The sequence below is a fragment of the Paramisgurnus dabryanus genome, chromosome 5, assembly GCF_030506205.2.
Source record: "Paramisgurnus dabryanus chromosome 5, PD_genome_1.1, whole genome shotgun sequence".
NCBI classification, from domain to species: domain Eukaryota; kingdom Metazoa; phylum Chordata; class Actinopteri; order Cypriniformes; family Cobitidae; genus Paramisgurnus; species Paramisgurnus dabryanus.
The window spans coordinates 5,828,229-5,900,317 of NC_133341.1; the positions used below are offsets into that span (position 1 = coordinate 5,828,229).

At 40.1% G+C, this 72,089-nt stretch overlaps 2 protein-coding genes and 3 long non-coding RNA genes across 6 annotated transcripts; 1 reads left to right on the forward strand and 4 right to left on the reverse strand.

Moving 5' to 3' along the window:
* Positions 1-7,501: 7,501 nt before the first annotated feature.
* LOC135748748 (uncharacterized) lies at positions 7,502-13,869 on the reverse strand. 2 transcript variants are annotated; one of them, XR_012336671.1, is made up of 5 exons: positions 13,567-13,869; positions 13,024-13,238; positions 11,988-12,063; positions 9,891-10,047; positions 7,502-7,891 (listed from the first exon to the last, which is right to left on the reverse strand). It is a non-coding gene; the product is annotated as an uncharacterized lncRNA (long non-coding RNA). The 2 variants fall into 2 exon arrangements; XR_012336672.1 differs by lacking the exon at positions 13,567-13,869 and adding an exon at positions 13,397-13,538.
* Positions 13,870-14,626: 757 nt separating this feature from the next.
* On the reverse strand, positions 14,627-16,195 carry LOC135744696 (uncharacterized). Its single transcript, XR_010530806.2, has 2 exons — positions 15,936-16,195; positions 14,627-15,482 (listed from the first exon to the last, which is right to left on the reverse strand). It is a non-coding gene; the product is annotated as an uncharacterized lncRNA (long non-coding RNA).
* A 17,802-nt stretch (positions 16,196-33,997) lies between these two features.
* Positions 33,998-36,329, reverse strand: LOC135744734 (E3 SUMO-protein ligase ZBED1-like). Its single transcript, XM_065263048.1, has 2 exons — positions 35,501-36,329; positions 33,998-35,010 (listed from the first exon to the last, which is right to left on the reverse strand). Exons 1-2 carry the CDS (start codon positions 36,327-36,329, stop codon positions 33,998-34,000), a joined length of 1,842 nt encoding a protein of 613 aa, XP_065119120.1.
* Positions 36,330-53,140: 16,811 nt separating this feature from the next.
* Positions 53,141-57,964, reverse strand: LOC141282205 (uncharacterized). The gene is made up of 5 exons (XM_073814783.1): positions 57,625-57,964; positions 57,216-57,307; positions 54,980-56,066; positions 53,581-54,852; positions 53,141-53,172 (listed from the first exon to the last, which is right to left on the reverse strand). Exons 1-5 carry the CDS (start codon positions 57,962-57,964, stop codon positions 53,141-53,143), a joined length of 2,823 nt encoding a protein of 940 aa, XP_073670884.1.
* An 864-nt stretch (positions 57,965-58,828) lies between these two features.
* On the forward strand, positions 58,829-59,502 carry LOC135744694 (uncharacterized). The gene is made up of 3 exons (XR_010530805.1): positions 58,829-58,958; positions 59,061-59,179; positions 59,263-59,502. It is a non-coding gene; the product is annotated as an uncharacterized lncRNA (long non-coding RNA).
* Positions 59,503-72,089: the final 12,587 nt, after the last annotated feature.

A 72,089-nucleotide genomic window follows, 5' to 3' on the forward strand; every position in this document is an offset into this window, starting at 1 on the left:
AAGACTATTTATATGTGCAGATTAATTCAGGACTTTGTGTAGACAGATTTTATAATGAGTATTATGAGGTGGTCCGCGAAAATTCTTGATTACAAATAGTGGTCTACACACACAAAAAGTTTGAAAACCCCTGGTGTAGATTGTGGATTTTTTTTTCTTCGCTCACAAGCTCGTAATAGAGTTACCAATTCTGCAGCTTGTGCTGAGTTGTAATTTAGAGCAAAGGCTTCAATAACCTTACCAGTATCCGATACCACAGCATAACCACACAGGTAGACACTGTTTGATGGCTTTGCACATGAGCCATCCATATAGATCTGACCCCCCCATCTAGGGGCGAGTCCATTAAATTGGCCCTAGAGGAACAGGAAGTGGTCAATTCAAAATGCAGTTAAGTTTTAGATCGTGCTCAGTCATGTCTACCAGTCCCAAAACTCCCAGCAAAAGTGGAATTAACGGTAGAAGTGGGCTGGATAGTTACATTTTTGATTGCCAACAGTGTAGCCTCATACTCAGATCGCCTCTGTGCCATCCTGTGTTGTGTAAAAATGCACCTACTTGATATGATGTGTAGAGTCATTGACTGTGACAGCACCGTTCTCTCAGCCACCTGTACAAACAAAACAGCAGCAGCCACTGCATAAAGACATTTCAGGCATACCTGTGACTACATTATCTAGTTTTCTAAACAAATATGCCACTGGCCTATAAGTGCAACCTTGTTGTTGCCAAAGGATACCCAGAGCCACACCCTTCGCCTCTCGCGCATGCAGGTGAAAAGTCTTTGCATAGTGCGGATGGCCCAGAGCTGGCCGTAGTAATGGCGTGTTTCAGTGCCATGAAATGACTCTCTGCTTTATCAGTCCAGCATATCAGTGATGCAGGCGATGCCTTGTGATCAATCATACTCCGCAAATGTCTGTCATGGGCAGCACACTCAGGTTTCCATGAGCGACAAAAGTTTATGAACCCCAGAAAACTTTGGAGCTGTTACACAGTTTGTGGGAATTTCATCTTCCAGATCAGTTCAATCTGATCTGTGGAGTTTTTTTTTCGAAGACCTGGCAATATGACGTGACCCAGGTACAAGAACTTTTGCTTGACCCACTGGAGCTTTTCTTTTGATGCTTTTAAACCAGCGTTCCCCAGAATATTGCAGACGATAATAGAGGCTTTCTCACAGTTCTTTTCAGTCAGAGCAGAGACCATGATGTCATCAGCATACTACAGAATGCAAACCGAAGACAGAAAGTCTATCTTTTTTTTTCAATGTCTTTTTCACCGCAGCGGAGAGGACGGATGGTGATTCAGCATACCCTTCTTAGTATTTGCGACCCCTATCCTATAAGGCTAGCAGTGGCTGTGCGTCTGGATGCACTGGAACAGAGAAACAAAAGCAGCACACAAATCAATGACAGAAATACTTATGTGTGCATGGTATAAAATTTATGACAGTCGGCACATCTGGAACAATTGGAGACAGAGGAATTATCAGTTTAGTGATTGCTCTTAATTCTTGTGTAAGACATCATGTCTTTCCATCAGCATTCACCACCGGGTTAATCGGTGTGTTGTATGGCGAGTAGGTATGAGGAAACCTGTTAAACAAAATTGTAAATAATAGGTTTAATGCCATCTTCCCTTTCTTTTGACAAAGGATATTGTGTAATGTACACAGGTTTTAAGTTTAACCTTGTATGGTTTCATATCAATGAAACCTGTATCATTGTTTGACTGAGACTATAGGCATGGGTTAATCAAAGTGTCTACATCCTGTGGTATGCGGGCGGTTACTGGGTCTTGGTCTGCCTTCTCACTTCCTCCGCCTATAGGCAGAGGATCAATGTATGTCTGTAAACATGACATAAAAGAGAAAACAACATGAGAATCATGAAATTTGATGTTCTATATTTAAGTTATGCATTATGTCTCGCCCGAGCAAATTAAGACAACCATCTGGTATGATGTGAAATTTGTGAAAAAATGGCTTGACACCTGGAGCTCTTACCTCCAGAGGTGGTGTTATGGTAATCAATTTTATAACATGTGGCTGTAGAGACAAACATGCCGCGTCGCCTTCCAGATATCTTACACGTTCGCATTTAAAGGCACACAAGGCAAGTCTGAGTATTATTTCTCTACTAGCTCCCCCTAGTGTCTGGGAGTAAATGTGTTCTATATCTAAGACTATACGAGACTGAAGGACACCGGGTCGGATACAGCGAACTTGCAAGTGGGGTATTCTTCCTACAGACGGTAGGGGCGGGCGAGAGAGTCTTCATTCGTCATGTAATGAGTCATTTAACCATATACCGACTTACGAAGATGATTTATTAACATAAAAATGCTGCCTTGTGTCCCTTTAACACTTTTCAAAACGTATTTATATTAAATCTAATTAATAATTATAAATTATGACATGAGAAAATAAGAAGTGTGCAAAAGAGCACAGTTCAGATATTGTTAATTAAAGCGCTTTTATACACCTTTCTGCCTTGTTTAAATTGACAAGCATTTTATTTGCCACTGTCAACACATTTTGTGATTGATTTAATGATTTATTACAGAAACTTTTATGAAGCAAAGCTAATGTACTAAGCATCTTTAAATATATATGACAGAAATTTTCAGTTTCTGGACTACCCAAAGAGAAAATGTATAAGTAGTTGGTCCCTCATATTCAGGTGAAGACATTAATGATACTTCATCCCCAGTATCTTTACCATTAAATTTAAGTAAAGATAACTTTCATTATCAATATCAAAGGAGAGGGTTAGTATAGATAAATGTGGACTTCTTCATTGTGTTCTGTTATGCCAGTTTGTCTGGTAATTACTGTCAGATAGTTTCTGATGCACTTGCTGTGGCTGTTGCATTGACTGTCTATGTGATGGCGCCCTTGTAACGACAGTCACATTCAGCCCCGCCGCTCCCATAACGCGCATCACGCGCTGTGCGTAGGGCATCACATGCTGAGGGGGCACCAAAAATAATAGCCTAATGAAAAAAAATTATAATGCTGAAATTATTTCATTAGTCTATAGAAATATTATTAGGCCCTTTATATCCATGTATATGTTACAAAAAAGGGGGAACGAGATAATTTAATGGCTCTAGTCTAGAAAGTATGCCCCCAGCCTTTGATGTCCGTGCCGGTTGATCGCGCGGGCGCCTGACGAAGTTTGACAGAGGCCGTTTCTCAATCCGAAGGCTGCAGCCTCCAGAGGTAGCATTTAGAGGCTGCATACGTCACTAAAACTTTCTTATTTCGTAATATTAATGATTATAAAGTGAACTATTATTCTTAGTTAATCGTAAATTGTTGTAATATGCTTATGACTTGCTAATGTAATGTTTAGTTAACTGAAATAAACCAGGCTTGATGACGTATGCAGCCTGCATATGCGACCTCGCGCAGGCTGCAGCTTTCGGATTGAGAAACGGCCAGTCAGAAGGCAACTTTTGGAAATGGTCCCGAAAAGACAGCAGGAGTCAGGATCGGAAAAAAGAAAAAGGAAGAAACTGCGGGATGATGCCCGTGCATCACTTGCAGGTAAATCCATCATGTTTTATCATTCACTCCTATTAAGGGAAATGCGCATGGGCTGCAGCTGCTGCTAATCGTAATGCGCCTCGAACTTGCTGTGCTGATATTAATGTTTAGCAAACTATGTTGTTATAATTTATAACTTCAGTGCAAGCTAACTTGAGATTTTACTGTAAAACATTACCTATGCATATTCACTTTACAAATAACTGACGCAGCTGTTACTTTCTTTTCTACGTTTCTTTAGATATTGAGCAGCAGTTTATTTTGTGGTTTATTTTGACGTGACGGTGGTTAATACTTTCTCAGTAAAAGTTAACGTTAGCAGTCAGTGCACATGTTACAATTCATCACTTTAAATATATAATATAAATATAAAACGTCATGATATGAAGCAAACATTACTGTGACACTTAGTTCTCTGAATCTTTGTTTTATTTAAGAATATTGAGTATTCTTGTTTACTTATTGATGTTTATTTAATGTAATTTATTTAAAGCGACATTGTACTTGGGAAAACCATGTCTGGATTATTTTGATAATTTAAGTTTGGTAATTTTTTCTGTTTTGCTATTCTATAAAAGTTTGCACTTAAATGTGTAGTGTGTGTTGGCTAAAGCTGCGAAGATTTTACTTTCTGCTATTAAGTTATATGTTTGTCAATAAAAAATTAAACTGGCAAAAACAAACATTGTTTTTCTCAGGGTCGGGGCATTATAAAGGAATTATGCTTAGGGCACCAAAATGGCTAGCAGCGGCACTGGTCACATTGCATGTGGCCCCTTTGTCCACATACTAACACAGTATATCAAATCTCAGTTTCCTTTCCGGTGCTTGAGCAAGCTGTTTCCCGTTTGATGAGACTTGCCCTGAAAACATAGCATGTTCAGTTTAAACAGAAAAAAGTTTCCGGATGCATCAGACTCACAAATCCGTCTACTCACATTTATATCCAACAGATTAGTGGTTGTAACCTTATGATTTACTCTTGCCTAGGATTCATATTATTCAACATATTTGTGACAGCGCACTCAGACTTTGGTAGTCTAGAATAAACTCATACTGCTTTAAAACGTGTGCAAAATTTAGAGGCAGTTTCATTTGGTTTTATCTTTCTGTTTAATGCAAACGATAAATACTGGCAAATGCCAAACCGTTTATTTAGAAAAAACGCGCATTTAATCAAAAGCATATCATGATATTCATGATCTTCCTGTGTTAGTGGATGACGAGAGGCTGCAGTCCCCTCGCTTCCAGTCACATGGTTTTCTCGAATCAGACAGCAGCATGTATCAATTATGTATTTTTTTGTTACATCGCTCTCCAATGTTTTCAACAAAATAGCACAAATCTGCTCCTGTGAAGTGTGCATACCTCTTGTGATATTGCAAAACATTCACGTATTTTACAGTGATTTGTGGCAACGGTAAACTTAGGCTGGTAGCCTACTATTCGACATAAAATATGCGGCGCATCTTGTGTTGGGGTTTTTTGATTTAAAGTTATTAAATTACTAACCGCTAACTTACTGACGTACAGTTCAACATAAAAACCTCTATTATTTGTATACATAAAATCATCAGGCTTTTGCCTGGCCGTGGCAGAATCCCCCATCTTCAACACAATGTAAACAAATAATAGCAGCAACAATAATAAACAAACAGCAATAAGCACAAAGCAATAGACAGACACCCGGGTTTTCTGTGCTCCTCCGCTCAGCCTCAATTAGTGTCCGTACCGTATTAGCAATAGAATTTGGACATTACTTTTGTAAACTATGTCAAATATGCAAAAATCCGATTTCAATATATTCAGTAAAATATTAATTCAGTTTTTATTCAATATTTTTATTCAAATAGACGATAGTTTGATGTTTAATTATTCAGCGTTTCTATCAATAATCATTCATTTATCAAATTGTTTTGTTCAAAGTTGGTTTGTTCACAATTTTTTTTTTCAATCAGATAGCTTATACAGATGATAGCTTTTTCAATGTTAGTTTTATTTCAAATCAGCTTATTCAAAAAAATGGGCCACGCTCGATCAATATTTCATTAAATAATCATTTATCGACACCACGATCTCAAATATACAATGAGCTCAACCATGTATATTTGATTCGTTTCGTGGGCTGGTAGCCTCAACTTCCAGCACCATGAGGATTTTCAATCAAATTCCCTCTTTTCACGAAAACGACTTCACTACCTGCCCCAACTGGGCCGAGTAGATTAACCAGTCTTGACTCGAGTCAACAAGATACAGGTCCTCCTAGGACTCTACAGGGGTAAGCGCTGTATTTCAAATTTATTAGAAATATCGCAACACTTTTTGTAGGTTCTCCCCGATCTGCGGTGTTCGAAATTCGGTCTTTTGTGCATTCTAACTCATTCTCAACTTAGTAACTAAGACAAATGAACCGTTTCATTGCTTCATTAATCATCCAAGTATAACAATAAAGAAATATACAAGGTTCTATGAAAATATATCAAATATATAAATGTGGGGTGTGGGGGAACAACATTTAAATTCTGACAGGCACCAATATCGAAATATGTTACATTTTGACTACAAATATGATCCACTTTCAATAAAGATTAATGTTTCCACGGGTGTAATGCTCCTTTAAACCTTGGCATTTAACTAATGCATTAACACACTGACGTTGTGTTATGTATATTGTCATAAAACAAGACACTTCCCTCTCAATCTGATAACATCTAAGTACAGAAAATGCCATGGCCAGATGAATACAGATGTATATCCACTGACCACTCGTAATCCAATCACCAATGCCAGGATCAGTGACTGGATAGGTGCAAAGTTAGTATTTGTTATTTTTTAAAGTCACATTGCTAAATTTGTACTACCATAAAATAACCTGCAAAGCACAAAAACACACTCACACTTCCAGCTTCATCTTCAGCTCTTCTTTTTCTTGTAGCGCTATCATCACTCAGAAGAACAGTGTCATCAGATTCATATTATGGAAGGCCAACAGAGAAAAAACATGTTAAAAATACGTGTTAACACGCACTACGTGTTAACGCGTAAATCACGTGTTAACACGCACTACGTGTTAACGCGTAAATGCGTGTTAACACGTGATTTACGCATTAACACGTACCTACACTGTTTTCTTTACCACCACCTACTGGTGTGGAGCTTTGAAAACACAGAAACAAACAAGGCTTGGATATCACAGGATGTTATCTAAAATATATTTTGAGCATTTTATAAAAGCATTAGTAGGCTACAACTACATATTTTTAAACAGTTAACTATAATCGTTCAACCCTTGAAATTCATGACCACTTTCACACATTTTTCCAAACTATATTTTTAAATACACTTTAACTTTATCATGCTTCTAAAGCCTAACTGGTAACTGACAAATGAAAACAGGACATTATGTTTTCATAGGTCAACCCATATGCATTATATTTGTTTGTTAGTCCCTTTGATTACCACCTTAAGTCTTATGAAGCTGCTATTGGTTTAGATAGCTTTATAGTAAATATAGTAGTTTTGCTTTATCCTTCAAAGTATAATTGATCAATTATAATTTTTTTATTATCATTAGACACACACAGGAAAAAAACAATAAATTACACTGGTGAGGATCATATACGTCCTCCAGATGCTGTGTTGTCTGTGTAAAATGTGTTGCGGTTGTAAAAAGAGGAATACTATGTGAATGACTCCTTTTTCTAGGGATGTTTTTATCTTTGCTGGAGATGGAGCAAGCAGTACTGTAGACTCCAAATACTCATCCTTTTCAATATTGTAATGAAAACAGAGATGTATACCATAGTTTAATGTTGCATGTGCAAATAAACAGTTGTTTTGATATGATGCTCTCTATTTTCCTTGGCTTTTTTCATAAGGGTTAAAGTGCCTGACACACTACTAGTAGAATACATTAGGAATGAAGAAAGATACATGATGCTTTTAAAATAACATAATATTTAACTTTTATTTATGCCATTAAACAGTAATTACTAAATTTAAGACTCAAACTCCACAGGAAGAAATATCTTTGCTTTTCCATAGCATTTCATCATTTAATAATTGATTAGTTCGTAACTTGTTGAGGAGACAGGAGCTTTGCAGTATCCAGATGTGATAAGGAACATGGCCCTTCCATTGTATGGCACATCGCATGGAGTATGAACTACCCTATCTTATGTGATTTTGTTAAATGGTTTATGAAGCCTTTAATGGACAGTGGTCCCCTGCTTCAAAAACAGCAGACCTCCAACATCAAGCTTAGCAGAGCTGGGGTGGTTGGTGAGAATCATTTTGGTTGGCTGAAGAAAGATGGTGATGACCTCAGAAGTGCAATGCCTGCAACACATAAATGGTAAAGTTTATTGTGCTGCCCTGGGAAATGGGTGACCTATAGGGATGCTCATATCAGTTAATTTTCCCGACCGACAACCGTAGCTTCTAAACCGAACATTAACCGTTAACTGATAAGATTTTAATATGAAATTGTCATTGAGTAAAAATACAGTTGACGGTTGTCTGTGAACTACTAAAAACAAAACATTTAATTTGAACGTGCAAACAGCAGCCACAGATCAACAACAGAATCAGGATTCATACATTATTAGATATTCACGCAACATTACCTTATTAAAAAGCACGCGATCGGTCCAGTAGATTAATATCCAAAGGACAGATTGTCTCCGTTTCATCTACCACAGTGGTCATTTCTAAAGCAGGACGCTTTTCAGAAAGTTTTGGTTTTGCGTCGTCTTTGGTTTTACGTCGTGCAAACAGCAGCCACAGATCAAGAACAGAACCAGGATTCATACATTATCAGATATTCACGCAACATACCTTGTTAAAAAGCACGCGATCGGTCCAGTGGATTAATATCCAAATGGCAGATTGTCTCCGTTTCATCTACCACAGTGGTCATTTCTAAAGCAGGACGCTTTTCAGAAAGTTTTGGTTTTGCGTCGTCTTTCTCCGTTTGTCCAAAAAGAGCTAGATGTTTATGGTTAGGGTCAGAGGCCATCAGCGAACGTCTGTCCGGATGTGCGCAGACGGACCGCGTCATCTTGCGCGGACACGCGCGCGTCTCCGTTCAGCTTCCAAACACGCATACAAATGATTTCTCATACAAATTATTACTTTATCAGACCGTCAGGGCAGCAATCATTTGTGTCATTTACAGGACATTCACAAAATAAAGATAGAAAAGTGGCGAAATGTCTGTCGGCTCATGACGACACACACCATGTATTAACAAATATTTTTTATTTTAACTGATAATGTTAATCGGTCATAATTTCTTACCTTCGGTTAACGGTTAAACGGTCAATGTGAACATCCCTAGTGACCTAAGAATGTTAGTATATGTAGGCCTAATGCACATCACAGCCTGTAAACTGTTCAATACAATCAGAATGTACTGTAGTAAAAACATAAATGAAAAAGAAAACAGAACTTTATTACATGTACTCTAGTAAGAATTAGGCAAATTATATGGAATATAAACTCCAAAAGGATTTTTTTTTGCTCAGTTGTAAATGAATCTTATTTAATATTTGATTATTAATAAAACCCATAAACCACAAACATTGGCAACAAAGGGATATAATTGTAACCAAAAACATTGTAATAGGTAGTATTGACATAGGAAACAGAAATACAGACTCTCTAAAAAATGCTAGGCCCATCATAAAGACAACTGTGTAACTAGAAATCAATATTAACTCTTTCCCCGCCATTGACGAGATATCTCGTCAATTAAGAGAAAACGCTTCCCCGCCAATGACAAGATTTTCCGTCTTCCCGCAATACCGCTATTATCCACCAGGTGGCGCCCTTCCGCAACTTTTTAAAACCGGAAGTATTGCCCTATGGCAAGCTGCTGCATGTCCGTGTCTGTTTTAAAGATCGCTCTGAATGGGATCTCTATGAAAAGTCCGTCACAAATATGGAATTATTTTTGCTTTTTGCTCAAAATATGGTGTTTTTGCAAAAACCTACCCATATTCAAAAGCTGATTGCAAAAGAATCACTAAAGGTAGGATGAAACGGTTTTTTTTGTTTGAAAGCAGAGGGTCTGTTCTTTCATTTGGTATATTGTATGTTTAAATATTTAAAGAAGAAAATTTTCTGGAAGGCATTAAACTTTGGTGAAAATCATGAAAAACGCTGGCGCTGGCTGGCAACTTTTTTTAAAAACGCTGGCGGTGAAAGAGTTAAAAGGTATAAAGTTGAGACCTTACTTACATCACTTGGTCAAAAAAAGTCACAGACTCAACTGTAGGCACAAAACAGTTTATTGAATGGGCAATGAAAATCTTAATTCCAGAATGCAGAGACTCACCAAGCAGCAGGGTGGCACTAAATTGAGTCACTGCTGAGAATGGCACCTTGCAGAAAGAGTCAGAGTGCAAGGCATCAGTCAGGAAATGTTATCAGGGAGAGCAGCGAGGCAGGCAGACGGGATGAAGAGAGCCAAAGAAGAGCCAACCAATGTGAAGCTAGGCATAGAGAGCAGGGTTTATACAGAAATCCTTAAGTTAAATTTACTACTTTTTACTACCTTCAGAATATTTTTTAAAACCATCACGACACTGAATTGCAAGTGTTAATCAGCGACCTTTCTATTATTTACACAGATTTTGACATATATAACATACAAAAAAGAATTAAAGTGAAAAAAATTATTCTGACTGAAATGTTTTTAAGGCCATGTCATATTCATTTAACTAACACTATGTAGGCGAGACCAATAGCATTTTAAGGGGAGATCTTTTTGCCATAAATTCCATATTGAAGTCTCATGTGGCATATAGGTAGCTGTAGTTTGCAGGGCATTTCAGATTAAGGCGAAACAGCTAAATAACTCACAATACTGTAAAAAAGAAAACATGAATATCACCACCTTTAATGAATCTTTTATTAATTATTTATTAATTGTAAATGTATTTATTTTAGCATTTACTAATAATTTTTTATCAAAGTTGAAACTGTTAACATTAGTGAATGCACCATGAACCACCGTCAATTACTATAATGACATAAACAAGAATTAATTAATGATTATATACTCTATATTTTTCATTGTTTGTTTATGTTATATAATGCATTTACTAATGTGAACAAATACAACTTTTTCATATCATATTATTCAGTAAACACAAACAAATAATCCAGGGTCTGTTCTGTTCACAAAACAGCTTACAGTCACAGCTCTAATACAGTAACGTTATGTATGAATATAAACCCTGAACGTGTAACTCGAGTTAAACTCGTGTACAATTCGCACAGGATGTCTGTAACCATAGTGACAGTTGTTAATTGAATGACTGTACCTTTATCAACAAATTATTATGTTACAATAGAGGCAGCGCTGATGTGCTAGTTTATGCGCAATGTTAATAGTTTAGTAGTTTCTGCTATTTACTTTCTCCTAAGACCTAAATGGTCGTGTTTATATGAGGATATTTGCAAAGACGGGATTTTTGAGGCATATGTGTTATTTAAGGCCAATAAAGCGGTAAAAATACGTACAACACAATGAGAAACGAATGCGCGGCTAGCGTGCTCCTCTGACACAGAAACAGCGGACGCACTGTTGTTTGAGTTTGAATGGCTTAAAATCACTTGTTTTTAAACTGCTGTGCTTAAATATATGTACAAATGTTACGTTTTTGTGACCACATGCAAATGCAACTGCAAGAACCGACAGGTGGATGACATCAAAGTCCCGCGAGAGCATTTCGGAAGCAGTCTCCTCTTATGATTCCTCGTCAATCGTCAAGGGATTTGGATTTTGGATGTCATCTGCCTTTTGGTTGTTGTGGCGCCACATGAAGTTTACCCACGAGTTAAACAAACCCGTTGTACCAGCCACTGGCTATATCAGCATAGCATTAAAAAGCGTGCCGCGGATGATCAGTAACGTGAGAAATCATTTACCCCCAAAATACAGGACCCCTTACGTTAGTCATACTGTGCAAAGACACGCAATTACCTGGTTGGTTTTCTTAGCCCACGAACTGAAAGGCTTGCCAATCTTCATCATTTCGCTAAGCCAAGTCAATCGTCTTTTACACCTTTATCAATCTTCAAAACATCGGAGCCTTCCTGCATTATAAGTTTGACCATGCTAGCTGAAAAAGTTTTACCTCAGCTTAAAGTGATACAGTCAGAAAACCCGGAGTGGATCCGGTCCGTAGTGATTACAGAATGCTTACAGCGGAGAGAGGAACGTGATTTGGCTCCACTCCAGGCTTTGATCACATCCCAGAGACGAAAGATGTTTGATTATTTGCCCAGATATGCAGGTGATTTGAACTAATTTCCAGGCATCATAACATTACAAAAGGCAATCGAAAATGTACTACCTCGTCAGATGACGCTTACTACTTTTTACTACTTTTTACTGGCTTTAATTTGGCATAATTTAATTTACTACCTTTTACAACCCCGCGGAAACCCTGGAGAGGGAAGATGAGGCTGGGAGAACGGGGCAGATGGCATCAGGGCACAATCTGGAGAGAACAGAGAAGAGTCAGAAAGAAAAAGCACTGACAGCGCATCTTATAATTAATGAGATGATGACTAGACGGAGGGGAGGATATAGCCTGGGATACACTGCATGATTTTTGGCGGTCCCAAACGAAAGATTACCATCGTGAAACATTTGTGGCAATTTCTGTGATCGTGGCTCTTCGGTGGTCCTATGTCGACCAGCTTACCAGTATTTGTTTAATACTAGCACATGCTGGTGACATTGCACTTAACTGGAGTCACAGTCATCACAACCTATGAGTCAATAGGTGTCATCATTATACAGTCTACATGCTTGTCGTACCCAAGTTTAAATGATCCATGTCGCACTGTGTGATAAGGTAATGATATTATAGGAGAGCAAAAATCTTGCAGTGTATCCTGGGCTTAAGACAATGACTGGTGCGTGCATGGCCACCTGTCAAAACAAACCAATGACAAAACACACAGCGTACAAAACACATAAACAGAAACAACCGATCAGAACAAAGCTGTGACACACTTTTAGCTATAGTATTCAATCAGATACTGGTTGCCCAAATTCATTGATTGTTTCATTAGACAGAAACAGGTTTTGGAATGTTTGGTGTGATGGTTGCTGTATCGGTCAGGTTAACAAGTGAAAACTGAATATTTCATTTAGTATGAAAAGTAAAAGTTACACTCTGATTTTGACCTTAAATGCTTAAAAATGTCTAAATTAAGTGCAGGTGCAAAGTCATAAATATATTAATTTGTGACAGTTCTACTGTTTGCACTTGAAATAAACACAGACATGACATGTAGATAATAAAAATCTTTAACAAAAATATCATCTGAAAAAGGATAAAGATGTTTTTACAATTTAAAACAAAACTGTTTACTAATAATAACAGACAATAGCAGAAAGAATAAGCAGGCATGTTTAAGTTAAGAAGAATAATGAGCTTTTTAAAAAGTACCTGTATGTCCAGTTGTGCGGTCTGGAATACATTGCTTTGCATGTAGTCCTATAAGGATCGCTTGGTCTTCTTGAATATATTAAGTCCTATAACTGCTTCAAGTACGCATTCTCTCATCAGGCACACGCTTACAGCCTCAGGGTGGGTCATTGTTCATAATTTGGTCATCTAAATAAGCTTCGGTCAATCTTGTGAATAAACACTGGGTGAATAATCTGTGAAAGACAAGCATATAGAAAACCATAAAAAGTTGCTTGTATTAGTAATAACTAGAATCAGATTTGGTTTTATGATTTTTGAAACAATGGTTATTCAAATGTAAAATCATAGTATTAATGTAAAATCAACAAGGAAATGATATAGACCAACTTACTCTAATAATGCTACACAGTAGGCCTACAAAGGAATATAGTTTCCCTCATATTTGGACAGATCTGTGTTATTTACTCTCTTGCCAGTTTGTCATGAGTCATAACTTTATGTTCATATTTTTAAATGAATAACAAACACAACGCATTCATTTAAACAGCACTAAAATTTTACCTCACTATATTGTCTCCATCTGGGAAAGCCTGACACTGTTTCCACTAACTTATGTTATTGCAGTTATAAAGACTTTTGCCCAAGGCCATTTATCTAACAAAACTGTTTTCTGTTGTTGTTGTTACTGCTGCTGCTTTTGCGTTTGTATTCCTCCATAGTACTTTTTGGCTCTTCCGTGTGGTTACGTTACCCTTCCGTCAGCGTACCTGGCTTATGATGGCTATGAGGTAAGCTTACGGCAAACTCGACGTAATGCTTGGATCACTATATCATTAATAATTCACACAATGACAGTGCCTGTCGTAACGCATTCGCTGGAATACAATTATTCATAAGCTTGTGAGCGAGCACTTACCTATTCACCTTATTCCGCCACGCCCCTTTTCAATTCTTCGCTCTTCCGCATTTTGTCAACCGACTTCCGCTGCTAATATGGCACAGTGCATTCGGGAGCTAGTTTGGTGGTTAAAAGATTGTTTGTAGTTCACTATAACTTTAGCTAAATGACAAATATCGCAACTGCTGTAAATGTTTTGAATTAGGAGCACGGAGAAAACTTGATACGACGCTCGGATAGTCTTATAATGTCCCATCAATCGTCTCGTGGTTAGAAGATATGAAGCAGCCGCGGCAAGTAACCTATGGGACATATTTTATTACCTCGTCGTGTGAGAAGGAGTTGATGGAGCAACATTATTAAAGTAATTATGCTTACCAATATTTACACAGTGATTTTGTCTTTTTTAAAGCAAATGTGCACCTTAGCCAGTCCAATATCTATTTCGTTTTTATGTGGTAATGTACCATGCTAGAATTCATTTGCAAACTTGCCAAAACTTATTCCTTCAAATCAAGAGACTTAAATCCTTTTAAGTGGAATCTAACAAAGCTCACATATGGTTTAAGAAATTCCTTACAGATAATATCTGATCACACTGTAAAGGTTTATATAACTGCATGACAGGTAACATCTGATCACATTGTAAAGATTTAATATAACTGCACAATATCTGATCACATTGTAAAGGTTTTATATAAATGCATGACTGGTAACATCTGATCACATTGTAAATGTTTAATATAACTGCACAACATCTGATCACATTGTAAAGGTTTAATATAACTGCATGGCAGGTAATATCTGATCACATTATAAAGGTTTAATATAAATGCACAACAGATCACATTGTAAATGTTTAATATCACTGCATGACATCTGATAACAAACTGTATGAAGGTTTAATGTAACTTTACAACAGGTAAAATCAGGTCAAATTGTAAAGGTTTATAAAAATAACTATGGACTAAGAAACAACTAACTTTTCAGCAAGACCACCCTGCAATGAATTAAGACACAGCTTTATCAGAGTCATCAGGAGCTGATCCCAAGTGTTTATCTGGAAGCTGTTGGTGTATGTACTGGTGATGTGCTTAGCGACTGAATGTAATGCATGCAATATCAACCCTGTGTAAAGCTGACAAAGATGGTTGTTTCTCAGCAGAGATATGTACTCTTGTGCCAGCTCAACACATGAAGCAGAAGCAGTTTCTCAGACAGGGTTTACAGGACTAGGCCTTAATTATATTAGGACATTTTAGTTTTTACAAACAAACCACATCTTGTGACAAAACAATGGCACTCATATATGTTGAGGTATGTCAGTACAAGGTGTTTTTAAATTATCATAGCTCAAATAAGCATTATAGCGTGGGACCAGCATAAGCCCTGTCCGGGAAACCGCAAGGTTGTTTTCCCATATCAGATATATGTTGCTTCAGGTTGAGTTGTGATTTTAAAGTGTAGTTGTGTTCAGAGACGGATTGATCCTCCCATTGTGTTTCTGCATCACAGTTTAGGAACACGTTGATTGTATCATCCTCACAGTTGTCCATTGCATCACTAAACATCAATGCATCTGTGAAAATAATTTAACCATAAACATTTTTATGTTAGTATTTAAAAGAAACTTGCATCATGAGAATTAATATATAAATGACATCCATACTTAAACAGAACAGTGTGTGTGAGAGAGATGCATAAAGAGACAGAAACATTATACACACAACCTCTAACTTCAATGTTAAATAATATGTCGTTTAATAGGTCATTATCATCAATATCTGAATGAGAAACCTCCTAGCATCTTAAATCTCTGTAACTTGTATGAATCACGAGAGCTACTGTAAGAATGTAATGTACTATAATATATTGCTGTCTTATCTTAAATATAAAATAAAGGTGGGCAATGAAAATCATTCAAAATAATTGCATTTTATAAACTAACGTTACTGATCTTAAGTTTATTCGTAGAACGGACATCACAAATCTAACGTTAGGCGAAAGAGCACATAAAGCTAAGATGGCTTACCTGAAACTGACCACCTTTTCAACACCCGGCGTGGTTTAAAGTTACCGGAACATCGTAGTCGAACCATTACTTGGGATTAGGGTGTTCCTCAGTCGGCTCCCCGTCCATTAAAATTGGTAAGAAACAAACATAAAGGCGCTTGAGTGAGCTTTTTAAGTTTAACGCGTCGCCTTCAGCCACTGCCTCAGCTGCTCATCATATGCAGCCGGAAGTACGTTGACAAAATGAGCGCAATGGCGCCGCCCTTGTTGTCGTGGAAAATAAGGTGAATTGCTTACGATGAGCTGACGTTACGATCTTCATCTTCTTCTTTTGGTTTAATGGCGGGTTACGAACCTACTTTAAAGGTGCATACCGCCACCTGCTGTGATGGAGCGTGAAAATAATGATCTGCCTCTTCTATATCCTGTTATATAACACACTATTCTTAATAAATCTCAAACTGCATTTGACTTCCTGATTTTGGATCTTCATTTAATAAGTTGGCTATAGTGAAATCATTGCTTGCTATTGCTTGTAAATCTTCCTTTAAAATACAACTCAAAATGATAGTGGCGAAAAAGTCATCTGCCATCTTGTGCTCATTAGTGGTAACGACATGCAATGCACAAATGACTAAAACGAGTTATTGTTGTTAAAGCCAGTTTCATTGAAAGCATGGTTTACCGACAATGCATTAATGATCTTATCATTTTAATAATATATTAATAAATCTATGTCCAAAGTTAAGAATATGAACGCAAAACACTAAATGACAAACATAAGTGGTGTTTTCCCGGACAGGGGTTTTCTTAAACCAGGATTAAGCCTAATTAGGAAAAAATAAACAAACATACCTTACTAAAAACATTACCTGTGTGCATTTTAAGGCAAAACAAAGAGCACTGATGTATTTTAAGATATGTCAATGCATTTTTTTTAGTTTGTACAGCTCTTACATTTATTTTAGTCTAGGACTAGTCTAATCCCTGTCCGGGAAACCGCCCCTAAATTGCTCCCAATACAATTTTGCTGTGTTCTCCACTGTACATTGATTGTACTGATTATAATCCAAAAGTCAGACGGGCCAAGTAATTCCCACGTCATCCATTATAAAGGGAGTTTTATTGTGCAGTGTAGCCAATTTCTATACAATTTAGTCCAAGTTTGAAAAACCTTTTGTTTCCATGTCACTCAGAAAGTCAGTGTGATGTCTTGAATTAGTAAGCAAGCAAAAACCATTCAAACGTTTTAGCCTGAATTACCTATAAAATGCAATTAAGCATTTTAATGTAGTTTATTAATCAACATTAATTATCATGATTATCGAGGGCATAATCAAAAATAAATATTTTTGTTTTCCCTGTAGTGAGTAGCCTATCTGTCTCATATCTGCTTGGAGTTTGAAAGACTCTTCTGATGCTTTTCTATTAAGTTTATTTACATATTTGACATTGAAGTAGTCTAAAGGTAAGTCTTGATTACTTTCGTTTTGTGATACTTGAATTAGTTACTGCATCTCTTTAAGGTTATTTGTAACTGTATTGGAAATTATGTTGAAGTAGTTCTCCCAACCCTGTTCATACTTACACACAAATAATAACAAAATTACAGAAATCAAAGTATAATCAGTTCAATGTAAGAAGTTATTATGATTACTAATAGAAGTGTACTCTTTGTCCTGTTATTTTCCTTACCTTGCCACTCAGTCCTTTAGGTTAGGGTAGTTGAAACTATTTCTAATTTCAGCAAAAGCTCCAGAGTTAAATCAACACTGCTTAGATTCACACCCAAGGTGTTAAAAATTACCACAGAATTTTTTGTATTCTTCCTACGAACTATCACAATGCTTCAACACAAACAATAAAATTTTTGGGGTCAAGTGCTCAGCTAAGTAAAGATAAAACTAATCACTGTTAGGATGACTTCTTGTTTTTATCTTTCTTGTTAACAGCAAATGTTCATCATAAATATTCATTTCATTATTTAACTTATCCTAGGGGCTTATCCTAAAATTATTAGAATAAAATATATGTTTGAGCTCGCTTAATTTAAAAACAACTTGCACTTACGCTTTTACTTTGTATCAATATGTGAAACAATGAATTGTTGATAAAAGGCTGTTAACAGTTACCAAAAAAGCTTAACTTCTTAAATATAACATAATATTTACATCATAAGATAATAGGCAGTCATGGTCTAATAGTTAGAGTCGGCCTTATAACCTGAGAGTTTTGCTGGTTCGAGTCTCACGGCTGACAGGTTGCGACTGAGGTGCCTTGAGCCAGCCACCTGTCTCCCAGTGTTTCCCGGGCACTGCAGTACTGCTCTGGGTGTGTATGTTCATGACGTGCAGTGCGTGTTCACCACTCACTTGATAGGTTAAATACAGACGTCACATTTCAAGTATGGGTTACCATACATTGGTCATTATGTCACTTTTACTTTTCCTTAAAAAGGATCAGATGGAAAAAAAACTAAAGGTGAAAACAAGAAAGCACTTTTTTTTTTAATTCCAATCAAAGCTATAGACATGTGTCTTATTGCCATTCTTCTTTTTTTCCAGTCATCACATATGCATTTATTCATTTAGCATATACATTCATCCAAAGTGTCTTATAGATCAGAAAATATACAGAAAAAAAAGCATCAAAAGTTTATTACATTTGCATAATTGTTCTAGTATCTGCTGCAGAGTAGTTCTAGTTACTATGACAAAGAAACGGTCTGAGCGTGACTAATCCATTGGAAGCCTCAGATTGATCTATGACACATACTTTCTGATATGGAAACTTTGTCTGAGGCAACGCGTGCCAAAAAGTAAAAAAAAAGGTCTGTCCCACCAGCCCAGTGTTTTTAATATACGGGAGAATGTATATAAAGAATGTGTGTGTTTTTATGCTGTCTGTTTAAGTCAGAATGAGAGAGATGAGAGATTTTCTCAATGAGTTTTTTGTTTCTGCAATGGGACTAGTTATAGCTATTTAAAAAAATTATGTACGTAATTAAACTAAACGTAATCACATTATGCACTCTATGCGTACACGCCTGTGTGGGAACAGTTTAAGTCAGAAACTGAGATGGCAGGCCAGAGCTCGACATTTCTGTGATGAAATATGCAATTTCTTAATGCAAAACTTTTCAGTTATAAAAACACCTGCAAGTTCTGAAAGAGATCAGGCCTCAACCAAGAAAAAGTAACGCAAAAGTAACTAAAAAGTAACGTAAGCATTACTTTCCATGAAAAGTAACTTAGTAACGCAATTAGTTACTTTTTTGGGGAGTAACTTAATATTGTAATGCATTACTTTTAAAAGTAACTTTTCCCAACACTGGTCATCTGCACAGCAGTGGTAGGAGAAGCCATGTGCATGTATGATAGGTCCTAAGGATGTTGTGTAGATGGAAAAAAAGGAGTGGACCAAGCACTGATCCCTGAGAAACCCCGCTCGAACTGATTTTGCCAAGTGGTTTATGTCCTCAGGGCAACATATTGTGTTGACCCAAGGACAACATTTTTCTAAATGTAACCTAAACCCACCCCAAACCCCAACTCTAACCACAACCAAACCCCTTAAATCAGAGGGACATGATAAGTGAAAAACAATGGTCTAGAAACAGCTAATCCTGGTTGTAAGCTTAAACTTAAAACAAACTTTAAACTTATTTCTGAAATCTGACATAATGTTGCCCTGAGGACATCAACCACTTGGCAAAATCAGGAGAGCCGAGAAACCCCAGTGACCATCTGGTGAGCTGTGGACCATGCACCCTTCCATGACACCATGAAGGATTTCTCGGAGAGAAAAATTTGAACCATTGGAGGGGAGTACCCGTGATTCCTAGCGATGATAGGGTGGCTAGGAGGATCAGATGATTGAGCGTGTCAAAGGCTGCCGATAGGTCTATTAAAATCAGAACCGAGAATTTAGATTCTGCCTTAGCTATCCGTCGTGCTTCCGTGACCGCTAGGAGAGCTGTTTTGGTGGAGTGGTTGGATTTGAAGTCTGTCTGGTGGTCATCGAGCAGGTCATTCTGAGATAGGAAGGAGGATATCTGGTTAAAGTCAGTGACGGGGACAGAAAGCTCTCGGACTTAAACTGTGTTCCGAAGATGAACAAAGTTCTTCCGAGTTTAGAATGACATAAGGGTAAGTCATTAATTACATTATTTTCATTTTTGGGCGAACTATCCTTATTTAGTAGTCACGCTGTTCCCTTTGGGGGAGGGGGCGAAAACACAAGCCGCATACACAGTATGTAAATACACACAGAAAATGATGCCCCCCCTGCACGCTAGAATCTCTGGAAAAACTAGCCGATATAAACCGCAAAATGTACGCTTTTATCTCTGAAAAAACAAGCCAATTTAAACCGCAAAATGTGCGCTTTTAAATAAACAAAAACTGCCATCTCAAACATGGAGCGGCTTCTTCGTGATCTCAACTAACAGATTCTGCAATAAAACTAAAAATCACAAATTTTGAAAAAAAAACTTTGTTTCTCATTATCTCGAAACTTGTGCTGCCGACTTGTGTCACTGGTTTCCATGACAGGTCACAAATGAGTAGGATAACATTAATGTAAAAAAGTCCAGTATATTTAAAAAAATCCAGTTTAACCAGAAATAATTAAATTAAGGTCTAATAATTTATTAAAGGTTTAGGAATGAGTTTGTACCATCTCACGCAAGAGAGAAAATCACTGTGTTAATTGTGGTAACTCTTTCAGTTTAAATGTTATACTACCACATTTTCTTCAATGGTAAAATAGTGATTGGGTTTTTTGTCCAACATATCCTCCAACCGATACGATTGCTTTGGTCATTTGTCCATTTCAACAAATAGTTTCATTCAATATATTCAAACATTAATTCCATATATTCCAAGTTTCATTTCATATATTCAAGTTTCATTCAATATATTCAGAGGTGGTTCCTTTTCGAGAGCGGTAACTCGACATTGCATCCGCTGACGCTATGGGAACTCCTCCCTCTTCCAGACCTGCAAACTTGTCGCTTTTCGGCGACAATCGCCGTTTTCTTGGTCAATTGGGTCATTCACGTGAATCGCATAGAACCGGAGGGTTTTTTTTTAGGTGTGTGTGTGTGTGTGGGGGGGGGGGTTCGGAAGGCTGCCCTTTATCTGAATGCCATGCGGGCTAGAATTGCCAAACATTATTGGATAATTCTTATACTTGACATTTCTCTGGGCCAATCGGAATCTTAGCATGCTTTCCTCTGGGCCAATCGGAATCTTAGCACTTGCTTCAGAATCTTGAAGACAGCGCGGTCCTTTGGATGAGACACACCTGGCTACCGCGCGAGTCTGATGGACACTTTTAACGTGAAGGAACCATCTTATTTGAGGTAAGTCAACTTTTTTGGACCAAAAACGACAACTATTTGTTTGTTTGATTTAATTAGCGTTAGCTACCGCTTATATTGTATTTTTAGGAACGAGTCAACGCCGAGTAATGCACTGCATGAAAAGTGGAATTTTCGTCAGAATGTGGCAATGTAGATTGGCGTGAAACTCCAAGTATACGACTGCGCATGACAATTTGCAGGCAACATCGAAAACTGTCAGAAATGGTCAGAAATTGACTTGGGCCTTGCTTGGAAGTTGTCCCCCCTTCCCCTAATTCTAGGGGAGGCTTTAACATGTAAATGAACATGCTGTGAGCTATACAAATGCAAATCAGGGTAGCAGCTGGGGGAGTTTTACTCAGGTGACATTCTGAGAGGTTTTAAACTTTGATTTTAAGAAAATCTCTTGTATCCCCAGGTGAAAAAAAGTGCACTAAAATACACTTTATTTAAGTACACTTAGTACACTTTTCCACAATATACTAAAAGTGCTCTATTTTCGCACACTAATTTTGAACTTAGTATACTAAAAAGTAGTATTTAATACTTCTTAAGATGAACTTAATACCATCTTAGTGTACTCAACTGTGCTATTTTGAGACACCATGAAGTTGAACTAAAATGTATTTTTAACATACTATGTCTGTATTTAAAAAAATATATTTCATTATAACTTGAAGTACACTTGAACCCACTTTTAAGCATTTTTAAATATACTTTAAAGTATACTACTGGTAAGTTAAAATAATATTCCAAATGTATTCCCAGGTGAAAAAAGTTCACTAAAATACACTATTTAAGTACACTTTCCACATTAAACTAAAAGTGCTCTATTTTCACACACTAATTTTGAACTTAGTATACTAAAAAGTAGTATTAAGTACTTTTTAAGATGAACTTAAAACCATCTTAGTGTACTCAACTGTGCTTTTTTGAGACACCATGAAGTTGAACTAAAATGTAATTTTAACATACTAGGTCTGTATTTAAAAAATATCTTTAATTACAACTTGAACCCACCTTTAAACATTTACGAATCTACTTTAAAATATACTAGTAGTATGTTAAAATAATATACCAAATGTATTCCCAGGTGAAAAGGTTCACTAAAATACACTTTAAGTTCACAACCTTAAGGTACCAAAAGCTCTTTATTTTCGTGCAGTAAATTGTGCTTAATATACTAAAAAGTAGTATTTAGTACTTGTTAAGACAAACTTAAGACAATCTAAGTGTACTCAACTGTGCTATTTTCTAAAATTGTATTCAGTTACAACTTGAAGCACATTTGAACCCACCTTTTAAACATTTATAAATGTAATTTAATAATTTCAGATATAATAATATTACATAAATAATATAGCATACAAAATGAAATAATAATATATTGCCCACACATTTGTATACATAAAATAAATCATTTCTAATGTACTGTATGTGATATTTGAATTACAGTCAAGTTTACTATTAGAATGTTATACATGTGCTATTTTACCTGCATGTTTGCCACCAAAACATGTTTTAACTCATTCTAAAATGATACATATTCTGTATTCATACATACGAACCGGTTTCTTCCATCATTAACCCTCTGGGGTCTAAGGGGTTTTTAGGGCCCTTGGGAAGTTTTGACATGCACTGACATTTGTGCTTTTTTCAGTTGCTTAAAAACATATTAATGGCAAAAGTCTCATAACACTGTGTTCATCACAAACTGGGCTACAATATCATATAATCAACATGTATGTACATGTTTGTATTTTTGAGAGAAAAATGTTTATGCGTGGTTTTTGAAAAAGCAAAATTTTTAAGTCACTGATATAACTCCACAAAACTCATTCTAAACATGTTTTCCCAAGACTTTCCAAACTGGATCTAGTAGTCTAGAGTTTTTTCTTCAAAATGATGTGAAAATCATATGGCCTACTCAATCACATAAAGCAAGATATTGATTTACAATTTCTAAGACACTTTTGCTTGGGAAAGGTTGTATGCATGGAGGCGGGAAAGCTCCTGAATAATCAGTGATTGACAGCTGAGAGACAAAAGAGTTGAATAATGAGCCACTAATGAGCCTTGTGTGGATGTTCAACAGGAATAACTTTCTCTGTAGTAAAACCATGATAAGGTTTACTTTTCAATATAATGTAAATACACACACACACACACACATTATATATATTATATATATATTTCTATTGAAATATTTTCTATTAATTTCACAAGTATAAGTTACCTTTTAAAAACCATAGTAGCTTAATCATGGTAAAGATACTGTTTGGCCATCTTAACATGAACACACTTCAACCCAGGGTTAGTGTTTGGTTGGCCAGCGAGAGGTTTTCTTTTGTGCAGTAAAAAGCTCAAAAGAACAACTGCCTATCGTTGTCTGGACTCTTATTTGTGTATTTGTAATCATTATAGTAGAAACACAACAAGGGACACGCGTGATAAACCTATCAATGTTTGTTTACAGCCGCCGCCATTACCTCACGTGTTGATCATGAAAGCAGTGAATGTGTGCACACGCAAGTGATCCTGTGTTTAATAAACTTGCTGTGCGGAGATATGCGCTTAGACGCAACTAAATAAGGATTGTACTGTTTGGAATCGCGCATTATATAAGAATACCAAAAAGCGCGTCGAGTTTCCTGACTCGCGTGTTTGTGTATGTGTGTTCCAATCGCGTGAACTGTTTGATGGAAGAACAAAGAAAACACTCGCGTCTGGAGATACTGACACACATACGCAAGGAAATAAGGATTTATGTCATGTTTGGTGCAATCGGATGGAACAACAAGGAATGGAGAGACTGGATTGTGGATTGCATATCCATTGACTGCAGGAGGCACGAGTCATGCATATGGATGTTTCTGCTCATTCACTTCAATGGCGCGGGGTGTGGCGATCCGATCTCATTACAGATAATGAGGTAACTGGCGAAATACGGTACTTCTCCTCCTTCTCATACAGTTTACACCGAATGACAATATCTGTTTTCAATTTCACTTATATCATTTAAAAGGAGACATTCCAAGCATTATGTAGACATTTATCTTTTGTTTCTACACCAAGTATTCGTTAAGTTACAGTTTATTTTTCTGACGCGTTTCTGAAAGGACTTCACTGAGGGAGAGAGAACAGAACGTGCATCATGTTTATTTTCTTAATTTTGCGAAAAGCACAACATTCTGTTTTTATTGGGAGTGGACAGAAAAAAACTAGACACTTTAACGTTTGAAATGATGTATAAATCATATCTGTATGTCAAAAATCAGCAGAGTAATTTAAGTCTCTTTGTGGAGTGATTGAAAAATAAAGAGTTTGCGGCGCCCGCGCCACCGTCGACCCCAGAGTGTTAACAACTAATTAAATGTTAAAGAAACAACTAAGTATGTATTTACTGCTATTGAAATGATTTTACAATATAAAACAAAGATCAGTGAAATGCAATGAGCTACTTTTATCAAATTGTGGAACATTAATACATCAATATGAAAAGTACACTATGAATATGCAACCATTGAATAATTATATAATCATAATGATGTAATTCTCTAAACAAAAAGTTACTGGACAAATGCAGAAGTGCATTTGAACTTACTCGAGATAAACCTACAAATGGCTGAACCAAAACACAGAGCAGTTTAAAGGGTGTGGGATTTTTATGTTGTTTTATTAATCAGTATGTTATGTTATAATCCATATGTGCCATTATGCTTTCTGTGCTGAGATATGTGAGTAAATGTCTGTGTGTAAAGTTGAAAGGCTGTTCCAGTTGGGGGTAGGAACAAAGCCCTGAAGAGAAAACACGCAGAACAGATGGTTTCAATAAACAAGTTGTTTGCTTTATAACTATGTTATATTTAGAGAAAGTGAAAATTAGTATGTTTAACTAATGAATGCATTTAACCAATTCATGAACAATGGAGTACTGTTGTGTTGTTGAATAATTATGTTTTACATATTTACTGCCTACATTTCATGCTGATTGCTAAAAGTGTTAAAGTTACAAAGATGTCCAAATAAGGACTGTGGAAATTGATTTTGTTCCATTTTTATATTTCTTTAATTGATCATTTTATTCTATAAACATTGTGTGTTTCATATATGCACTGAGCTATTATGTAGAAATGAGGTGTTTGAGAGAGGAAAATTACCAGTTTTTGTGTGTGTGCTGTAAGGAGGATTAGCGAGGAATTTACGCCTGGCATCGATCAAGATAAGAGAGAGGCCTGAGGGGAAAGCAAACAGGCAACTATGTCATTAATTAATGCTTTAATATTCACAGGATAAAATATGCCATGTATTTCTTACTTAATCAGTATTAATCATTGAATAATTGATGTTATAAATATAAGATGTTGTCTTTGATAAATTTGTATTAACCAATGAAATGAAGGTTGCATACAGAATAACTTAATGGGGGCAGGGCAGCTCAACCTTGAAGAACAGAATCTCCTGTGTGTGTGTGTGTGTGTGTGTGTGTGTTTTCTTTCCTAACAGATGGTTTTTAATAATGATTAAAGTGTTTGCTTAGAAGTAGTATTGCAGTAAAAGATTTAATATGTGTTTATCTATCTAAAGAAGTTAATGTGTGCCTTATTCATATAACCAATTTTACAAATAATGAAATGATGTCATGATATTGAAATATGTGTTACATAATAATCACTTTCATCTTACAGCTTATGTTTTTTTTATAAATGAATGTTTTATTAATGATTTGTTTTTAAGAAAGCATTATAACATGCTATGTCAAGTGGAGGAGTACTAGAGAAGAACTGCAGGGCTCCCAGGGATGAGAGGAGAACAGATTGTTTTTTCTTTGTCTATGTGTGTCCATCTTTGCCTACAGGCTGAAATTGGGTGTGGTAAAGGAGTCAGATTCACGAGGGAGAGCAGCCTTTGTGGGTGGAGATTTTCTGAAGAAAGATCGACGTCACATATTTTATAAATAAGCATGTTACTTCCTGAGCTGGTTGTTCGCTACTTGAGAGGACCCAGCGCTGTTAAACTTTTTCATATCTGATCAATAAATATTTGAACTTAGATATTCGTATCTTTTGCCTTTCCTCTAAATTATGAACACGCAATGGACGCCTTAAAGTCCAACAATTGGTGACCGCCGACGTTTTGTGGAGGGAAAGGAGAGAGTGAGAGGAAGGAGGGTTTCACATTGAAGAAACCAGAGTAAGGGAGGGCTCCATTTCAACACAAAAGACCGGTCTTCTAAAATAAAGGAGAGCAGAAACCTGTTGTATCGAATTCTGCTATTTGGATATACCAAATTAATCGTGTTGATAAGGAGCTCCGAACTGAAATTAATTATTTAAACAATAAGAATTGATCAGAGTGAAAAACTTTTTGAAATCTTTGAATTTTGTTGTTGAATAAAAGGTTGAGGATTCCTTTAACGCATTAGGCGTTATAAAATACCAACTCGGGTTGAAGCCCGTAGGGGGTTGGGAAACCAATGGGTGGAGGGCCCAGGAACCATCTAATTGAGTACAGTATTAAATTTAAGGGTTGAGAAACCTTTAGGTGAAAGTCCTAGGAATAATCTAATTGAGTACAGTATTAAATTTAAGGGTTGAGAGACCTTTAGGTGAAAGGCCTAGGAATTATCTAATTGAGTACAGTATTAAATTTAAGGGTTGAGAAACCTTTAGGTGGAAGTCCTAGAAATCATCTAATTGAGTACAGTATTAAATTAAGGGTGCGGGAACCTTTGGGTAAAGGCCCAGGAAATTCCATTGTGTACTTGATTCTGCAGTTGTATATGGGTATATTTCATTTTTACATTGTATAAATAGAGGAATTGTATTTACAATTGTATAAAGCATGGCTGAATTTCAGAAAGAGTGTGATGAATATGTGTGTTCACCGGTGTATTTGCAGTGGCAAAAAATAATCAAATTAATGTTGGCCCAAACTGATCCTAAAGATGTTAAGAAAAGACAAAAAGAGGTTGCATTAGCGTGGAACACGTTGAGAGAAGAAAACTGTTGGGAGGCAGAGGAGAAAAAGAGAGTTCCTCTCACGCCTATTCTTTTTGCCATGGAACATAGACTGGTAAACAAAATTAAGATTGTAGAAGCAGAAGGAAAAAAGTGGTTTGGTAAAGGGCCAAATGTAACAAACTTAGAGAAAGAGTTGAGAATTTGGACAAGATTGGCTCTGGTTGCTGCTGCCATGCAGGCTATTAAATCAAATAGAAAAGGGGAAGTTTACAGTGGTGCAGCTGCAAAGCAACAGGAAGTTGAACAAGGAAACAGTCAGCTAGACTCAAGTGTGACACCTACGGCTCCTCCTCCAGCTCCACCCCCAGTGAAATCGATCTACCCCTCTTTGCCCACACCTCCTCCTTATGAGAAAGCCAAAGCCCCAATGCAACAGCCTGTTTTTCAAATTAATAGCGGTCATTTAGATGTAGAGGATAGTGAAGAACTAAAAGAAATAAAACATGAATTGTACAAACTAAGACAAACTGTTATGAAACAGGGAGAGTTTATGTCTTCTCCCAGAAAGTCTATGGTTGTTGAAAAACCTATTGATTTACTGCAACCATATTCACCAAAGACACCAGTGATACACCCGCCCAGTGGGGGTGATGTAAATGTTATGCATGGAGCATGTGGGGGCCCTGAGGGTGACACACTTGTTAGTCTCAGCCAAGAGAATGAGGAAGAGTTAGATAACCGCTCTGAAGCCAGTGAACAGATTGAACACGGCACACATTCTAAAGCAGCGAGTGTTTGTAGTCACGCTTTAGAAACATAAACAGAATTAAGACATAGCAAAGAACATAAAAGGATGGAAGGGATGAAAAGAGAAGTTAAACAACTAAGGAAAATAGTGTTAGAGCATGACCGTAATAAGCACAGCCTAATACATTCAAAAGATCCTCTGAGAGTCTCAATGCAAGGTGAAATGTTCCTTGAGAGGTCAGGCACTAGATCAGGCATGAACTACCACCCACTTTCTGATCACGAGTCACAGGGCCAACTAAATGCAGAGAGACCAGACACAGGAAGCGAGCGGAAGCATCAAGTTTATCAGTGGGTAGCATCTCAATCACTGAAGAGCAAGTTATTAAACACAGAGCCAGCACCACTTCCAACGGCCACCTCACAACTTTTCGGAGAACCAGACCAAGATAGGGTAGATGGTACACAGTTTCCCATAGTGTTGCACAAAGGAACTAAAAAATATCAACCATGGACACATAGTGATCTCACTGCTATAATGAGTAAACTCCCACCGATCACTAGTGGTGGAGGGAGATGGTTAAATAAATTAATTACATTGAGTCATGGTGTAGTTCTGGCCGTGGGTGAGATCAGATGTCTGTTAGAGCAAATTTTAAGTAAAGCTCAAGTACAGGATTTTGAAGAAAATGCCAATTTGACATTGACAGATAACGAAGCATTGTATAGTACGGTGAGTACAGACATCGGTAAGGCGCTTAGGGCCCAGTTTCCCACTCCACCAACAGTGTACCAAAACATTAAATTCAAAATTAAACCAGATGAGACAGGAGCGGCTTATTATTTCAGATGCAATGCTGAATGGGAACAATTGACAGAAGAAAATGGGTTAAATAACCCAGTCACCAGGGACATATTCAGGTCAGCTGTAATGGCAGGTGCACCAGCTGGAGTCAAACAAACCATGGAAAATAGTCCAGACATCCCATCAGCTTCTAATGAACTATGGGAGAGACATTTGATATTTTACATAGAAAAGGCCTTAGATAAAGCTAATAAAGAGTTGGCTGAGGTTGATAGACTGAAAAATGAACTACTTAAATTACAATTGGAGCAAGCAAAACAGGCCACTAATAAAAAGAAACAGATGACACAACAAGCCCAACCACCCACCACTTCAGGTCCCCCGAATGGGCAAAGACCCAACCAGTATCCAAACCAGTATGCCCCACCAGATCCATATATAGGCCCACCATATTCAGGGAATCCCTGGGGAGGGTATCAACAGTATAGAGGGGCTCCCAGAGGTAGGGGTAGCGTAAACAGGGGAGGATACGGCGGCCCTAGAGGTAGTACATGTTATGTGTGCGGACAGGACGGTCATTGGGCCCGTAGCTGCCCTCAAGCTGAGCCACAGCCCCAATTTTCCGGTGTAAGGTATCCACTTAACGCACCAAATGCAAGGGGATGGGGTCCCAATAGAGGAGGTGGCGGGCGTGGAAATGGTGGTTTTGCCAGGGGACCACCAGCGCCACACAACTCATCATCACCTGATTTAATGGCGCCTGTGCACCCATCATGGGGTCATGGTGATGGTGCAGAGGAATGACGGGGCACACAGAGAACCACCATGAGGGGAATGGCTGAGCCCCTCATGGACATAGTGGTAAACGATACACCACTAAAAGCTCTAGTGGATACTGGAGCTACATACTCCACTGTAATAAGAGGCACCATACAGTCAACAGATCTGAGTAATAAAACAGTGAGTGTGATGGGTTTCTCTGGTGAAATTGAAAAGTGGCCATTAACTAAACATTTACCAACAACAATTGCTAATCAATCTGTCACGCATTCATTTCTGTACTCCTCCAATGCACCCATTCCTTTACTGGGCAGAGACTTGCTAATTAAATTAGGGGCCAGTATACTGTGTTCACCTGATGGTGTCATAGTTGGATTTCCAGATGGAAATACTATAAATTGTTCGTTGGGGTCAACAGAGACAGGAAATCAATGGATGTTGGTGGGGGGAAAGTATAAAGAGTTAGTTGACATTTATTGGGCAGAACTGGAGACAGATTGGGAAGATGAGATGTCCAGTAGCAGTGTAGTGACCCTTTACAACACATATAAGCCATGGATAAACGACATAGCCCTATTTCTACCACCCATAGATCCATTGCATTGTACTATGTTTTATGACAAATTTGATAACACAACCTATGAGGAACTTTTTCAGACCATTGAGGGAACCAAGTGGAGGTTGGTGGGTGATGGCATATTTGTGGGCCAACAGGGTGTGGCAGCCCCAATTGTCTTATCAGAAGAACAAAAAGAATGGTACAGAATGTCTGACACAGCTGCACCTCACATTTCACTGGCATTACATCCTAATCATGAAGCTAGAGAGTTAGGCAGCATGGTTAAAAAACTACTCACTGTAACCGATTGGCAGAATACAAATATAACTGGGGTGTTGTATTCACACAGTCATGATGTGTATTGGATCAAACAACAGACTGAGGATGTAGCCATCCTAAAACATGAGCAACTAGCCAGAAGTCATGGTAGGGAAAACACAGACGGCGAGGGAACGGAAAAAATGATTGAAAGCATGCCACGTGACCTATGGTCTCAGGGCCCAACTGATGTAGGCTTTTGTAACATCACTCCAGTTTCATTTAAATTGTCTACCACAGAACCAGTGTGGGTACCCCAATACAGAAATAAACCAGACGCAGAGGAGGGAGTGAGGCCAACAGTAGAGGGTTTATTGAGCAAACAAGTTTTAACTCCAACCAATTCTGAATGGAACACCCCAATTTTTCCTGTACCAAAACCCGGCTCAAACAAATATAGGTTAGTACATGATCTCAGAGCTATAAACACTTTGGTGGAGACAGGAACACTGAATGTACCAAACCCATATGTGGCCCTGTCCAATTTGTCGCCTGCACATCAATGGTTCACATGCATTGACTTGGCTAATGCCTTTTTCTGCATACCCATTGCTGATGAATGTAAACCATGTTTTGCTTTCACCTACAGGGGGCGCCAATACACCTATAACCGTTTACCTATGGGGTTCATTTTGTCACCAGGCATTTTCAATCAGGTGTTGCAACAAGAATTGACCAAATGTGAGCTACCTGAAGGATGTGTATTGATTATGTATGTTGATGACCTGTTATTGGCAACCACGTCCATGGAAAGGTGCATGGAAGCTACCAAATTGGTTTTGAAACAGCTATACATATCGGGTTTCAAGGTGAGCAGGGACAAGCTGCAAGTTTGCAGACCATGTGTAACCTTTATGGGCAGAATGGTAACAGCGCAGGGTTCAACATTAACCCCGCAACAGAGACAGAGCATCATTTCTCACCCAAGGCCAGAAACTGTTAAAGATATGTTATCATTTCTAGGCCTCACAGGTTTCAGTAGACAGTATATACCAATGTATGTGTCAGCTACTGCACCTTTAAGGGAGTTAGTGAGAGAGCAGGGCATGAAAAACCTGAAAGCAGAGTTACTGTGGACCCCAGAGGCAGAGCTGGCCTTCATTTCATTGAAAGCACAACTGTCACAGGCAGCCCATTTGAATTGTGCAGACTACGCTAAGCTGTTCATCTTAGATGTATCTGAAACACAAAACAGTGCACACGGGGTGTTATACCAGAAGTCGCCAGGTGGTAGGAAGGTTTTGATGTACAGCAGTGTTTTACTGGACCCAATTGAACAGAGACAGCCAGCATGTGCACGCTACGCAGCAGGACTTGCGAAATTGATAACAAAAACATCACACATTGTCATGGGCCATGCATTAACAGTATTAACCACACACTCTGTAATGTCATTTGTAAATTCAACTGCTTTCACTTTCTCTCCCCTAAGGCAGCGGAAGTTGGCAAAGATTTTGGCAAGCCCCAACATTACGTATGTGCATGAGGGAGTTAATATGGCAGATCTAATCACTGAGGGTGAACCACATGATTGCATACCATTGACTGAAAAAGCAAATAAATTGAGAGATGGTTTGTTCGCGGTACCACTGACAACTCCCCCACCAGTAATCACACTGTTTACAGATGGTTGTTGTTTCAGAGCAGCAGATGGTACATTGAAGGCAGGGTTTGCAGTTATTGAACAGGTTGAAAATGATTTCGTGACAAGAGTAAGTGGCAAATTGGAGGGTAAACAGTCAGCACAGAGAGCAGAAATGATAGCTGTGATTAAAGCCTTGCACTACGCTGGTGAATAAAGGGTGACCATTTTTAGTGATTCTGCATATATGATTGGTGCTGTACATGTTGAGCTGCCAGTTTGGCTGAGATGTGGGTTTTTGACAACAACAGGCCGGCCTATAACTCACGCTAGCGAGGCCAGAGACCTATTGCAGGCTCTGTTGCTGCCAGAAGAGGTGGCTGTGGTAAAATGCCAGGGTCATGCAAAAGCAAATTCAGTTATTGCTCGTGGTAACGATGCTGCTGACTGCGCTGCCAAAAATGCTGTCGGGTACACAGCCGCACAATTTCTTGTAACATCGGATAGAACAAAATCAGACATTTTACCGCGTTTCACTCGCGAATATCTAATAAAAGAGCAGGCTGCTTCTGCACCTAATGAGAAAAATACGTGGAGGGACCATGGTGCTGTCAGATCTGCTGACGGCCTATGGCAGGCCCCAGACGGTAGACCTGCCATGCCAATGTCACTTTGTGAATCATTGCTGAAACAAGTACACACACCTGGCCATGTGTCTGACAAGCAGATGCTCCGCGATCTGCAACATTGGTGGCATCCTTTTTTAACATCTATGGTAACAAACTACACCAGATCGTGTGAGGTTTGCTGTGAACATAACATTAAGCCAACCGTTAAGCCGCAGAGAGGGTCATTTCCAATATCTACCGGGCCTGGTGATGAATCTGTGATTGACTTTACTGACATGGGCTCGAAGGTGAGAGGCAAACAGTATGTCTTAGTCATTGTTGACTATTTTACTTCCTGGCCGGAGGCTTATCCGGTGGGGAGAGAGGATAGCACAGCTGTGATTAAATGTCTCATTAATCATTACATTCCTAACCATGGTTTCCCCAGACGTGTCAGATCTGACAATGGCAGTCATTTCAAAAATGAACATCTCAGACAGGTGGAGCAGGCCCTAGGTTTGACACACAGCTTTGGTGCGGTTTACCACCCACAAAGCCAGGGCAAAGTGGAAAGAATGAACCTGACATTGAAACTAAAATTGGCCAAGGTTTGCGCTAGGGCTGCACGATGTTGGGAAAAAATTACATTGCGATAGTTTTCCCCCAGACGATGTACATTGCGATGTTAAGAGCCATTGATCCAGGCTAAAGTAAATATGTACCATTCCAAAATATTAATAATTTCACTAATAAGCAAGCTTTATTACAAGTGACAAAAATGTCACTTAATATTTTTATTCCAAAATTAGAACATTTCTGTAAACACTAAAGCAGAACACATTTTTAAAAAAAACAGCAGCTTTACACCAACCCCCCTGATTGGTTAACAACAACATAACTTAAAATAAAGATATTTCTATCAAACAACTTATAAGCATTTTGATTCACAATCTTTCAAGTAAACTTTTCTTAGCCAAAGTGCCAAAGTAAAACAGTGTTGGTCATCATAATCATGGCTAAATATATGAAATAAACTAAATAAAAAAAACTTTAATATATTTTGTATTAGAGAACATATTCCTGTAAACAGAAAAGCTAAACACATTTAAACAACAGCTTTACAACACCAACCCCCCTGATTGGTTCATAACATAACTAAAATATTTTTTTTATAAAACAACTTATAAGCATTTTGGTTCACAATCTCTTGTTTTTATGTCAACTTTTCTTAGCGAAAGTGCCAAAGTAAAACCGTGTTGGTCATTATCATAATCATAAACAAAATGAAATAAAACTTCTAAACTGAGTATTCTTTAGCATGATCATGCATACATATGTATGCTGAATGCTTTGCTTACTCAAGGTTTTTAGCTAAGAACACAAGTCTATCAACCTTTGCAGGCTTGAGACAGGTTCGTTGGCAAGTGACGATGTTGCCACTTGTACTGAAAAGTCTCTCTGACGGCGAGCTTGTCGCAGGAATACACAGGTATCTGCGGGCAAGTCTGGCAAGATGAGGAAAGCTTAGTTTGTGTACTTTCCACCATGCAAGTGGATCCTCCTCTTTGTCTATTGGAGGTGTTAGCAGGTAGGTGTTTAACTCTGCGTCCAAAGCATCCTTTACAGTCAGAGACGAATCACCCTTTGCTGCAGTTTCACTCTGTTTAAAGAAGCTTCCCAATGACTTATTTGCTTTCTTTTCCTGGGGTGCACTAACATTTGGCTCCACGTCAGTGCTGCAGCTTGATTTCTCCTGGCATTCCATCATCAGTGATGACACTCTAGCTTTAACTTGGGTCTTCTTGTCTGCACTGATGAAGTCCATCTTGAATCGGGGGTCCAAAAAAGATGCCATATCTAGCAGCTTCTGAGTTTCATCATCTTCGTATTTCTCATTGAGGTAGTCCAGCATCTTCTTCTTTATGTTCTTGGTCAGGTCTGTGTCATCTTCTCGCATTTCCAGTAGTGAAGTGTTGAAGAGCTGAAGAACTGGCTTTACAAAGGAGACACTGACGTATTCATCTCCTGAAAGTGCATCAGTGAAATCCAGCATTGGGCCCAGTGACTTGCTTACCGATTCCAGGACATCTATATCCTGCCAGGTTGGAATCAGATGCCGCAGCTTCTTGTCTGCAGACAGGACCTGAGTTAAAGCCTGCTGCTGCTCTAATATCCTGCTGATCATCATCTGCCTGGAACCCCACCTTGTTTGGCATTCTGAGATGAGACAATGTGATGGTAGATTGAGTTCCTTCTGGACTTTTGCCAGGGCATCGCTGGCCTTCCAGCTGTGAGAAAAGTGGCTCACCAGCTTCTTGCAGAGTCCTACAGCACGATCAATGCGGCCATCCTTTTTCACTGCGTTTTCTAAGCAAACAAAACATTGCAAACTTTAATTATTGAAGTTAAATATTTATTTTAATTATACATTTTGATACAGAAATAAGTTCAAAAGACCTTGGTTTATGTAATATTTATCTTATAACTGCTTTTTATAACATTTTAATAATGCTATTGTATGCATTCTATAGTTATACAGTACAATGTCATATGATGCATGTAATTTCTGTGCACTGTTCATCCATGAAATGTTTTCATTTTCGGTCATCTCTAGAGGGCACAATAACCTGTTTTATTTTATACAATGTGCTCATAAAACTATTTTTTCAATGATTCAATAAATTGTTTAAAATTAAATGTTTAGTGTATGTATTTTTTCTTACGTTTTAAAGCTCTACGTACACACATGCAACAAATTCATCTTACAAGTTTTGTCAGGTTCAGGACAGGTTATCAAGTAAAACAGCTGAGTAAAAATGTATATTTATTTAGGATAAAGATCATGGTCGTTACTCACCAACTGCAAGATGCAGTCTGTGGCCGAAGCATTGTAGCCTGGTCCACTTGTTCAGATCGGCAGCTTTTACCATGTTCGCTGCATTATCTGTTGTCATGCAGACTTGACGTCTCTCATCTAAGCCCCAAGCGGACACCGCTTCTCTCAGGGCCTCTGCGATATTCTCTGCTGTATGACTTTCCGGGAAAAATGCCGTCTGCAAACAGCGACTTTTTAACTCAAAGTCCTCTGTGATGAAATGGACCGTCAGACTCATGTAGGGCTCCGTTGTCCTGCTGGACCACAAGTCTGTTGTGATTGCGTAGTATTCCACGTTCAATAGTTCTGTTTCAATCTTAGATTTGCATTTTTCATACAGCTCTTTTATCGCAACTTGGGAAAAATATGTGCGGGATGGTATAACATACCGTCTGTCAAGCGTTCGGATCATTTTCTTAAATCCCTCTTTGGTGACGGTATTTAATGGCAACATATCTTTAGCTATATGAAACGTTATTGCATCGGTTATTTCTTTCTGTCGTTGAGAGCCTTTCTGGTAAGGTGTCACGCTGGCAAAGGCATCACAAATATTTGTTTGTTTTGGTTGACATCCAGTCCCAGATTTGACTTTGTATTCGTCGTAAAGAGCTTTGTGGTGCCGTTTTAAGTGGTCAGACAAATTGGTGGTGTTTCCTTGTTTTGTGCCCACAACTTTATGACACTCAATGCAAAGTACCTCTTTTTGGTCAACATCCTCCTTTTTGTAGCCGAAATAATCCCAAATAGATGATTTCGACTTTCTTTTTGGTACGAAATCACTTTTTTGCGGCGGATCCTCTTCGTCGCGCATTTTAGCAGTGAATTTTTGCTGTGAATTGTGAGAGTGAGCAGCGTCACAGCGAACCAATCACTGAGCAGGCACGCGGAACGTGCATGTCACCCCAGCAACAAGCCATACGACAAACTCGTGTTTACTGTGTGTGCTATCTTGGTGCTACTGTTCTCTTAATACACCATGGGCTACTACGTTACCTTTCACATCGCATGTTACGGCGATGTGACTATCGCTCACGCGGACATCGCGATGACGATGTTAAAACAGAATATCGTTCAGCCCTAGTTTGCGCGCAAACAAAACTAACCTGGTTGGATGCATTACCAATTGCATTAATGTCTATCCGCTCTTCTGTTAACAGGATTACTGGTTTCACCCCATTTGAATTGCTTACAGGTCGTCAGTTTCCAGGTCCAAGGAATGCCCTGGTGCAGGATCCCATCCTGCCTCTAACTCATGCCGTTTACTTTGACAAATTAACTGCTCTGATTAAACATTTTTCCTGCCAGGCTACCAACACTGCTGCTGATGATAGTGACCAAACTGTAAGCACAGCTGACTGGGTGAGAGTCAAGGTGTTCAGGAGAAAGTGGAACGAGCCAAGGTGGTCCAAACCGCTGAGAGTCACCGCTAGGACGTCACATTGTGTAAAGCTGCAAGGGAAAGGCGACACCTGGTTCCATCTCTCTTCTTGTGTTCCATGTGATTCTCCCAGCAGGTCTCTCACGGAAACTGGTGTGTACCTGAGGACTCAGGTCCAAGAGAGGGAGAGTGTTGAAAGTGAAAGTGAATCAGCTGGAATACAGAGAGAACAAACAGGAAGTGAAACATCAGTGGTAACACTCGCACAACACCAACAACAAAGTCAACAAACACTCTGTAAAATTGTGCATAAAAAAGGTGACATTTTTTCCAGCCCAGCAACAGAACCCCTAGCACACTGTGTGAGTGCAGATTGTGCCTATGGAGCAGGTATAGCCGTACAATTCAAAGCGTAGTACGGTACACAAAAGGTTGTAAGACAGAACAAGCACACAGGTGAATGTGCAGTTACCCACGAGGACGACGGCAGATTGATTTTTCATTTAATAACAAAACAAAATTGTACTGATTTACCAACATATGAGAATTTTACCCACAGCCTCAGATGTATGAGAGAGTGGTGTGAGAAAGAAAACATAACAAGTGTATCCACTCCCCGGCTGGGGTGTGGCTTGGATAAATTGGATTTCCACAAAGTGCTGGGAATCCTGACAGAAGTGTTCAGGGACCTGAACATCACAATTACGGTTTATTCATTGTGAATGTCATCTAAGTTTTAGTTTTTGCTATTATTATCGTGTTACTTCCTTTTAATTTTGTATTAGTATTATCGTTTTACTTCTTTCACTATACTCCTACCTTTCATCAAGTATTAAGTTTAAGAGTGTTTTTTTTTTTTTTTTTTAATTTAGCCAATAGGCATAAGTGTATTTTTCCACAGAGATGAAGCTGTGTGGAAATTGGAAGGTTCTGTGGGCCCTAGGGTTTATAACTGCAATTATAATTATCATGATATTTGGCATAAATAGTGGAGGTAATCTGAAAAATGACAAAAGGTCCAAAACAACATCACAAGATCAGTGTTTAAAGAGATATGGGGGAATTGAATTAGATTACATAAAAAATTCAACGACGTCATACACCTTTGATTTATGCAGTGTGATAGACTGTGGAGGGAAGAATAGCTCATGGAGGGGATATGATATATACTTGTGTCTGGATATTATGACCACACTATGGTGTCGGGAGCGAGGCTATGATGACAGATCATGGTGCCCAAGATGGAGTAGTGTAGTGGCTTATACGGGAACATGGGATCTCCTAAAAAGGACGGGTACAGATGGGGAAATGTGGGAAAACTTAAAAATACAAAGAGATTACAGTCCAGTTCAAAATCCTGTTACCATGTCAATAGGAGAGTGGAGCAGGTTACCCCGGGGAGGCACAGCTATGAGGTATGGGGGAAAGGAGGAGACCACTATGTGGTTGGTAATAGGTGCAGATGTGGATGGAACAGACCCTAAGGGTCTCATAAAAATAAACATTATAGACTCAGCAGAACCCAATACAATCGCGACCGCAGAACTGCCTGACCCGGTGGAAAAGAAACAAGTTAATGAAATCATTGAAATAGATTATACCAAACTAAAACCAGAAGATATAATAGAGATGGCCACAGGCTATGGGGAAACCAATTTATGGCTGGAATGGATCATTTCCACAGCCAGAGAACAGAAACTAGAAGATTGTGTAGGATGTGCTAGAGGTAGACCGGTACTATATACAGAACCAGCTCCCCTATACCCGGAAGACCCGTGGGGTTATGAGTGTATGCTAGCATTAACTAAAGAGGCCTCTCCAAAAAACTGCACGACCTTATCCTCAGTTTTTCCACCAATAGGTAATAACTCGAGAGCGGGACCATTTAGGCCCAATATAGCCAATTACACCTGTTTTAATTTCACCAGGACCAACCCAAAAATTAATCTGGGAACCATTGACCCCGGGTGGTGTAATATCACCTACCAAGACAATGGGTCCATGATTGGAGGATGGGCCAGGTCAGGAATATATTATTATTGTGGGAGTCAAAGGTTAGTAACTAAAATCGAACAAGCATCTAAAGGAACATGTGCCATGGTAAGGTTGGGGGCACCAATAGTCTTAATAGGAGAAAAAGCTGTGAAGCTCCAATCACAACCCAATGTCATTACTGCCAGACGACGTAGGCATGTTCTAGCTAAAAGAGCAGCAAAAAGAAATGTAGATTTGTCATTAAATAGTCCCACATACATTGATGCAATAGGTGTGCCCAGGGGTGTACCTGACGAATATAAATTAGCTGACCAGATAGCTGCCGGATTTGAAAATATCCCAATATTATCGGCCTTTTTTCCAGTTACCCCGAATAAAAACGTGGATAGGATCAATTATGTGCATTATAATGTTATGAGATTGGCGAACATGACCAGAGATGCGGTGGACGGCCTAGCAGAACAATTGGCACCCACTTCTCTTATGGCAGTTCAAAATAGAATGGCCCTAGACATGTTGTTGGCCGAAAAGAATGGTGTATGTCATTTATTTTCTGATTTTTGTTGTACGTACATTCCGAATAATACAGCACCGGACGGGTCAGTGACCAGGGCACTGGAAGGACTAAAAACTCTGTCCATAGAAATGCGAGAACACTCAGGTGTTGACAACCCCATATCTGACTTGCTGGATAAAGTATTGGGCAAATGGAAAGCAATAGTGACCTCAGTAGTAGTGTCCATTGGTGTATTCGTGGCCATCCTGGTGACCTGTGGATGTTGTTGTATTCCCTGTCTTAGATCCCTGTGTAACAGACTGATAGTGTCTGCAATAGAGAAAAAAGAGAATAGTCCACCCCCATATAGCATGCCCCTATTAGGCCTACAGAACCTGGACGAGGAGGAAGAAGAAAATGTGTGACCTCTTTCAGAGGTCAAGAGAGGGAATTGTGGGATTTTTATGTTGTTTTATTAATCAGTATGTTATGTTATAATCCATATGTGCCATTATGCTTTCTGTGCTGAGATATGTGAGTAAATGTCTGTGTGTAAAGTTGAAAGGCTGTTCCAGTTGGGGGTAGGAACAAAGCCCTGAAGAGAAAACACGCAGAACAGATGGTTTCAATAAACAAGTTGTTTGCTTTATAACTATGTTATATTTAGAGAAAGTGAAAATTAGTATGTTTAACTAATGAATGCATTTAACCAATTCATGAACAATGGAGTACTGTTGTGTTGTTGAATAATTATGTTTTACATATTTACTGCCTACATTTCATGCTGATTGCTAAAAGTGTTAAAGTTACAAAGATGTCCAAATAAGGACTGTGGAAATTGATTTTGTTCCATTTTTATATTTCTTTAATTGATCATTTTATTCTATAAACATTGTGTGTTTCATATATGCACTGAGCTATTATGTAGAAATGAGGTGTTTGAGAGAGGAAAATTACCAGTTTTTGTGTGTGTGCTGTAAGGAGGATTAGCGAGGAATTTACGCCTGGCATCGATCAAGATAAGAGAGAGGCCTGAGGGGGAAAGCAAACAGGCAACTATGTCATTAATTAATGCTTTAATATTCACAGGATAAAATATGCCATGTATTTCTTACTTAATCAGTATTAATCATTGAATAATTGATGTAATAAATATAAGATGTTGTCTTTGATAAATTTGTATTAACCAATGAAATGAAGGTTGCATACAGAATAACTTAATGGGGGCAGGGCAGCTCAACCTTGAAGAACAGAATCTCCTGTGTGTGTGTGTGTGTGTGTTTTCTTTCCTAACAGATGGTTTTTAATAATGATTAAAGTGTTTGCTTAGAAGTAGTATTGCAGTAAAAGATTTAATATGTGTTTATCTATCTAAAGAAGTTAATGTGTGCCTTATTCATATAACCAATTTTACAAATAATGAAATGATGTCATGATATTGAAATATGTGTTACATAATAATCACTTTCATCTTACAGCTTATGTTTTTTTATAAATGAATGTTTTATTAATGATTTGTTTTTAAGAAAGCATTATAACATGCTATGTCAAGTGGAGGAGTACTAGAGAAGAACTGCAGGGCTCCCAGGGATGAGAGGAGAACAGATTGTTTTTTCTTTGTCTATGTGTGTCCATCTTTGCCTACAGGCTGAAATTGGGTGTGGTAAAGGAGTCAGATTCACGAGGGAGAGCAGCCTTTGTGGGTGGAGATTTTCTGAAGAAAGATCGACGTCACATATTTTAAAAATAAGCATGTTACTTCCTGAGCTGGTTGTTCGCTACTTGAGAGGACCCAGCGCTGTTAAACTTTTTCATATCTGATCAATAAATATTTGAACTTAGATATTCGTATCTTTTGCCTTTCCTCTAAATTATGAACACGCAATGGACGCCTTAAAGTCCAACAAGGGTCACTTCTTCTTGCCATTCAGACACTGAAGACTTAATCACAAGGTCTGTGAAAAGGAAACAGAATATATACAAAATTAACCAATTATTAATGAACATATGCATTAGAATTTTGTTAACTTCTCAGTTTAGCTTTTAAAGCTTTGACTGTGTCCTCATCAAGCTTGACATAAGTGTCCGTTTGATCCGTCGCTACATGGCACTCTACAAGTTACATTGAACAAAGGGTTATAGGAGGCTTAACTCACTGACACTGATATAATGCAACCTGTGTGTATTACAGGATATTCTTTACTTTGATAATTGTGTTTTATTTTAACCAAGGGCATTTTCCATTGACATGTCTATTGTGGTCTTGCTTACAAGAAAAGTTCACCTCTGTTTAAGGAGATTTAAGGAAATCAGAAGTCATGCCAATGGACTCTATGCACGCTTAACTTCCACAATTGACTCAAGGCTGCTCTTAAGTTTCTGATGCGGGAGATTTAAAGCAGAGTGAAAGCAGAATCGCTAAAATTACTTGTTTGCTGGATTTACCCAAATTTACAACCTATGATGTGTGAAGAATTGTCCAGATGTGCAAACTGAAAAAGGTTGCAAGTTTTATGTGTTGTCTTATCTCTGTAATCATTAAGATATATTCAGCTAGCCTGTACTAGCAGTGCTTACATTGTGCTGTTTTTTACAATTCGTCCAGCAGGCTAATCACGTTAGTAATATATTATTGTCTTTGTAATGTTGTCTAAAAGTGTCCGGTCCAACATCCAATAGGAAAATTCAACTGCAGTACAGGGCTCAAAATTAACTTTTTTTGGTAGCACTGGTGCTCACAACTTTAAAGAGTTAGGAGGACCAGCAAAAATTTAGGCGCATCCATCCAAAAATTAAAAAGCACCACAACTACAATGTATATGTTAATAGATTTATTTTATTAAAATAAAATGCAACCACCAGGCTTTACATATCCTATGGCCAGCATTTAAAATTTGGTATTTTTTTTTTTTTTTACTGCATAGATTCCTAAATTAATACCCAACTGCTTTTGAAATAGTATAGCAATAATAATTTACCAATTACAGATTATAGGTAAAATGATTAAGATTACAATAGAAGTTGGCACCAATAGCCCCGTGGTTAGTGCGCCGACACATAGCACCAGTGTGCTCATGGCGACCCGAGTTCGATTCCTTTGCCGATCCTGCTCCCCTATCTCCACCCAACACTTTCCTGTCTACTCTCCACTATTCTGTCAAAAATAAAAAAGGCACAAAAGCCCAAAAAAATATATATATATATATATAAAAAAAAAAAGATTACAATAGAAAATCTAGCAAACACGTAAAACACTGATTAATTGGGACATTTACAAAAGTGACCTTAATATAGAAGGCTTAATTTAGAAGGCTAATATTGGTATTGATAACTGCATTACCAGGATGCTATTACTACTAAATATGTTTTAAAAAATATATTTTTTTATAAAAACATACCATCAACATTGTCGTGTTCCACATCAACATGGACCACAAGGATGTTTGTCGGATGTCCATTCACCAGCGCATGCGCACATACACTATCAAACACTCTTTGACAGACAGGTCGGTGTCTCCATCAATAATGAACACATTTGTCATGACACTACTAGTGTTTTTGGCACTTTCGCCATGTTTAAGCAAGGTCTGGCGCTTAAAATGTTTTGATTCCGCCACCAACGCCGTTTTACAGGATTTACAGTAAGCAAAGTAAGTTACATCGAGCCATTTTCATAGCGAAGACACTCGAAATCTTTAAGCCACTCTCTCTGAAAGGTTTAATGTCAAGTCTTATTTTCCGGTGGTGGAGTCGCATTTGAATCCGGATCGTCGTCATTAATTACAGTAGTAACATTGGCTGTAGTCGGCTTGTTCTCGTCATGCTCGCGGTGCGTCTTATGCTGCGTTCCAGGCAACCTGTAACCCGTAACTCACGACTTCAAAACCACGACTCACGACTTTGAACTGGGAGTACATCGATCTAGTACGAGTTCACGGGTGGGAAGTCACGGGTTTGACTGCCGTTCCAGAGCACTTTCTCCGGTAGAAGGTTGTAAAAACACGAGTTACAGGCTGCCTGGAACGCATAGGGTCGTGAGTCGTGGTTTTGAAGTCGTAACTCACGGGTTTAAAAACCTGCCTGGAACGCACCATTATTTTCGCGCTTCACGTACCAACGTAGCACGGCAACAAGGAATGACTGACGCTCATATTAGCCAATCTGCGGTCTTCATTAAACTTAAGAACTTAATGGTGAAATTTGATTGGTTATGTAACGTTGGAGAAAACACTGAACCTGGGACAGCAGCACGCAGCATCACAATTTAAATCAAGTCGCACCACAACAAAATGGGCAGTCGCAGAAATGCTCCCAAATATATTTTAAGGTCGCACAGATTAAATTTCGGTCGCATATGCGACCAAAATATTCGCAATTTCGAGCCCTGCCAGTAGCCACCGTTCAACCTGAAGAGGGCAGCACTCAGACGTTTTTACAACATATATTGTAGTATTGAAACACTTTATATCCAAATGTCAAAAAACTTACACTAATAAAGCATCATTCTTACAGATCATTAAATAAAAAAGTTGGTTTAGGGTTTAGTTACTCTTTAAACATTAGCATTAGAAAAACGTAAAAGTTATCTAAATGTTATACAAATACTGTAGAACTAAAAACTTACCACCAAGAATAAGTATTTTTACGGGCTGTATCTTTATCTGTTCATCTCTACTTCGACTTATTAGATATTCTCGGCTCTGATTGGTCAATTTGAATGCCGCTGTGCTAAAAAAAGACAGGCTGTTATGATTTCTGAAATACAACAAGAGAAATGAAATGCCTAACTTCACAAAAAAAATGTAACGTTATGTTCCAAAAGCCACACAACATACACGCTTTAAGAAGCTGGGTTAAAATTAAGACATACTGTAATACTAAATGTTCTACTTATTTAATAGTTCACTAAAAATAAAAAGCAAAAATCTGTCATCACTTAACTTACCCTCATGTTCTCTCATTCATCTTCAAACAAAAACCGATGTACTTTAATGAAATCCAAGAAACGTATATTTCCCCTCGATGTCAGATCCACTTGATACTTAAAAACTGCTCACATTTCAAAAAGTTAATCGCAACAGCAATAAAAAACATCGCCGAAGTAATCCATGTGAATCGCGTTGTTTCTGCCAAGTCCTCTGATGATCACTATATATAATTTAACAGTTTTAGTTTCAACTTTTAATCCACAGTTACCAACAATCACGCACGTTCGAACAACTGAATCAGGAAGCCAATGTGACGTACTGAATCCCAAGAACCAATGAGGTTTAGTCAGGTCCGTCACGTGTGTTGTTTGAATATAAACACTAACAAATTTATGTGGATTAACTTTGTAAAATCAATATATAATGCAAGTTCAATGATATGATGTTGAAATTGCAATGTAAGCCTATTAAAATTAATGTACATGTTTAAAAAAAATATATGTTTTTTTCTATATACACTAAAACTTCTGTAAAAGTATGCTTGTGTTTAACATACTTTTTTTTTTAAATGTGTAAGTAAACATATATTTTTTCCCAGCGTACCTCTAGTGCTCTTTTTAGAAATACGTTAAATGTATGCTTGAGTTTAGCATACTTATAAAAAGTGTAATTAAAAATATATTTATTACCAGTGTACCTCTAGTGCACTTTTTAGAAATACATTAAAAGTATGCTTGAGTTTAGCATACTTTTTTAAAGTGTAATTAAAGATATATTTATTACCAGTGTACCTCTAGTGCACTTTTTAGAAATACATTAAAAGTATGCTTGAGTTCCCTTTCAGTCGGTCACTACGACGTCACGTCGTGACCGACGAATTGGGAACTCGCTTAGAGAGACCAATCTGCTTCGAATACTACTAAAACGCCAATGAACTTGGCATTGAGATATTTGCATAATGCTGGCGCCGCCCCGCCAGGTGCGTATATAAGCAGCAGGTGCAAATGAGGAAATTAGCTTTTTATCGCTTCGAAAGCCGGCAGTATCTGCTACTGAGAAGCTACTCTACTCTGGTGGGATTCGATTGCTGAAGTTGGTTGGACTAGCAGTACCACAGCGGACGCTTCGCTTAATTCCACGACTCCACATCTTTATTTTGTTTTGAGTTTTGTGTGTGCGTTGCCTTCCTGTGCGCTCATCAACTAAGCATCTGAGTGAATTTCCCTAAAAGAGTGATACGAGAGAGCTTTGTGCCTTGTTAAAGGCAGCCACTCTCTCGTATATCCGGACATCAGCGTCCTTTTCAGGATGGCTTTTCGTCCGTGCGATCTTGGGTGCGGCAAGTACATGGGTCCGAAGGACGGTCACGAGCGTTGTCTTTCGTGTTTGGGCATCGAGCACGCAGAGGCAGCGTTCGCTGGGGGTAAGTGTTCTCACTGCGAGAACATGTCCCTTGTGGATTTGCGCAGACGGTTGTCTTTCCTCCGGGAAAAACGCAACCCTCGTCATGCGAGTGCTGAACGCCGCCACGGTGCGGCTGTGAAGCTCTCAAAAGACGACCTGCGCATCACTGTGCTGAGCCGAGCGGGGGATTCGTCCTCAGGCTCTCAGCCTCCTCATCCACAGCCGGTTGATGTGCCGATGGAGACTTCAGCATCGTGTTCTACGATGTCTCTAGAATCCATCGTGCCGCCCTCCGGGTCCACCGACGCCGCAGCATCCGAGGGTGGGCCTCCTCCCCCTGACGTGGACCCCGACGCCCTTCCTCCCTCTGGTCGGGTTGGGACGCCGGAGTTCGATCCAGAGATGGTGGCCGTGCTCGCTCGAGCGGCGGAGACCGTAGGGTTAGAGTGGGTTCCCCCCCCTCAGCCCGAACCGTCCCGCCTGGATGATTGGTTCTTTGGAGCTGCCCGGGTTTCACAACCCTCTCCACCGGTGCCTTTCTTCCCCGAGGTGCACGAGGAGCTGACTAGAACCTGGAAGTCGCCGTTTTCCATGAGATTACGGCCGTTTCAGCCCTCCCCCCTCACCTCCCTCACCAGCGGAGCCGCTAAGGGTTATACGGGGATCCCTCCCGTGGAGCGTGCTGTCGCGATGCAGCTGTGTCCGGCACACGCTCCCTCTTGGAAGGACCGCCCAACCCTCCCCTCTCGTGCCTGCAGACAGTCCTCCGGTTTAACGGGCGCTGCCCACCAGGCATGTGGAGAGGCGGCCTCAGCCCTGCACGCAATGGCGTTGCTGCAGGTTCACCAAGCCAAGGCCTTGAGGGATCTGCACGAGGGAGGACACGACTCGCCTGTCCTTTCGGAGCTCCGGGCTGCCACTGACCTGGCTCTTCGCGCTACGAAGGTGACAGCGCAGGCGATTGGTCGTGCCATGTCCACGATGGTGGTCCAGGAACGCCACTTATGGCTATGTCTGGCTGACATGTCGGAAGCGGACAAGAACAAGTTTTTGGACGCTCCAGTGTCACAGGCTGGCCTCTTCGGTGAGTCGGTGGAGTCTTTTGCCCAGCAGTTCTCCGCCGCCCAGAAGCAGACAGAGGCGATCGCACAGATCATGCCCCGGCGCAAGCGACCTGCATCTCGCCCTCCAGCGCCGGCGGGCCCGTCTGCTCCTCGCCGAGGGTGCCCTGCGGCGGCTGCCTCCGCCCCCCCCACTAGAACATCTTCCAGGCCACGGAGGGGGAACAGCCGTCGACAGCCCGCCCCGCCCGCCCCACCCGCTTCCCGTGGTAAACGGAAGACGAAGCGGCCCTGAGACGGGCGACCTGGATTGGGATGGGATCACTCTACGGGAGACGGTGATGGCATCGCTCCCTCCACCGGTAGAGGGCCGGGTGGAGAATCTTTGGTTTCCTTTTGTTTCTGTTCCGCCGGCTTTTCAGCCGGTACCCACAAAACCACAAAAAGAGTGCATTCCTATTCCTTCTCCAGGTCTTCAGAGGATCGAGAGAGATGTGAGCGGGCATTCACATGCTCTTCCTCCCTCTCCTCTATCGCCAGCGGGTGTTCTGAGGAGTTCCAGCTCTCCGCTGAGGAGACGGGACCACCAGCACCCTCTTCGGAGTCTGTGCTCTCCGCTGAGGAGACCAGACGACCGTCACCCTCAGCGGGCTCAGGTCAGTGTCACACACACACATACTGTAGATACTTATGCTGTCCCAGCAGACGTACCGGCAGTACCACCTGTCCCGCTCAGCCGCCCCACCGCGGGTACCCCGACGGTGCCGTTAATTCCCCTCGTACGGTCCCTGGGGGCGTGGCTTCAGCTTCCCAGCCCGTCTCGTTGGGTTTTACGCACTGTTCGCCTCGGTTACGAAATTCAATTCATCCGGCACACACCCAAATTCTCGGGCATTCGTTTCACCACGGTGAAAGCGTCCGATGCACATGTACTGCGTGCAGAGGTCGAAGTCCTGTTGGCGAAGGACGCGATCGAGCCGGTCCCTCCAACCGAGATGAGATCGGGCTTCTACAGCCCGTATTTTATAGTACCCAAAAAAGGCGGTGGGTTGCGACAGATCTTGGATTTGCGCGTTCTGAACAAATCTCTGCAGAAGAGGTCCTTCAGAATGATAACACCGAAGCAAATATTCAATTCAATTCGCCCCCAAGATTGGTTTGCGGCAATAGACCTGAAAGACGCGTACTTTCATGTGTCCATAATCCCTCGTCACAGACCGTTTCTCCGGTTTGCGTTCGAGGGACGGGCATACCAGTACAAAGTTTTACCGTTCGGGCTATCCCTCTCTCCCCGTGTGTTCACGAAAGTAGTGGAGGCGGCGTTAAAGCCCCTCAGAGAGAGCGGCGTTCGCATATTGGCTTACCTCGACGATTGGCTTATAATAGCGCATTCTCGACGGACGCTGTGCGAGCACAGAGATTTAACGCTTCGGCATCTCGCCCGTTTGGGTCTTCGGGTCAACTGGGAAAAGAGCAAACTCTGCCCCACGCAGAGGATCTCTTTTCTCGGGATGGAACTGGACTCGATCGATTTATCGGCGCGTTTGACAGAAGAGCGCGTCCAGTCAATTCTGACTTGCCTCGGTTCATTCCGAGGGAAGAATGCGGTCCCGCTGAAACAATTTCAGAAGCTCCTGGGGCATATGGCTGCAGCAGCGGCCGTGACACCGCTCGGACTGCTCCATATGAGACCGCTTCAGCGTTGGCTTCACGATCGAGTCCCGAGGAGAGCGTGGCGCGCCGGCATCCATCGTGTAACCATTACACCTGCGTGTCGCCTAACATTCCCCCCGTGGTCGGACCCCGCGTTTCTCAGGTCCGGTGTGTCCATGAGACAGATCGCTCAGCATGCTGTTGTACACACAGATGCGTCCGACACGGGCTGGGGTGCCACGTACGACGAGCTTACAGCTTCAGGGGTGTGGACAGCACCCCAGTTGCACTGGCATATCAATTGCCGAGAGTTGTGGGCAGTATATCTGGGACTCGTACGCTTCGCTACGGAGCTGCGAGGGAAGGATGTACTAGTACGCACCGACAACACTGCGACCGTTGCGTATATCAACCGTCAAGGCGGTTTGCGCTCCCGTCACCTGTCGCATCTCGCTCGTCATCTCCTCCTTTGGAGTCAGAAGCATCTGAGGTCCCTTCGTGCCATTCACATTCCGGGCTCGCTCAATACAGCGGCGGACGCGCTTTCTCGAGCGGCGCGCCCCGGCGAATGGCGACTCCACCCCCAGACGGTCCAGCTAATTTGGAAGAAGTTCGGTCGTGCGCAGATAGATCTGTTTGCGTCGCCGGACGATACCCACTGTCGCCTATTTTATTCACTAACCGAGGGCAGCCTCGGCGTGGACGCATTGGCACACAGCTGGCCTCGGGGGATGCGCAAATACGCATTCCCCCCAGTGAGCTTAATCGCACAGACACTGTGCAAGGTCAGGCAGGACGAGGAGAACCTTTTACTGATCGCCCCATATTGGACGAGCAAGAATTGGTTTCCAGAGTTGATGCTCCTCGCGACAGCCCCTCCCTGGCGGATTCCCCTGAGGAAGGACCTTCTTTCTCAAGGAGGGGGCACATTATGGCACCCGCGCCCCGACCTGTGGGATCTCCATGTGTGGTCGTTGAGCGCGCGCAAGGTTTAAGTGATTTACCGCAAGCGGTATCTAACACAATCAACGCGGCACGAGCTCCGTCTACGAGACGGGCTTACGCGTTTAAATGGAACCTTTTCGTCACCTGATGCTCTTCGCAACGCGAAGACCCCAGAGAATGCCCTATTAACACCGTGCTTTTATATCTTCAACATAGGTTAGACGGTAGGCTGTCACCCTCCACCATTAAAGTTGATATCGCTGCTATTTCTGCTCATCACTCACTTATTAACGGCAGAACAGTTGGCCAGCATGATTTGGTTGTTAGATTTCTAAGAGGCGCTCGTAGGCTAAACCCCTCGCGCCCTCCTTCTATTCCTCCCTGGGACCTGTCCATGGTGCTGAAAGCCCTGCAGGCCCCCCCGTTCGAGCCTTTGCAGTCTGTGAGTCTGAAGCTTTTATCAATGAAAGCTCTGACCCTGCTAGCATTGGCCTCAGTGAAGAGAGTAGGGGATTTACATGCATTCTCTGTTGACGACTCGTGCCTTCAGTTTGGTCCTGCTGCCTCAAGCGTAACATTGAGGCCCAGACCAGGTTACGTGCCCAAAGTTCCCACTACTCCTTTCAGAGATCAAGTGGTGAGCTTGCAAGCGCTGCCTCCGGAGGACGCAGACCCAACCATGGCTTTGTTGTGCCCCGTACGCGCACTGCGACTCTACGTGGATCGCACGCAAAGCCTCCGGACCTCAGACCAGCTCTTTGTTTGTTATGGTGGCCAGCAGAAAGGGAAAGCTGTCACTAAGCAGAGGATGTCTCATTGGATAGTTGATACTATCGCCCTGGCTTATAATCTTCAGGGTATTCCTTGCCCCTTTAATTTGAGAGCGCACTCCACACGGAGCGTTGCCTCATCTTGGGCTCTAGCTCGTGGTTCCTCGCTAACAGACATCTGTAGAGCTGCTGGTTGGGCGACACCTAATACGTTCATTAGATTTTACAGTGTTCGTATTGAGCCTGTATCCTCTCGTGTTCTTTCCTCACCAGGGGGAGCACGGAGAACAGTCTCACAGGTCGGCTTGCAGCCTCCATCTGATGCTTCATAACTGTATCAGTATGGAAGGCCTTCAGAACAAAAATGCGTAATGGTTTGAATTGTTCTTCCTCCGCTGCCTTGGCAGCCTTTGTTGCGGAGCATTGGCTGTCAGCCTTCACTAGCTGCATCCTCGCGAACCTACGTGTTGGCTCGGGCTCCACATTGTGTCCCACCGGGTTCCTTTGTGAGTATTTTCCGTGGGGTTAATCCTACTAGCCCACGTTTCCCTTAGCAGAGCACTGCTTTGCTTACACAGCCACGGCTGTCATTTTTACCTCAACTACGGTTGACTTTCGCCCACCATTAACCCTTAAGACGGGTGGTGGCTTCCGCAGCGTTCCTATCCCGCTCAGGTAGGGCGCTTCCCAGTCGCTGGCACTTCCGTGGGGTTAAAGGAACATCTAGTGCCCGGCCTTCTGCCTTAAAACCTAATTCTCCTTATCCTTAAGTGGAACCGGAGGGCTTTACGCAGACACTGGAAGAGGTCAGCCCCTAGTGGCGTTTTGATAGGGATTCCCAATTCGTCGGTCACGACGTGACGTCGTAGTGACCGACTGAAAGGGAACGTCTCGGTTACGTATGTAACCCTCGTTCCCTGAAGGAGGGAACGGAGACGTCACGTCCCGTCGCCACAGGTGCTGCCACCTGCTGTTACGGCCGGTCACACTTTCCGGCTTTCTCAGCGAAAAAGAAGCTAATTTCCTCATTTGCACCTGCTGCTTATATACGCACCTGGCGGGGCGGCGCCAGCATTATGCAAATATCTCAATGCCAAGTTCATTGGCGTTTTAGTAGTATTCGAAGCAGATTGGTCTCTCTAAGCGAGTTCCCAATTCGTCGGTCACGACGTGACGTCTCCGTTCCCTCCTTCAGGGAACGAGGGTTACATACGTAACCGAGACGTTTAGCATTATTGTAAAAAGTGTAATTAAAAATATATTTATTACCAGTGTACCTCTAGTGTACTTTTTAGAAATACATTAAAAGTATGCTTGAGTTTAGCATACTTTTTTAAAGTGTAATTAAAGATATAATTATTACCAGCGTACCTCTAGTATACTTTTTAGAAATACATTAAAAGTATGCTTGAGTTTAGCATACTTCTAAAAAGTGTAATTAAAGATATATTTATTACCAGTGTACCTCTAGTGCACTTTTTAGAAATACATTAAAAGTATGCATGAGTTTAGCATACTTTTTAAAAGTGTAATTAAAGATATACTTATTACCAGCGTACCTCTAGTGCACTTTTTAGAAATACATTTAAAGTATGCTTGAGTTAAGCATACTTATAAAAAGTGTAATTAAAGATATAATTATTACCAGCTTACATCTAGTGCACTTTTTAGAAATACATTAAAAGTATGCTTGAGTTTAGCATACTTTTAAAAAGTGTAATTAAACATATATTTATTACCAGCTTAACTCTAGTGCACTTTTTAGAAATAAATTAAAAGTATGCTTGAGTTTAACATACTTTTAAAAAGTGTAATTAAGCATATATTTATTACCAACGTACTTGTAGTACACTTTTTTGAAATACATTTAAAAGCTATTTAACATATTTTTAATACACTTTAAATAAGCACGTTGGGAATACAAATGTACTAAAAACATATTACTTAAATTTTAAGTATATTTTTAATACATTAAATACTACTTTTTTTCACCTGGGTCAGTATAGCCAAATTACAGACTCTTAAATTTTAGCTTGAATTAATTCATTTTTAAAGTATGCTACACTGTTAACCCAAATATTGTTTTAATTATATAAACATCACTTAATATTTTGAGTTTTGGACATGTACATTTAACTTTTAAGCATATAAAATGAATTAAACTAAAACATTCAAGTGAATGAACTTTATCAGTATATGTTGTAAGGAATACCCATTATCCTTTGTCCCTGAATATAATGATTATTTTAGCTTTTTTACAGAATTAAGAACTAATAAGAACTTTAACTACTTATACATTTGTTAAAATGTCATAGAGGTTTATGCTCTTATATTATTAATGTTGTTTAGTTGCAAATGATACATTACCATTTTTGTAACTGAAAGTCACCGTTCAGGTGATCAGTGTTTATTGACACAAACACCACATTGTATTGTATTTTTCTCCACAGTACTGACAATTGTTGTCAAAAACGCAGTTTTGTGTGTGTTTCAGGGGAAAATCAAGTTTATTCAATGATTGACTTAGTCATGAGTTTTGTGTTACAATACCATTTAAAACACTAAGAGAATTATAAATATAAAATTTTAAGAATTATAAAAAATATTATAAAAATAGAAAATCTTTAAACTAAGTTAACTAAGCAGAGATGTTGGACAGAGTAATTCAAAATTAACTTAAAATTAAGTTTAATGCACTTTCTGAATAATATTGTAATTATTAGAAATTTTAAGTTAAATATACTTGTTTTAGTTCACATTACTTATTTTTTTAGGGCAACCAAGTTTGTTCCAATTTTATTATACGGGCTAGTACAAATTATATTTAAGTTCAATGTTCATAATTTCTCAAAATATATTTTGTGTTCATCAGAAAAAAAGAAATTCATACAGGTTTAGAACAACATGAGGAGGAGTAATGATGACAGAATTTTCAATTTAAAGTGAACTATCCCTTTAAGTAGATTCAATTGGTCCAGGCTAACAGTGTAGATTAATTACTCTGCATGTCATTACCAATAACCACTATTAGGTAAAAAAGATACACAAAACAATTTATTTCAACAATTTTAATAGTTTTAATCAGGCGCAATTTGTACATTCTATGCAAACAACATCAAACAACATGTCAAAAACAACAAAATGTCTGTCCAGATGGGGATGAAGGAAGGAAACTTGTGCAATTACATCACAGTTCAAATACTGTGCATAATGGCATGACTACAGTGACCTTTTCTTTGGTCTTGCTTAAATGCACAGTGGATGTGTGAACCACACATCTCCCAGCAATGCGCTCAACAGGCAGAAATGATGCTGGGTATGACAAGTCTGTTCCCTGACACGCCCAAACTTCTATTGGCTTTCCATAAAAATGTCTGTCCGGATGGGGATGAAGCCAGGAAACTTGTGCAATTACATGTTTGAATGCAGTACCTTTTGAGACAACATTAACAACTATAAACTGCTTTATAATGGCTGGTCGTAGTTCGGCTAGAGGGTCAATGATGGGTTCCTCAAAACTGTTTGTGTTTCCACACCACTTAGCATATACATATGCTGACCTTTCTGCTCTAGATCCATCAATTGAGTAAGTTACATTCAGACATGTTACCCGTTTGCATGTCATGGCAAAAGGGTCAACGTCAGTGACACAAGGGTACATCTGGTGATACATTGTCAATATTGCATGTCTGTCAGGCTCATCCAAGATTGTCTGGTGGAATGGAGTCAGAGGCACCACTGTGCAGTTTTCAAAGAGAAGTCTTTCTGCTGACACCAAAACACTGTGTTTCACATAAAGCATATCAGCTGTGTCATTGCATGACAAAGTCCCAACCATTTGTTTTCCTAAAATACTGCCAAATTCAGCCCCATATTCACATGTCCATGGCATACGAAGTTGTTGGCCCTGCAGAAATTGCCTCATAATCTGGACTTCAATTGCCCTGTTGTTGTTATTAAACTTTCCCAGTATTCCATTAAAACGCTCGAATGAAAAACACCAAAAAGAATAAACTGGTCCATAATCCAACATGCACTCTTTCAAATGAAGATGTAGATGCATGTTGGGGGTGCAGTGCAATGGGCCAAAGAGTTCGACAAATTTTGAGAGAAATGTCTGCAGGTATCGATCTGCTACTTCCAGTCTATTGATGGATATGACTCTGGAGCAGAGTATGATACAAGCCTGCACAAAGTCAAACCACATGTCATAGTGTCTGTTGTTGATAAGCCCCTTCAGACAAAACAGGGAGTAAATGGTTGTCCAGTTTTTCCACTGATCTGCTGTAAATCCTGTAAAGCCAGATGAAATTCGTAATGGAATTCTTCCAACCTCATAAGGTACTTTGATGCTTTCCACTCTAGCTTGAACTTCATCAAGGCTTTTTGTTGTTAAAATTCCTAATTCTGTCCACAGTCTGAATACATGTCTTGCGGTACCAAGGAGAAGGTTGTGCATTGGATCTATGACGACAAATCTGATGGCATCATAGTAACTCAAGCGGAAAAGTTCTGACCATCTAGCTCCATACTCGCATTCAATTCTTTTCTGTTCTGCCTTTGTCTTTGCCCGTTTGGATAATCCAGCATAGTATATGTGATCCTTTGACGTGCGTGGCTCCCATGAAAACCTCTCAAATCCTGAGTAGTCCATTTTTTCACCAAATTCCTTCTTGCTAAACGTCTTCAAACACTTGTGACATCCTGCAAATGAAAATTAAATGCAATATGTTATACACACATATATTTATATTTGATTCATATATGATTTATTTATAACATTTACATTTATAGTTATGTATAGTAAAGACTGTTTGAATATTTCAATTACCTCTGTAAGCTCCATGTCCAACAAAGCCTCCACATTTTCGAGTTGCGGGGATATCTGATGAAAGACAAAGCAGAGCTGCTCTGTAAACCTGATGTCCTAAAAAAGAGTTGTCTTCCAGAATCACGCCATGCCAAAGTTCTTGAAGCTCATCAACTAAGGGGTCTAAGAAAGCATTTATATTTAGTGATGGCTCTTTTGGTCCAGGTATTAGTCCAATGAGAATCATATTTTCTTCCTTAAAACGGTCTTCACGAGGTAGATTCAAAATGACCAAGTAGATGGCTCCGACTGAATAAGGTGCATATTTGAAAGGTTGGAACCAGTCCACATTCAGCATCAAGGCCAAATTATTTGGCTCTGTTAAAAAAGGCTCTCCATTCACATACTGGTAATCCTGCCATACTTGTCCATCATACACATCTCCTAACACACCCTTTGGCATTTCCCGCTTTCGCCATTCTTCTAATTTCTCTTCAAATCCAGGTCTTTTAACAAGTCCTCCCAGAGACTGCACAACACTCTTGTAACAGTAAGAACGTATTGGATGGACATACTCTTCACCGCTCGAATATGTAGCCTTTCTTAGCAAGGCAAAGCCACATTTCTTCCTTAATGCAGACCTCTGCTGTGGGTGAGTGTAGAATGGGATGTGACCACAAGTCCTGCAAACCTTAGTACCATCCCGTCTGAGCTCATAGGTTTCAGTAAGCATGTACACTGTCATACATTTTGGACAAACCACATACTGTAAGAAGTCGTCACGAAGTATACCAGTCCATTTCCTCAAGGAGCATAAAGTCTTTGGAATGTTGCTTGAAAAGGCAGTGAGGGTATTAGCACAGAGAACATTTCCAATTATCCACATGAAATGTTTGATGCACAGAAGAAGTGATGTGATGGCATTATCAGAAATCTTGAAGGTTGATTGCCATGACAAAAGCATCATGGCAAAAAGTTTCATCAACAAGTGTTCTGGTTTTTCACTTCTGGACCGATCAATTCCATGCTCCTCCCCATCTTGTATGTGAGGATAGGCTTCACTCGGCTCCTCAGCAAGGATTTCCCCCTCTGCATCCACAAAGTCATCCTATGGAAATGTAAAGGACATATTTAAAACACATGCAATGCCAGCCCAGTCTCACGAAATTTCGTTATATAGTCACGTATTTTTTTTTATTCTTTTTTCGTGCTATTATCACGAATTTTCGCGTTTTTTCGTAATCGTATCACGAATTCCTGTTTTCGTGTGATTATCACGTATTGGTTACTCAACTGTTTTGTCCTATTTTCTTACCATTGTCGCTTCGGTTTAGGGTTAGATTTACATAAAATGACATCCCTAACCAAACCCAACTCTAACCCTAACGCCAGGCGACATTTAAAAAAATAAATCAGGAAAAATAGTATAAACCAATATATAAAGTGACATTCTAATGCAAGCACCAAATCTAACCCTAAACCGAAGCGACAATGGTTTAAAAATAGGAAAAAGCAGTTGAGTAACCAATACGTGATAATCACACGAAAACAGGAATTCGTGATACGATTACGAAAAAACGCGAAAATTCGTGATAATAGCACGAAAAAAGAATCAAAAAAATACGTGACTATATCACGAAACTTTGTGAGACTGGGTAGGCAATGCACAGACTCATCACCACCATTAAACCATTAGATATTGAAAAGCCCATCGTTAATATGGTCATTTGAGATTGAAAAGCCCATCATGATTATGGCCATTACAGATTGAAAAGCCCATCATGAATATGGCCATTACAGATTGAAAAGCCCATCATGAATATGGCCATTACAGACTGGAAAGCCCATCGTTAATATGGCCATTACAGATTGGAAAGCCCATCGTTTATATGGTCATTTGAGACTTAAAAAGAACACAATTAATATGGTCATTACTCATCAATATGGCCATTTGAGTATGAAAAGATTTGAAAACTGTAGTTTGAAAAGATCATGTGCATCTCAAACAGCTAGCTTTAGTGCAATGAACCAGTTAAGTACTTTGTGGGAACTTCATCCACTTCAACTTCATCTTAGGAATTTTATATACTTTATAAAGTGTGTTTAATACTTTAGTTGCTTTCATCAGTTAACTAACAGAAATTTGAGAGTGGAGAACAATCATGTGGGTGAAACATGTTAGGTTTTCCCGTTTCAGCTCTGGATTAGCATGTATTGAACTTTATACTAGTATATCCAAATGTAATTTCATGCTTACCACACAACAGGAGATGTCTTCATCATCTTGCATTGACTCTGAATCGCTGGAGTCCAGGAAAAGATGAATGCTTTGATCATCTGCTGTTTCGTCTAATAAACAACGATAACAAGATATTGTTATGCATTAAAACGCGATATTCCTATTTAATTATAAATTACTATTACAATAACAACAACAGTGAAAATCAACCACATTTAACTAGGGGTCTCCAACCTTTTTGTTAGCAAGGGCTACCACCATGGATAAAACTTGCTGGAAGACTACTTTTTGATATAGTATATTCAAAACTTTTTTGTTTAACTTGTTGATTTTATTTTACTTGTTGATATGTTTTAGTATTGTTTAAAATATTGTAACATACGTAAACCAAGCAAAGCTAATATAAAAAATATGTAATTAAGCTCACCGTTGTCTGAACTGATATTTGCTGGGTGCGTTTCTTCAAATTCTTCAATCAATTCTTTTTCTGGGTCCTCGGAGTGCATTTCACTTCCACCAATCTCTCTAACTCCAGTAAAGTTATCTTCCGGGTCTTTACACATTGACGGTACATCACTCACAGCGGATTCATGACTGGACAGCAGCTGGCTCAGTACGTTATCTGACGTAGCCCTTTTGGATTTTTTCTCCCAAACTCCATTTTTGAAAAAGCGCTTTCTGTGGTCAAAATACTGTGTGTGACACAGTTCAGTGTTGCAATGTTCACAGAAGCGGCGAGGTCGTTTCTTCAGTCTTGGGACTTCCATCTTTCAACTGACAGCACACTGTGTTGATATCACAACAGAGAGTCAGGCCACCGCACTTGTTTATATCATATACGCATGCGCGCACGTCTCGCGAGATCTTCCTTATAACAATAACCTCACATGTGATTGGAGGAGCCAGACGAGATTGTCGCCTTCGTCCAATCACGTGCGAGGTCACGGCCTATGACGAGTCATACAGCGGTACAAGACGAGCATATAACAGACACAGTTTGGTGTTTGTTCTCAAAAAATTTTCTACATTTCCTGTGTTTTTGCTACTTTGCGCTTTCGTGAGATCTACAATGGCAGGACGGCGTCTAGCCTTCAGCTCTCCTTCAACTCCGCTGCATGGACGCGACCAACCCCTTTCATCCAGTCCGCTGACCGATGAGAAGAAACTGCTGAATGCTTTGAGTGGACTGTCTCGTCAGCTTACTCTGCTTACTTCCAATGTGAATGAGCAGTTTGCCAATGTGAATGGGCAGTTTGCCGCAGTAAACTCCAGGTTGCTGACCATTGAGGATAGGTTGGCTGCTTTGGAGTCGAAAAACTGTAACGGTACTGTGGAAGAAAATAACTCCAAGAAGAGAAGACGCGTGCACAATCCCAAGATTGCGGTAAGAATAACTTTATGTATAAGCATATTTTTTAAGTAGCCCAAGCTAAAAGTAACGTTAGCAGAACCAGTGTGTGTTTTATAACTTAGAGGTGTTTTTTGTCTTGTAATTTTCAGGAGGCTGTACGGTGTCTTCATAACTCTGAGGCAAACTGCAGGCGCTATGAACCAGAGCAAGGGTAATGTAACGTTATGATTTAAAGAATGTTTTTTTTTATTCTTGTATAAGGAAATAGATACGTTGATAGATCTGAGCTTAAACCCGCACATTTTGTTTCCACAGACTAACGTCACCTCACAACGAAGCCGTGACCTCCTATTTGCTTGGGGCTATTTCAGCAAGTCCCGATTTAACCGCTGAGAGTGACGACATTGTTTGTAAGTATAACTTCTCTGTAAAACTAATGTTTTTCCTCATTTCTTGTTTAATTGTACCGTGACTGTTTTTATTAATACCAGTATTATTTAATTGTTTTCCAGCTGCCTGTAAGACGTATTATGAGTCGGTACGCCGGAGCTTCAGATACAAACAACCTGAACTCGCATCGCGGGCGGAAAATGCGAAAAGTTTAGCTCGGAGTCGATCCAGAAGAAAAAGGGTAAGATTTATTATATTAGATCAGTTTTTTGTCAATGTGAGTATTTTTCAGGTCACTTATTGTCTTTATTGATTGTATTACAGTTGCTGGAAGCGAGACGAAGTGTGCTGGCTTAGGATGAGATGGAAATTTGGAGGTGCGCCACCATAGATCTCATGTCTGATGAGGAAGACGGCATTGTTGACGGGGTGTCTGGATGGATTGTGCGGCCACCGCCCTCTCGCAGCCTTGAACTCTCCGAGCTCTGTGCAACGCTGCAATCCAGATTAGAGGCGACACCAAAATACAGGGAAACTCACCATATACGCCTGCAAAAGTGACACTTTTCCCCAGCGTTGTAGAGTTGTTGTTTTTCTCTGGCAACTCGCCATATGCGCCTGCAAAAGTGACTCTTTTTTTCAACGTTTTTGAGGATTTTTTTTCCAACACTTGATCACTTTAAAAAAGTTTTTTAGGGATCTTTCCCGCATGTATCGCACTTTTTGACGTGTTTGGAGAACATAAGAGACATTATGCTGCTTTGTACATAGTTGTGTGTTTACAATTAAAGCTCTTTCTTTGACTTAATAGATGTGCGTTTATAATTAAAGCTCTTTCTTTGACTTAATAGATGTGTGTTTATAAATAAAGCTCTTTCTTTGAATAAACAGCTGTGTGTTTATAAATAAACCTCTTTGTTTTCTCTTATATTCCTTGATGGTGTGAATAATGTAGTACATAGCACAATGACATTAATATATAATAAATTATAACATAAATTATATATTTATTATTGTTATTGGGGGTTACATTTATAATGAGCCAGGGTGCCCAATAACCCCCCTCTTTAGAGTAACGGCCCGACTTGAATTTACTCACTCGGTATTGGCTGAAGCCACTACTTTTAAACAAGAAATATCCCTTGTGATTGGTTTGAAGTGATCTGCCAACCATTCACGGGGGATTTTACATGTTTAAAAGTTGTGACTTCAGCCAATACTGAGTGATTACATTCAAGTGGGCCGTTACTCTAGTTTCGCTGCTATTCACATGCTAATTAGACCAGAGACGCTCTACCTGGCCGGCAGAGGTTTCGCTGCTATTCATATGCTAATTAGAGGCATCACACCCGCGCGGGGCTCTCCAACTACGTCATGGTTCGTTTACGACAACTTGTGACACAGACAAACGCGACGCTCGCTGCTGGTAAATTGAGGAAAGCTGCCGAAAATTTGGGAGATTTTCGGGAGCCTACAGGCGCTTACGGGGACGAAAATCCCACTTTTCATGCAATGGCACAAACGTAGACCTTGCATAAAGTTTGCCTATGCTTCGAGCAAAATGACTAATGTTAGCTAACTTAGCAGGACGATTGTTAGCTAGGCTTATCGTTACACGGGTGTTCTGCCCGGAGTTCCGAGATATACGGCTACTACTCGAATTCTGAACTACCCAGAGTAACTTATTCATTATGGTGGCTGTGGTGCGCGCTTGCGCAGGCAGTCATTCGTGATGTGGTTAAATGTGACTGTTTACACAACAGCTGATGCGAGAGTAATGTTAAAGGAAAACCCACCCTTTTTCAATATTTTCCTATGTTTTTACCTCAACTTAGACTAATTAATACATACCTATCTTTTTTCAATGCATGCACTTAATCTTTCTACATCGCGTTGTGAATGTTTTAGGATTTAGCCTAGCCCCATACATTCCTGGTGGCTGTATACCTGGTAAACAGTAATTTTTAACAACATAGGGCTGTTTAGATAAAACAATCTGGCGAGCGTGTTGTCCTAGGATAATACACCAACAGCCAATTTCTGTATAATAAAGGGCTACATTTTGCATCAAAGTCTGTCAATGAAATCTTTACATTGTATTGTTAGTTGAATTTACATTATGAACACTAGCACTTTGAGATTGTTTATTCAATGTAAGGAGCCCTACATATAAAATGCATTATTATTATAATTATTGAACAGAAATGTATTTTGATATTCACTGCATCTCAGCCATACAGTATGGAGACACGTTGTTTTATCATATTAGTCCTATGTATGATAGTTTGCAAGGTTATATTTTAATGATTTTAATTTACTTTCAGGCAATGGTTCTGGGCACTTTGGTGGAGCACTCAGTGCCATTCACAATGGCCCGTCATCGTCAACCTTGCGCAGACGCCGGCTGAGGACAAAGTGGCTCTGTCGCACAAAGCTTTCACGAACATCAGCAAAATATATTTTTTTCATTTCTGTCTGTCTCTGTCAGTGTCATGCTTCACAACACCTCCAGGCGTTTCCGTGAGTTGTAAATAAAACATTTGTAAAATATTAAATGTGTCATTCTCTTTAAGCTTCAAGGATGTTTTAACATTGTTTTTTGATTAAAGTATGCTGATTTTTGTTAAGTCACGCCCAGAATCATATTAAAATCACAAAAATTTAGAGCTGGGGTAACCCTAACACAAACACAACATCCACCCCCCCCCCTGCGTGCGACACTGTCACCTTTTTTACTCTGAGGAGTTTGCAGGTCTGCTCTTCTCCCACTTCACCAGACACTGAAATCTTATTGAACAACGGCATTGCAGGGCACTGGCCAATCGTCCCTGACCATGTGACCGCTAGAAGCTTATAAAAAGCGGTGTTAGAGCGACGAACGCCAGTATTCTCTTCTTCACTCAGCATGATATCTTCAATCAATTCTACGAAGTCGACTACCTGTCTTCAGATGCAGACCTCCCCGTTTCAAAGGTGTGGTATCGTCATTAACAGCACCTCAAAATGCCCCCGTCCTGAGACAAGAGGTACAAAACCTACTCGCAATAGGAGCGATAGAACGAGTCCCTCACAGCGAGTTAGAGAGCAGTTTCTACAGCCGGTATTTTGTAGTACCCAAGAAAGACGGCGGATTTCGGCCGATACTAGATCTGAGACCTATCAATCGCGCGCTACACAGACGTGCATTTAAGATGATAACCGTAAGACAGATCCTAGCGCAAATTCGCCCTGGGGACTGGTTCGCGTCGATAGATCTAAAGGACGCTTACTTTCACATTCAGATATCCCCCCGCCACAGGTGTTTTCTGAGGTTTGCGTTCGAAGGCACGAGCTATCAATACTCTGTTCTCCCGTTCGGACTAGCTTTAGCCCCACATGCATTCACAAAATGCATGGATGCAGCTCTCTCACCCCTCAGAGCGAGTGGGATGCGCATTATGAATTATCTGGACGACTGGCTGATTATGGCTCAATAGCGCAATCTGTTGATCAGTCACATAAAAGCATGGCTTCCCCACTTAGAGTCGTTAGGGCTGCAAATCAATGCTCAGAAAAGCAAAATCGTTCCGAGTCAATCCATTTCCTACCTGGGCGTTCTGTTGGATTCTACATCGATGCGTGCTTATCTATCACAACAACGTGTAGAAACATTAACGCTGTATCTGCGTCGTTTCAGACCCGGCCGGGTTGTCATCCTGAAGGAGTTTCAAAGGCTTTTGGGTCTAATGGCGTCAGCCGCCCCGGTTTGTCATCTAGGATTGCTTAAAGATCGAGTCACGGCAAATATGTGGGCATCAACGTGCATGTGAGTTCACGTGACACACAGCTGTGTCAGCACTCTGAAACCGTGGCGCGATCCGGCCCTTTACAGTATCGGAGCCCCCCTAGGACAGATAGCCTCTCGTATAGTGGTCACCACGGATGCGTCAACATCAGGTTGGGGAACAGTCTGCCAGGGCACACCTGCGTCCGGTACGTGGTCAGATCTGATGAGAGATTGGCACATAAACCGTCTGGAATTAAGAGCGGTAATGTTAGCGCTCAGGGCATTTCAACCGCAACTCGAGCGTCAACATGTTCTAGTGCGGACAAACAACATGACGGTGGTTTCTTACATAAATCGCCAGGTTGGTATTAATTCGAAAGCCCTATTCGAGCAGGCAGCCAGCCTCCTACTATGGGCGGGCCGTCACTTACTATCCATCAGAGCAGCGCATATTCCAGGCACTTTGAACAAGGGCGCTTATATGTTATCGAGAATGGAGGCTTCATCCCGACTCGGTTCAGCTGATCTGGGACCAGTTTGGGAGAGCTTTGATAGACCTGTTTGCGACGAGCAAGAATACGTACTGCCCACTGTTCTTCTCGCTCACGCACTCCCTGGTGCAAGGGGAAGCGTTGACGTTGCGCTGGCCGAAAGTCAGTCTGTATGCCTTCCCTCCTATAAAGCTCATACCGCTAGTACTGTGCAAAATCAGCGAAGAAGGAGCTACGGTGATTTTAGTCGCGCCGGACTGGCCGAACCAACCATGGTATCCGGACTTGAGAAAGATGCTAATAAGCCCCCTATGGCAGATTCCCTTAAGGAGGGATTTGCTGTCTCAGGTAGATGGCTCAGTATGGCACCCCAACCCGGAACTTTGGAATCTACATGCTTGGAAAGTGAGAGGATCGTAGATAACACAAGCAAACTCTCCCGTCGAGTGGCGTTCAGAATGACTGAGGCGCGTGCTCCGTCTACAAGATGCTTGTACGACCTTAAGTGGAAGGTGTTCGAAAGATGGTGTCATAGTAACAGCATTGACCCGTTTAATTGCCCTGTGTCGGATATTGTACTTTTCCTGCAACATAGAATGGACGCCGGCAGCTCGCCGTCGACGCTAAAAGTCTATGTGGCCGCTATTGCTGCGATACGTCCCCCCTTGGAGGGACAATCAATAGGGAGGCACGCGCTCTTCGTTTGATTCCTAAGAGGCGCGAGAAGATTAAGACCATGCCGTACCCCTTCGGTACCGCCATGGGATTTAGACATAGTGCTGAACGCGATTTCTCAGGTACCGTTTGAACCGCTGGAGTCTAGCTCTATTAAAGATCTATCCATCAAAACAGCCCTTCTTCTCGCCCTGGCTACAACAAAACGTGTTGGGGATTTACAAGCGCTTGCCGTCAACGAGGACTGCATGCGTTTCGGTCCGGCTGACTGTTATGTCATCCTAAGACCAAAGGTTGAATATGTACTAAATATCCAATCTCTAGCTGCGAAAGTCCTGTCGGTGAGTACTGACCACTCTTATGCTTCGATGTAATGGCAGCCATGTGTTCTCGCAGGTCGTCTTGATTTTACGTAGATGCCTGCTTCATTCGGTGGGTAAGATGAATGTGTGCTTGTGCCATTTTCTCTGCCCTGCGCTCCACCAGGTCGTCTTTGCAAAGACAGCGCTCGCATACACGGCGTTACCGCTAAGGCCGTTAACTCTGTGTTGTGAATCTACATTAACTACATTTTGCCCGGCAAAGCCGTGCGTGCTATTTACTATTCGTATTTACACCCAAATTACTTGTCTTTCTACCCTAAGCAGTGTAGTGATGAGTATTCACGTTCCTTAGGTTGAGATATGCAAATTTCATACCTCAGGAATATTGCTACCTTATTGGTCAGACACGCCCCCTAGGGGTATGGCCGCTGCATATCAGAATATTATTGGCTGTTTCTTTTACTATGTAGCGTTGCTGGGCTGGCTTCTCCGCTCTCTCTGCGTGTTTGAACACTGTTCCCATAGCGTCAGCGGACGCGTTCGCGCCGAGTTCGCGGCTAGCCATCTGTGTTTTCGTTCAGTCGAGAATACTGCCGTTCGTCGCTCTAGACCGGCCCACTACATGGGATTACCAATACCACCCATCTTTGTGCAACCTTGACTACCAACTCCATATGATGATTAAGTAGAAAAGTATAAGAGCTGACATGTGAAATTACAATAAATGCAAGCACTTTAAAATGCGAATTGTCTTAGCCAGTGTGCACAATGTGTTAACTAAAAATTCTGACCACCTTATGATAACACTGAGACAATGAACAATTGAAATTCTCGCAGCAGAGCCATGAGTCCCATTACAGTGTTTGCAGAATATTTTGATCAGTTTTTTTTTCTGAACACCTTTTACCAATTCCAAACCACAGTAATTTTAATAACTAAAATTCAATTTTGTATATATTTTTTCAATTTTTTTCTAGACCCTTTTTAGGGGGGCTCCAGCCACCCTGTCTGTCATATTAGCCCCCCTAAAATTAGTCTTAATTAGGCCTGGCAAACTCGATTCCTTTTAAGGATCCGGGTTATTGTGAGTCACTCACTAAAGTGATCCGGGTTGTGCGAGTCACTTGAGTCACTTGAGTCAGTATTGCTAAATTGCCAAGGAAACTCAGTACAGACCCACTTGTAACCGGCTGATCCACGCGACTCGAGATTCTCAGAGCCGGAAACATTGCAGACTCGCAGACCATGGGCATGAGACTCGCAGACCATGGGCATGAGACTCGCTCTACAGATCCACTAACCGGCTGATTCGCGTGGATCAGCCGGAGCCGGTTAGTTAGTGGATCTATAGAGCGACTGAAGTCTCCTCAAAAGCAAATCCATAACAAAAGCCTTTCAATTCTGAAATAACATGCTTATAGGTTTTAGGTTTGGTGTGTATGGTCGACCATTTAAAAAAGAAGCTTAATAACAATAGCATAATAATATAGAGAAAATATAGAAAAAAACTGTCCTGCTTCTGTAGCCCCCAGAGCCGGAGAGACAGTTTGCGCAGATCAGCCGGTTACGGATCAGCCGACGAATCAGCTGGTTACGGATCAGTCGGTTACGGGTCAGCCGGTTACGAGTTGAGAGACTCTCGAGTCAGGGCAGATTCGCATGTCTCTCGAGTCCGCATTGTTTCCGGCTCTGAGTGAGAATCTCGGGTCAGTTCGCGGCTCGCGCGGATCCACAGGTCTCTCGAGTTTGCAATGTTTCCGGCTCTGAGTGAGAATCTCGGGTCAGTTCTCGCGCAAATCATCCGGTTACGAGTAGATCTGTAGTGCGAGCGAAGTCTCATCAATAATGTTGAAAGAGGTTTGTGGGTGTGGTGGCGCTGTTTATGGTTTTACATTGAATTGTAGTAGGACTCAACTGATCCGGGTAAATGACACTAGAGACTCGCGACTCATGAGTTAATTTAAAGATCCGGGTTAAAGATCCGAGTGAGTCACGACTCGAACAGGTCTAGTCTTAATATATTTACCAAACTATCAAATATATTTTTAGTAATTAAGTTTTATTTATTTATAAAAACTATTTATTTCGAATATAATAAAATAACGCAAAATGCAGGACATTTAGATGAAAAAGAATTACGAGTTATGAGGCATTTGATTAGCTTTGCTGTTAATGTGCAATTGAGAAATTTGTGTTGAGTTTAACCGACGAAATTACTGTAAACACCGCCATCACACATAGGCCACGCACGGGCACACAAACAAACAAACCTGGCATGTAACAAACCCAGTGCACTTACATATTTTGTATATGAAACACACAAATATGAGACTATAAACAACATTCAGTGACTTGTTTGCTTTTATAGATGGATATATAACGTTTTTTTTAAAGCTCACGTAACACACGCTGTTTCTGCATTTCTGATATTAATCTGGAGTACCTATGGAGTAGTATGACATCCTTTATATCTCTGAAGAGTCTTTAGTTTAATCAGATTTATAAAAGAAAGATTAGCTTTACCGAATCTTTCCGATAACGTACGAAAAAATGAAGAAGGAGGAGTTATAACACGGGAGGAGCGAGTACGAGTCATGCAACACTATACAACACTGTTTTAACTTATGATTCACTACATGTTCGTGTCATTTATATAATATACACGCGCCTATTTCCAACATAAGACAGAAGTCTTACTTACCACGTGTAACTCGTCATGAAAATCCACCGCATCAAACACACACGCAAAACTCCGCTGCTAATCCGGATAATAAACTATATCCATTGTTTCCATAAGGCTGGATGTCTTCTCCTTACATCCAAAAACACACTTCTTGTTGTGCCATTGTTGACTTTTGAAATTAAACAAAGCTGAGTGGCGTGATAAGCTGTTCGCAAGCTCTAGCGTCTCCCGCTGACTGATGGCTGGGCGGGGTTTTCCGGGGGAAGTTTTCCGGCGGAAGCCCATATAAAGAAGTGATACGTATCGAAAACCCCTGAAACGTCAGTTAGAACCGTAATCGAAAAAAATTAGCCGAAACTTGTACGAACCCTGGCGAAGTGCATTCGGCACAGAAATACTCTGAAACACGCCCAACTGCATTTTTGACACTTTGCCTACGTTTAGCATGAGGAAACAACTCTATAACTGTGTTAATAAGTCAGAATGCTTGAAATACCATTAAACCCCCCCTTTAATGCTGGAAAGGAAAGCAAACAGGTGAAGAAAGAGTTAGAGAGCCTAAAGGGGTCAGAAACAGGTAATAGATGATAAAGTGATTGTAGCAGTTTCATAGTCATGATAAAGGTTATTAGCCCCTAAAATAAACATCATTCCAGTATTTACTCACCCTTATGTTGTTTTAAAACATAACAGCTTTAAATTTTTTGATCAGGAACTAAAGGGGTCATGTATGATTACCCACTAAGAAAAAACACGTCCAAAAGACGTCATTATAACGTCTTTGTCTACCGTTTAAAAGACGTCCACTGAGTAGCCAGAATGAAAGTTTTTGCAACGTCTTTTTTAGACGTCTTTTATGTGTTGAAATTAGATGTCCTACTGACATGCTTGTTGAATGTTTAAAATACGTCTACTGGAAAGCCAGAGACAACGACATTTAATGTCTTTTTTTAGACGTCTTTTTTGTGTTGAAATTAGATGTCCTACTGACATGCTTGTTGAACGTTTAAAAGACGTCCAGTGGGGAGCCAGAGACAAAGTTCATTCAACGTCTTTTTAGACGTCTTTTATGTGTTGAAATTGGACGTTCTACTGACATGCTTGTTGAATGTTTAAAAGACGTCCAGTGGGGAGCCAGAGACAACGTTCATTCAACGTCTTTTTTAGACGTCTTTTATGTGTTGAAATTAGACGTCCTACTGACATGCTTGTTGAACGTTTAAAAGACGTCCAGTGGGGAGCCAGAGACCACGTTCATTCAACGTCTTTTCTAGACATCTTTTATGTGTTGAAATAAGACGTCCTACTGACATGTTTGTTAAAGGTTAAAAAGAAGTCCATGGAGTATCCAGAATGAAAGTTTTTGCAACGTTTTTTCTAGACGTCTTTTTTGTGTTGAAATTAGACGTCCTACTGACATGCTTGCTAAACGTTCTTTAGCCAAGACATCTTTTAAAGGATGCTTTTCAAATGTTCATTATTGAAATCCAAGTGACATCCTTACAGGGTTTTTTGATGTCTTTGCAGACCTCTAAAAGACATTCATACAATTTTTAATTATGTTTATTTTTAGACATCCCTGTTGACCTCCATTTAAACCAGGTGTATGATTTTACTTCTTAAGGCCACAGTTCAAAATGGTCTTACCACCAAATATGCTACACAAGGGTTTGGACATACTGGATGTTGACAGTGTGCACACCTACTGCTTAAAAATTTTAAATACCCATCCCCTTGGCTGACATGTACCCATCCAAGAACTATAGGTGTGCAGAGACATTTTGTAATATGGGTCACAGTATGTAGGAAGGATGAGGACGATGACAGGTAAAAATAAACAAAACGTTATTTGACAGACTATGGGTAAATACCCATAACATAGACAAGAACGACAATGAATAGACAAGAACGACAATGAATAAAGACAATGGTAAGCGTGTGTGTGTATAAAAAATGAAAGATGGTGGTTGAGGGGGTGCAAAGTATTATGGGTAATGTAGTCCGGTGAGTGAGGGCAGACAATTCCTGCAAACTCGCGCCGTGGAGAGCAATGAAGAGTAGGAGGAGGTTCTGGAGGCAGATGGATTGCCAGGAAGGAGGAAGAAAGATGCAGTCCAGGATGGGGCCTTGAGCAAGGCGACACATGAGCATGAGAAGCCATGGAGGAGTGGAAGGAGCCATCACGGAGGAGACCAGGGTGCCAACTGATGGACACAGAGCTGCAGACGGTGGTGGAAGAGCCTGAGATGTAACCAGACAGACACAGAGCCCGGCTGGAAACAAGGTGCTGGAGATCCAAGGTTTTTATTGTGGCTAGGGGTGTGCCGGTTTCAGAATTGGTGATGACGGTTATGACGTGAGTCAAATGTGACGGTTCGTAACATAACCGTCTGTGGGGGGGCGTTTTGCTCGTTTAAATGCTTGTGGATTGACACGAAAGTGTCATTTTACCATAAAATCATGAATGTGATGCCAAGTGTGTTTTAAACAGTAATGACTTTAAGCAATTTAACAGAAAGCAATGAAATATTTAAAAACACACTGTTGGCAGAAGACTGCGCTGTCACTCTCTGCTCAGCATAAATGAATCCTCTCTCATATTTTGATAATCTTCAGAGAAACAGATTTAATTGTGTCTATATCTGTCATTACATGGACCAGAATGTGGGTTAAAAAGCGTCTTGAAGAGGTTTTGCTCATAAATGCATGTAAAGTAAAGTAATATGAACTTGAGATTTTTATACTGTTATTAAACTGCACAGTATGCGCTGCGAACGCAGCCGACAATGGCCACGCGCGGCAACCGCTCTCCACAAACAGTACGCGCTGTTCAGTGCTCACACTTGCGAAGTAAACCGGCGTTTGAATAAACAAGACACTGATTAGCTACTTACTCTACGTTTATTTAAAATTAACAGCAAGACAAGCAGTGAATGTGCTTTCAGGAGAGTTAGATTAGCATGGGAGGATTTGAACTTGAAAAGAGCAGTGTACTGACGCCTTTCCGCGGTTAAAACAACATTCCTTCTTATGGTCATTCATGTTTATTTGATGCTATAAAATAACTAGAAGGAAGAGATGATTTGAAAGGTGAGACTTTGTTTAATACGTTTAATCTCAAAAGTAACCGAAAAGTAACCTGGTCTGTCCTGTATGTCAGCGCGTTTTCAGTGTATGCTCCGCTCTGTATTTTTCACTGCGTGAGAACATGGTGGGGCGTATAACACAGACTGTTAACAATTGTTTTAAATCGTATTTAAAAATTCTTTATGATGAAATTTTTTTTAAATATTTTAATAACTCGGTTTTGCCGGTTATAGAGTTCTAATGACGGTGTTCAACTATAACCGTCGGTCTCACGGTTATATAATGACCGTCACAGCCCTAATTGTGGCCAGCTTAAGTCACACCTGTGCAATAATCAGGCATGTCTAATCAGCATGTTGATGTGCCACACCTGTGAGTTGGATTATCTTGTAAAAGGAGAAGTGCTCACTTACACAGATTTACACAGATTTCTGAACAATATTTATGAGAAATAGGCCTTTTGTGTACATAGAAAAAGTATGTTTTTCTATACATGTCTTTGCAGAAAACTGAAACAAAAAAAGAAGGCAAAATACTTTGTTTCCCTTTAGCTTCCAGACAGACTGTAGCAGTCAGAAATGTCACCTGCATTTGTCCAGAGAACCCACTGAGCAAAAACATGTCTAAAAGAAGTAATCAAAACGTTTGAAAGATGTTCTATGAAGTTCCAAGGGGAGCTGGGAGGCAAAATTTGGATTTGACTGTAATAAGAGCCACACCTACAACAACAGGTAGTGGGAAGTACAACTGGTTCCAAACTCTTTTTAAGGGAAAGTATATGAATCTAAAGATGTAGGCTCTATGCTAAAGCAAGCAGAAAAAAATTGGATGAGCAAAAAAAACCCTTGGTGTTTGGTGTCATATTCATTTATAAACAACATAATGTTTTTACAATTGTACTTGATGGAATAACCTTATTTTTATCACATGTTTCATGTGTCATCCTCTCATACTTTCATTGCTGTTAGTTTATGTCAGTCCTGAGGTTTGCTTGCCAACAGACAATGGACTAATATGGACACAAATGTAGAAATGATGATTAAATGCAAAAAAAATAAAATACATTTTTCAGCTGCTGTATATCACATAAATGGTAGAGTATTGTATATATCCATGTACCAATTTCATGTGATTTCTTGTTTTAATATAGCAGGTAGTTCTCCAGACTATTTGACAATAAATTTTTGATTTACAAAAAAAAATACATATGAAGTCATATCAGTCTCTGGTCAGGTGTTCAGATATTTCATATTTTTGGCACAGCCATAGACATCTACCATCTTCACACAAGAAAGAATTGGCCTTGTAAATGTTTCAGGAAAACGTGTAGACATCATAGCTTTTCATCTTCTCTAATTGCCATAGTTAAATTTCATAACATGGCAATTATGTGATACCAATTTCACGTGTTTGCTCATATATAAGTTCTTACATATTTTTTTAGTTAGTTCCTAGTTATTGCCTTGATAATAGAAAATATGAGCTAGGTAAGGTGACCATCGTGCCAGTTCCGCCGGACATATCCCGAACATGTTTTTGGGTTCGTTCTCCGGAAGTCGCATTGGTCGACCGCGTACGTCATCAAGGTTTAATATTTTGGGTTTAATTTCAGAAAAGCAGCCGTTACATTTCAACGTAAGAATGAAACTACAATGATTGTATGTCTTAAAATAAAGAAATCTTAATTTTCTAATGTATTTGAACTGAAATGTGAGAACCTCTATGACGTATGCGGTCAAGCAACGCGATTTCCGGAGAACAAACCAGAAAACATGTTCGGGACGTGTCCGGCGGAACTGGCACGAATGGCCACCCTAGAGCTAGGCATCATGTATGACAGATCCTAATGTGAGGTATTAGCTACTAAATGAACAGATCCTGCCATGAGCAATATAGGAGAAATATCTTGTATGTAGGCTTATATGTGGATATTTATAAGCAATACATGAGACCAATATGGCCCGTATATGCACATATATGCACCTCAATTTTGCCTATATGCAGCATATACTGTATGTGCATATAACCTGCAGGTTTCATATATGTGCATATATCCTCATATAGGTTCTTTCCATGTGGGTTTGCACATCCACAGACATCCATAAGGGGTCATAGTCAGATGTTCA

What these genes read in the sequence shown, in the direction of transcription:
- LOC135744734 (XM_065263048.1), bottom strand. Translation starts at nt 36,329, where the DNA reads ATGCGCGACGAAGAGGATCCGCCGCAAAAAAGTGATTTCGTACCAAAA. An exon ending in CAGACTGCATCTTGCAGTTG is followed by an intron (nt 35,011 to 35,500) that starts GTGAGTAACGAC and finishes TTGTTTGCTTAG; the next exon opens with AAAACGCAGTGAAAAAGGAT.
- LOC141282205 (XM_073814783.1), bottom strand. Translation starts at nt 57,964, where the DNA reads ATGGAAGTCCCAAGACTGAAGAAACGACCTCGCCGCTTCTGTGAACAT. An exon ending in AAATATCAGTTCAGACAACG is followed by an intron (nt 57,308 to 57,624) that starts GTGAGCTTAATT and finishes GTTGTTTATTAG; the next exon opens with ACGAAACAGCAGATGATCAA. An exon ending in AAGACATCTCCTGTTGTGTG is followed by an intron (nt 56,067 to 57,215) that starts GTAAGCATGAAA and finishes ACATTTCCATAG; the next exon opens with GATGACTTTGTGGATGCAGA.